The 72,089-nt window shown below is 33.8% G+C and overlaps 1 long non-coding RNA gene across 1 annotated transcript; it reads right to left on the bottom strand.

Annotated features, from left to right (window-relative positions):
* Positions 1 to 34,755: 34,755 nt before the first annotated feature.
* LOC118191106 (uncharacterized) lies at positions 34,756 to 67,782 on the bottom strand. The gene is made up of 3 exons (XR_004758521.2): positions 67,606 to 67,782; positions 55,747 to 55,827; positions 34,756 to 35,053 (listed from the first exon to the last, which is right to left on the bottom strand). It is a non-coding gene; the product is annotated as an uncharacterized LOC118191106 (long non-coding RNA).
* Between the last annotated feature and the right edge of the window lie 4,307 nt (positions 67,783 to 72,089).

Here is a 72,089-nt window from a genome sequence, read left to right as displayed (position 1 = left end):
TTAAGGATAATTCGGAGTCACGCGGAAATCGAACTCTAAAATAAATATATCACCTGTAAAATCACTACACACATCTTCAAGAATCATATGCAAATTTCAGGAAGTAACCAGATGACACCGATGGTACGTCACAATGACGAGAGTGTAAGAGAGTGATATATAAGGAATACAGGCAAAGAAGTAAAATTGTTCGCAGGCGCTTTATAAGCATTTCAGTGCAATAACCGAATAGTTATGACACAAAGGACGCATTTGGATGATTTTTTACGTGGTAGAATTATCGGCCGTCTGGAATGTGGGCGTACCAACTGGAAGTATCAGACGAACTTGGAATTGCCCAGAGTGTCATATCCAGGCTTTGGCAACGATTCCAAGATGATGGTAATGTGAGTAGACGTTACAGCACAGATTGCCGCAGAGTTACAACGCCGAATGAGGATCGGTATTTGGCAGTTACTGTCAAACGAAACAGGCGGAGCACAGCCTCAGACCTGTCTCGTCAGCTCTCTTCAGCCACTGGTACGACAATTTCAAGGCAGACCGTGTACAGACGCTTATGGCAGATTGGTCTATATGCTCGTAGACCTGTCAGATGCGTTCCACTTACTGCAACTCACTGTCGCCTGCGGTTACCCTGGAGTAGAGAGCATGCATTGTGGACACCGCAACAGTGGGCTAGTGTGATGTTTTCCGACGAGTCCAGGTTTAACTTGCAGTCTGATTCTCGCCGAACGTTCATATGGAGGGCTCCAGGTACCCGTTACCACCAAGAAAACATCATTGAACGACACCGTTACGATGGTGCAGGAGTGCTCGTTTAGGGTGGAACTATTCTGGGTTCCAGAACGGACCTGCATGTTCAAATTGGAACCATGACAAGCCAAATCTATCGGAACGTCATTCTGGAACAACATGTACGTTTGTTTCGGGGCGCCATGGGCGCACAATTTGTGTTTACGGATGACAACGTCCGTCCTCACCGTGCAAACATCGTAAGCGAATGCCTTCAATCGGAGGATATCACCCGTATGGACTGGCTAGCATTCTCACCGGACTTGAATCCAGTAGAGCACGTGTGGGACATGCTTGGCCGACGAGTTACAGCCCGTCAACCTCCTCCTACATGTTTACCGGAACTTCGGAGAGCATTGCGTTTTGAGTGGTGTAATATATCCAAGATCTGATGGATTATTTGATACTCAGCATGCCTAGGTGTTGTACAGACTGTATTGCATCGTCTAGAGACATACAATGTATTCACAATCATACCAACCATGTAATATTGTTTTTTTGTAAGTAGGTTTTTTTTTTAAATTGTTCCAGGGAGAAAAATCGCTAATTCTTTTAATAATATCAAACATATAGCATCTTTTTTTGCTCTTTACCTTTTGTTTAATAAAAAAGCTTTACAAATAAGTCAAATTAGTTTTGCTTCTAACTCTTCCTTTGCCTGATTTTGCATTATCCTTAATTTATGGATATGAGTGTACTTTGTATACCATGTGTAGTATCTCTGCTAGTCTTATCTTCATTTAAGCGACGTTTAGGGAACAAACCATCAATATAAGCAATTTCGAATATAAAACAAATCATTTTTATGAAACGAATATACAACTTCATTAAAATATTTTTTTTTCATAAACTTAAGCAATATATACGGAAGTGAAAAAGTACTGATATATTTGGTGATTGATCCCTTGCGTCCTGCTATCGGAAAGGTCCCGACGTTTGTCGGCAGATTAAAGAATCCGTACATCAACAGAGATCCCTAATTTAGATTTTAGAAAAAATTCCAAAAATTTCACGGCTTTTGCAAAGAAAATATACGGGGCTTATAAAACATTTGTTTCCTAAATTACATTAGAATTTACTTACACGAGTATATATATTCAGAATGAGTTCTTTGGTACTCTACTTTGGTTCTAAATCCCATCACTTCACGGAACTAGGCCCACCAGCGGCCGAGCGGTAAAGTCGCTGAACACTGGTAGTTCGGTCCGAGGTTCGAATCCCGCGAACGGGCTGGCTGCATGGGCGTTTTCGTGGTTTTCCCCATGTGTAACGTGTATACGAGCCAGTTTCCCTTAGAAAGTCCTCCACGAAGGCATCCCTCCCCTTAGGCAGATAGCTCTCGTGTGTTTTGCCATAATTAAATACATACACACACACTTCACGGAACTATTTGGCCTAAATTAATTTGCCAGTTTGGCATAACAATTATTACTTGAGTAAAAGACGAAACGCTATCGTATTTATTAATTATTCTTCATTGAACAGGAGTTGGTTTGTTTCCCTTGAAAAGTCAATTAATTTGCGATCAATAGCGATAATTACTTGCTTTTAATTTTCTTCTTTTTTTCAAAGTTTGAAATTTTATTATTCATGATTTAATTCAAGTCCTCATAAAACATTTTTAACAATTTACATTCAAGTTACTTTAAAACACGATTTTCGGAATTGAACTTCCTACATATGGGTTCACTCTTTTTAGATACTTCTACCAAATTTATATTAGGAGATAATATAATCAATATTTTTTAGTAAAATTATTATTATCTTACTTTGCAGCTATTGCGCAAGTATTAGAAAAACTTGTTTTCGAACTAAGTGAATTTAAGATCATATACCAGTATATATATACTGTTGCGGATTTGGTATTTAAATAGCTAATGTTAGTATAATTATGAATTAATTTGTTTTATTCCCCGTGCAGTGCAGCGCATGATAGATATTAAGAGAAAGCTAAGCCGGAAAATTAAAAATACAAGAATACGTGCATTTGAAATTTAATAAATAAATATATCTTTTTGATTTCGAAAAATTGCTAGAACAATCTCTTGCGGCCGATTTAAAAAGCTATTAAAGCCAGAGAAAGAACACCTCAACTCAGTTTTGTTTAGAGAACTGTTGTTATTTACAGTAGCGCATTCGCGGTGAAATCGGATTAGCTTTCTCTACGTTTCTCTATTTTGAATTAGTTCTATTGAACATTTTTAGTAGATTAAAAGGAAACTATTGTAACCTATTGGGATATTGTATGAATATCTGAGGAAATTTAAGCAGTTTTTGGTTTTATTTGTTGTGATAATAATAAATTTTATTCATTTTTCATCGGACGTGTGCATTCAGTTCGTAACGAACCAGTACGCACGCAACAATACACACACACACACACACACACATACTTTTTAGCGATCAGGTAATTTCATATATGTCCTTTTTACCGACTTCAAAGATTCACAAAATTTTCTTGCATTTTCATGCAAATTTTTCTAATTTATGAGAAAAATTATTTACATGTTTCATATATAAATTTGCACTGTAAAACCAAAATACCGTTACGAGAAGACAAGTTTACGATTAAGCCTGTCGGTTACTACCACGCCTGCAATAAATTTTTTCAAAGTATATTATGTAGTAAAAGTATTAAACATTCAACAGTTGATTGAAATAATAAACAGATTCAGTAGTTCAGTTATTGTTGCTTAGTTAAACTACCTTTTTTGATTATGTAACTTAAACTAATATGGAATTTTACGAAAGAACAATGTACATGAATATTTTGTAAAACTGTGCACAGTTAAGTGAATTTAAACAACATCTGCGGGTATAGCTAATCAACATCTTCAATAGTAACCTGGTAATAAACAAATTAGAAATAGAAAGATCGTTATATTCTTAGGAAGTAAAGAATTTAAGAGCGTGGTTCTTGGGTATATTCCCTGAAGTTAATTAGAAAGCCAAAATAATCGACAAAAATGAAATAAATACGAGTAAAGAATAAGTAACAATAAAAAGGGCTGCCCAGATTTATTTTCTTTTCAACCATTATATATACTTTAGTTATTAGCAGTTAATAAGAAGACGCGTTTTATTATACGAGTAGAAATGCACTTTCATAATGTGCTGGTAGCAGCTGCAATGTAAATAAGCTGAAGTACTCTTTTTGATAACATACGCTTCATATTTTCTCACTTCCCCTATTCACCTTTCGAGCTGTTGCAAAACTTGCATGCGAAGCGAAATTAAAATAATAGCGCCTTGTCTTAATTTATGTAGAAAATACGAAAATTTCCTCCTGGAGAACAGAAACTGCCATTGTGATTAATATGCATATCTAAGGGTCGTCAGCCGTAAGAAATAAGGAAAATTGCTCCCAATTCTCTGCTCTCTTATTATACATTCTTTTCACAGAAGGACATATGATATAGTTTATTTAAATTTGCTCTTGCTATTCTTTCATATTCTCAAGAACTTTAGTTTTTGACGTCGTTCTACTTATTAAAAAAATTTTTAAGTATTCCCTAATCCATTCTTATAAAATTTCAACTTTTCCATCTCGGAGCATATACTCAATGCAAAACATTGATAATAATGTACTCATCATACTGTTAGCTCTTTAAATTATGTTTCAAATGCAAATCATTAAATTTTGTTTCAAATGCAAATCATTAAATTATGTTTCAAATGCATAATTTAATATACACGTAATTTTTATTTTATTTCAAGATAGCATTTACTTCCGTTACGTGAATCACGTGAGTCCCGATTAGAAGTTTCCGAAAACTGAAATAATTCTGACTTTCCCATTCTTAAACGGCATAAATAGAAATATGAATATCAAGCTTGTGTGTTACAGGAAATAATTTTAATAGCAGCAAACGGCATCTTATTATTTTGAGATTCTGATTCTTTCTTTACATCGAAAATGTTATTGTTAATGTGTTTACTGTTTAAGAACTGTCTACAAAAGTATTGCAAAACATGGTAATAATTAGTTGATGCACTTCCGAAAGTGGCATCTAGTATCGAAGCTCGATATTAATATGTCTATTACTGCCGTTTAACAATGGACAAATCGGCAACATTTAAATTTTCTGTAACTTCTAAAAGTTACTCGCATGATTCACGCAACCAAAGTAACTGTTTGCAATTAATAAATTCTTTAACTTATTTTAATAATTTCGGACGAATGGACATATATTTCGCAGATAAAACCTTTATAATTAACAACGAACCTATTTATTTAGCATTCTAAACATATCCCCCCCCAAAAAAGTGTGTTATCACGCTCTTAAAGCATATGTAAAACAAAACATCACTGTTACCACAAAAGATCTGCATTATAATGAACATATTAAATTATATTGTATTATTTGAGTTCGTGCACCTTCCTTGACGTCCTCCGACCTTGCAATTTTAGGAAACTGCAACATATTCTCTACTCAGTTCAGAGATTCAGACGGCGAGGAACTTTTATTTGTCTTCCAACACTAGTTGTTATAGGTTTGCCAATTGTGGGAGACTCAATCACAGCCTCAACTATCCTCAATGTATCAATCTGACCATCCAGAGCGGTTGGTAGTGTGGAGGATCTTCTATGATCTGCATCTTGATCTGGATCTAACGAGACTTGAGGCTGAAAATGTTGAGGTAGCTTCTGAGGGAAATTGTTAGATGTGTCAAAATAAATCCTGCTAAAAATCAAGGAAACACTTTTTAAAGATTGAATTTTCATCTAAGAATTTCAGCACTGAAGTAGTGTGTTATATGAAATATGAAATAACGGATAGAGAGCGCGAGTTACCAGATGGAAGCCAAGAATGAGTGACGGTAATGAAATGTTTGAGAGCAGTGGAATGTTTTCGTTTTTAGCGACGAATGAAACTTCGAATTATGTAATAATGGAAAGAGAAAAATTGTTTGGAGAAATTTCAGATCAAAGTATGTTCAAGTCAGTGTTTTCTATTGTTATATAAGAAGGGGTTCGGCAAGCCTCAAGATGTAATTCAAAGGCAGCGATGGGTGGGCTAGCATTTATTGACTGCGTAATGGCTTACTATTTATTCATAGATACTTTGAAAGAAAACTGAAAATGACTGCTTAGAATTAAACGACGACTTAGTTTGCTAACTCCATTATGATACGAAACGCTGAATATTTCATTGTATGTATTTACAAATTGCCACTTCAGTGTACATTTGCTTTCTTAAATTTCCAGTTATTTATTACCCCAATAGTGCATATTCGAATTTCCTAGGAGATAATTTCCTTCACTTTCTCGATATGTGTAAGATAAAAAATACGTGAATCTCAAAATTATAACTTAAAGTAGCAACAGCCCTTACTTTCGCCTCTCTGTAATAAAAATAGTAATATCTTTTCTGAACTGTGTCGTTTCTAGATCAATCTATGTCACATGGCCTGCATAACGCTGATGACGTAGCTAACTCGGAACCAATCTTTCTTCTCTTAATAAAATTCTCGAAACATGCTTTTTGATTGGCTCATTATAAACGGCGGATCACTTTTCATATTGTTAAAATTGTTTCGAAATATATCGCCCTGACTTAGTTTTAAAGAAGATAATAATGAAGAATCTATGTATGTACGTTCCTCACATTATGAAAATATGGCAATACCTACAGCCATGAAATTTGGGTCAATACCTACAGCCATGAAAATTGGTTTTAATCCTCCACATGAACACGTGCACCTGGCAGTCCGAATTTTGAATTTGTTTTGTTGTATATTTCATATTTTGTAAAACTTTAATAATTTATGATTAAAAAACTCATCTATATGAAAGCGAGAAGTGGCAACACTATTCGAAATAAAACAGTTTATCTGTAGCAAGGAGCTTAGAATAAATTTAAATAAATATGTTCTAACCTCTTTGGTCTCCAGAGCTCGAAACCACTGGCATTTAAAAAGAATATATAATATTTATCTTTCAGTTTTTATCAACAAACGCGGTTCTATGAAAGGAATGTGCTACGGAAACCGGGAATAAAATACTTTTATCTTCTACTTGCCAGAATGTTGCCATTCACTGAAGCATCAGCTACTTTAAGATTAAATCTGTAAGTTTGATGAGAAATAAACTAAGCGATTTAAAAGCAATAAAAATAGTTCCCATAATTTGTTTTGTGCTTTTTAACGTCATTGACTTAAATAAACATGTGTTAAAATCGTGAGATGTCTAATTAAAGATAGTCAATATTTTTATAAAATTACTCTAGCTAGACTCATTAAAATCTTTATGTGATTTTTATTTTTATGATAACTTTTTTAGATAACTCGTCGTGCGAGTGACTAATTTTTAAAGAAATAATATAGGGTTTTATGGTGACTAAGTGCGAAGAACGTGATATTTAATATAAATAAAGTTAACGCGGGTAAAATGAATAATATGAAGTCCAGATAACTTTTTGTTAGCCACCTTTCCAAGAAAACGGAATATTGATATGATAAAAATAGAAAACACTGAACAAATATAAAAAATCTGATGTGTACACCACGTGAATTCACTGTACGGAATATTAAATTATACGCAATTTTCCTGCATTTTATTCAAACATATTGAATTAGTAGTTATAGAAATTTCAATTAAATCTACTTCGCCGACAGCGCATAAACCACAATAGAATAAATGCACACTTTAAAATTCACTATATGTATTTTCCATAGCGACACTTCGGCGCTAGGTTCGCTTAACAGCGTTGCATCTCTTTTACTTAGAGTTAGCTCAGAGTGCACAAAAATTATATTATCCGAAGAATTACTACATGTTCTATTCAAATACTATAATAAATCTAAAACGATGTATAAAAGAAATTAAACAAATAAAAAAGAAACAGTTTTTCACAGACGATTCAGCGCCGCTTACCTAATGCGCATGCGCTAATAATTAATTCAGTTCTCATTTCGCGACAAGGCAAAAGTACATAAAAATTCAACATATTTTCATTACAAATTGAAAGATATATAAAAACATAAAACGCCAAGTATATTTAAAACAACTAAAAAAAGCAATGTTTACAATTAAAATTACAATGTCTTCGCAAAAACAAGCTAATAACTTAAATGATAATCTAGAACGAATTAAGCATAACTTAACTCGCAATTTTAAAAGACGTTACTTTGTTGTTTGGAAACTTAGTTTCTCTAGATTAGCAACAAATCCTTATACTGCTTATGGTATTATTTAAGTTCCAAACGTAAACAAATATGGCAGCTATAGTAACAAAAATTAGGCTTAGCCGCGCCTACACAACTTTTAAATTGTTGATAATTCCACAATTATTGCATGCATGGTTAACTAAAGCATAAAAACCCTAACCGAAATATAAGAACTGCATAATTCAATCATTTTAAAGCAATTTAAAAACATATAAGAATAAACTAAGTTCACTTTGCCGAGTAACAGAGTGGATATATATATATATATATATATATACATATATTTATATATTTTGGTGCTGACGATTACAACCAAAATGGGAAGTGCACATCGACATGTTATAGCAGTCCTATATGCAAAATTTCAACGTACTGAGGCTGCTCGTTTTTGAGTTATGCCAGATATATTCGTACGTAAGTACACATACCACGAAAAAATCTGTTCAGAATTAATTTTAAATCGGTTTTATATTTTTTGGGGGAAAAGTGCTTTTGATAGCCGTCAAAATGGATATTTTCGTTGAAATATGATACTCGAAAATTTTCGCGATTACAATACTTCCTTTTTACTTCGTACAAGGAAGTAAAACGTATGACAACACTTAACAGGGCATCGGAAATTCTAACCATGTGCTGCTATGCTGCCGTTAATTTTTTTGTGATTTTGCTGTTCAATTGTACATGGTGTAATTGCGAAGGAAACTATGCTTAAAAGCTAAGAAGCTAAAAAAAAAAAAAAAAAAAAAAAAAGATTACCAGATGACTACAAAAGCAGAATTCTAAACTGCGAACTCAGCGAGAGCTTAGAAAATTTTAAGAAACCCGTTTGTGTTTTAAAATATCAGATTTTGTTTTCTTTTATTTTTTTTTATATAAGATGAAATTAGAAGAAAAATTTTATATCACATGTTTCTTTTAGATATTGATCGCATGAAAAAATTTTAGCATTTCAGTTCATGTATTTCATCGCATGCTTTTAGCATTTCAGTTCTTTTAAAGGTTCGAAATTCTAATCCGGCAGAATACATTTGCTATGTATTTCAGAATTTTTAATTTGATCATAAAAATTATGTTACTCCGTTTAATATACCATTTTATAAAGAATCCTAAATAATACCGATGTTCTACAGAGATTCGATTTCATATATTAGCCGGAATGCCGCGTTACCTCGCATTAACTGAGACGCAATATACGGGATTTGAGATTTTACCAGGAGTGTAGTATCTAACTTCGTTTAACCAGGACAAAATGAAAACTGAAAAGGTGAAAAAATTTAAATATTTATTTTAAACTTCTATCCTTTTTAGGTTACCCTTTGCGGCGCACTATACGTTAAAGTCGGAATTTCAATAAAATAAGTTGTATGCAGTCTATTTAGTCCTAAAGGAGTATACAGGTAAAAGTTTGTAAAAATTGCACTTACCGTTTTAATTCTGTGGGTGTTCCATGAGGTGGAACACTGCGCCGCCAGACCTTTTAAAAGTGCGACTAAGCGAGCATTGCAGTGAAGCACGAAAATGAGTAGAAGCGTTTGTATAAGAATGAAAAAACTCTGTATTATGGCTGTATACATGGTTTCTAGGATATACACAATATTCTTGAATATATACGGATAAATGAGATAAATATCTATATACACAAGTCCTATATACAAAAATATTTACAAATTTTCCTATTTCTTAGCTTCGTGAAATTGTTCAAAGCAAGTCACACCTTTTTGATGGAAGCACAAACGAACTACGATTAAAATAATTAACTACGATTAATATTAACAATAAAGAAAAATAAGCCTATAATATATACATACACGAAAACTATCTGCACAATTATTGAAAATAAACGGGAATGAGACTAAAAAGCGACAGCAAAATATTCGCGCAGTTCTAAGTGAAGATGAGTCAAGCTACTAATAAAATTCCCGCCTAAAAACTACTCCCAAAAAAATTCGAGATGCCAATATTAGGGCTTTCATAACACAAAACACACCTCGCCCCTCAATACTGCTTTGTTTGAATTCATTCCCTCCCCCCACCAAAACAACGGAAACAGAAAACGTAAACAACGGATGTTCTCGCCTAAGAACAGATGTTCTGATTCGTAACAGCATGCGATCGCTAAAGGCGCAGTATTCCCGCTAATGGAACACCTGGTTTTATTCAATGATTCTGCGTATGGTTTTTGTATGAAAGATTACAAAAAATATAGAACAAATAATTTGGAGTACAGCCAGCAAAATTATGCCTCATTTTTTTCCAAAGAAAATTTTTTATATTATTAAAAAAATAGAGAAAATTACTTGAAAAAAGTGGATTTTAATAACACATAATAAATGAAAATTTTGTGCCTCCTTGTGATATGCTGCTATCTACTGTTTAAAAAGAAAAGTTCAAAGTATATTAAAGAGCCATTTTTATCTATTTACGGTTGAATTTAAAGGTTTCAGAAGCGATTCAATTTGGGTGTTCCATGTAATTAAATAATATTAAATTTCAAATAGTACCGTATTTGTACATGTTATGAGTACTAACAACTAATTATAACTGTTGAAACAGTCACTACACAAAGAAAATCTGTGCAATTGTGTATTAAATATCTCAAGTATAGTAGCTATAAAATATACGTATCGAAGAAATTTTCTCATATTTACTTTCTGCAGGAAACACTACTCAAGGAGCATTTGCGTAATTCTGTATTCAATATTTCAACTGAAGATGATATAAAATATACAAATAGAAGAAGTTTTCTCATATTTACTTTGCGGGAGAGAGCTTCGTTTGGATTGAAATTTGTATTTACTTTTCGTATACCCACTTTCGACTTCTGAGTAAATATTTCTCGTCGGATTTAGGTTAAGCAAATCTATCGGTATTTTCATCAGAAAGAAGGCAAAAGTGACCTCATTTTGTTTTCAGTCAAATTTTGAGTTGTTCTAGATAATACGAACTTTGAATAATTCTTTATTGCTGGTTTTACTAACACTTAACCCAAATATTTTTATATAAGAAAAAAAAAAATTATGCTTTACTGGCATAAAATACTGCTATGAACGTTTTTATGGATATATTTGGCATTCTCTCCGAAACAGGAAATTACACAATATTTATAGAATTTGAATTATAAAAATGCAAATTTTCTACGTAAAGACACAATCTGAAACTGTCCATTTTGTTTTCTGCCAGCTAGCTCTTAATATTTTCAGTCCAAATATGTATATAGAAAAGGGCCCATACACGCATATAACTCATTTTCGGAAAAATACACATGTTCAGAAAACAGGAGAAAAGAAAGCAAAAAATTTAATTACCCGCTAATATTTTGCTGCTACGGAACATGTAGAATAAAAGTAAATTTTTTATTAAATTTTATAGCAGTTCTAGATGGCTAAAGCAAAACCGTAAGACCAAAACTAAACGCTCTTTCAAATAACTGGTAGATGTATTAAAATTAAAATGTCACTATCATGATAAATTGCTACTGGATCCATTTCTACGTGAAATTTATTTAATTTTGGAAATAACAAATTTTCATAATGATTAAGACAATAAGTAATAATTTACAAAACCCTGAACCAGGAGTAAATCTGACCCTGAAGTAAAAACGCAAATAAATTAATTACGTAAAAATATTAATTAGTGAAGAAAACTTATTTAGTTTGGCTTCGTTATATGCCTGTCTATGTATGTGTTTACATATACATTAAATAAGGTAATTAAAATTTAGTTTACGATCAAAGACATTTATTTTGAAAATTCCATTCCTTTTATAAATATGTGTATGTAAAGAAATATCTGTAATATTAAAATCTGTGTGCGTCTATCTATTTGTTTGTTCGTGCCATTCTCTCCTCCGGAACGAAGGGGAGTTGAGCTTTGAGAGAGGTACCTGCGGATTCCAAAAATTCATGGAAGGTGTTTTTGACCATTCTCATCCTTGTACAACGTTACTCAGCCTAGCTATTAATTAAACACTCTTAAAACGCTCATTTTTGCAATTTTTCCGAATGGCAACAGTCTCGTGAGCTGGAGATAAAAATCTGCTTTATTTCGAAAAATTTTGCCATGGCTCGCTTTCAAATCGTAGATTTTTGTTATTAAAAATTTGTATGTTTTACAAAATATGAAAGAAAAATAGCATTGCCAACCATTAAATATATTATTAATATGTAAGGTCATATGAAGTTGAAGATAGCACGCGACTGGCAAATTTTCGGATTAGTTTCGGATTAGGACAACTGCCTGAATTTGTTGTTGTCACGTTAATTCTTTTATTCATATTGAGAAAAATGTGTTATACGACATTAAATCTAAATCATGATGTTCTACGTATTAAACTGCAGTGTCAGATTTTTTTCCTGGTTTCGGAACAAAAAAAATTATTTATGAATTGGATGTTGCTTGAAAAGAATGAACTTATTTCATTCATAGTGAAATATTTTTATCCATTTTTTTTCTTCCTTGTACGAAGTATCGTAATCACGAAAAAATTCGGGTATCACATTTCCGAGAAAATATTCATTTTGACCATTATCGAATGAATTTTAACGATGTTTTTGAGTGACATCTGTACGTAAGGACAGAATAAAGGATTCTTTTTCCCACAAACGAATTATAAAAGTGTTTTAACATGGATTCAGAAGAGACTTTTTCGGGGCGTCTGTACATACCTACATACAGACCCCATGCATGTACCTGCCTACGTACCGGTATGTACGTATGTACGTACGGTATGTATGTATGTATCTCAACTCAAAAACGAGTAGCTTCAGAAAGTTAAAATTTTGTATGTAGGGCTGCTATAAGATGTAGTTGGGCACCTGCTTTTTTCGTAGCAATCGGCCGCAAGAAAATTATATAAATATGTGTATGTACGAACCCACTATGTTGTTCGGCTCTTTACTTCCTTGTACGAAGTAAAGGAAGTATTGTAATCACGAAAATTTCCGGGTACCATATATTTCAACGAAAATATCCATTTTGACCCTTATCGAATGCAATTTAACGATGATTTTGCGTGACAACAAATAGAAACAAATAGAAACACCAAATAGAGTTAATAACCAATTATAAACAACTTTGCAATTAAAATTACAGTTTATACGCAAAAACAAGTAAGTCGTTTAGCGGGCAAGAAGACGGATTTTTCGGACACAAAACTGAAAGTTTACTTTCGGTCCCACTCGGCAAAAAGATACTGATGGCGTAGAAGCTGACGTAATTTGTTGTGGACGATGAGTCAATATACGAGATAATTTAATAACTTAAATGATAATTCCAAAATGGTTTAAGCATAAATTAATTCGAAATAATAAAGGGAGACGTTACTTATTTGTTGCGAACCTTAGTTTCTCTAAATTGGCAAAAAATCCGCTATTCTGCTAAGTTCAAATATAAACAAATATGGCTGCTATGGTAAAAATATTGGGCTTAGCCGAACTCAAACAACTTTTAAATTGCTGATAATGCTACAGGTGATTTGCGATCTCCTCGTTGCCTCCAAACACGTATACCGCCATCACATTACCGCACGCAAGAACCGGGTCTCGACTGAAAAGACGTTATGCCATTCCTTTATCCAATTTTTCCCTTCGGCACACCAGAGTCGTCGTCTATCTCTATGCTACACTGTCAAAGGGGGCCGAAATACTTGTCGCCATACTAATAGTTCACGTTGTTGCATACGTCGACGCACCGTACGAGCGGCTACTGGGAGTGCAAACATGCTCAGTTCCTGACTAATGGTCCGTGATGTGGTTGCAGGGTCTTGCAGGTCTGATCTCACAATATGTTTGTTCTCTCGGGCAGAGTTCATGGAAGATCGTACAGATCCTGCATGCTGTTCAATATGACCCTCAACAATTCATTGATTCCATATTCACATGACAATGGTTGGATGTCGACCAGTGCCACGGGGCATAATCCACTCTCTCGAAATGCAACGAGACTGCCTCTATTGAATACCTACATTTGCTGGTAAGCATTCCTTCTCCTTTTTCAAGAAATAGCACATTATTCTGACCAACCTCCGATCTTACAAAACGCTTTCCGAATGAGAAATCCACTACACACTTTTCTTTTAAGCAGAGCTTTAGATGTCATTTTTCCCTCTTGTGTCGTCTAAATGCTTGAAAAATTAATCATTTGCATATCCAACGTCTTCTTTCCTTCATGTGATTTTGACGTTCGTCAGATCATTCCTTCCTAGTATTGCAATTTTAATGGCCAGCAGTGTATATATTCAAGGAAGATATGAAATTTCAAGGAGATATGTTTAAATGAAATGCAGCAAAAATGTGTAAAATCTAATCGACCGTATAAGGAGGTCATGTGGCATGTCGTGTCTACATCAGTTTTTTGTTTTTAAATATTTTTCTTTACAGACCATTTTCGACATCCGAACTTCCCGACTTTGCTTAGAAACGAAGAAACGTTTTTAAGTATTAAAGGAATCTCATTTAAGTGGATAGGTTGGAAAACCCTAAAAAAAAATTATTTAGGTATGCATTTATATCAATCTTAATTCATTTTACTTTTTTTTAAATTTCTGAGACAACTCTTTGCCATGTTTTTATTACACAGAAATACATACAGAACTTATTTTATTATGTACAATATATTTTGAAAAATTCTCTGACGTTTTGGTAAAATACATTTTATATTGAAATATATTAGGCGTGGGGTAAAATGTTATTGCACGATTCTGCAGGATAAGAAATGCAGTAATGGCTTGAATAGGTAAGAATAGGTAATATGGACTAGGTAATAGGTAAAAATAGGTAAGAATAATCCGAATAGGTAAGAAATAGTAGAAGCTAAAAAAGTGAATCTGAATTTCTTTCTTAATTGCCATCTTGAAAATGACTTTAATAGCTCGATACACTTATTCACTCGCAATTCTTTCCGCTGGACTTGTTTTTTATCCCTGTGTCTTTACTGACGTGTAAAATCATGAAAAATGTCTTTAGAAATAATTAAAGGGTGTTAGTGAATATTAAACTTTTAAAATGCAACTTGGTTGCAGTAATGCCATACACGCTCCAGGGAAAGTTGTCGCCGACGTGGGTGTAACATCGAATTCTAATGTTACATTTAAAATATCGCTTGATGTCAAAATTTATCTCCGAGGTACTGATTTTTAAACAAGCATAATAAACTCATTCTTTTGATATAGTTGCGAGATATGTGGCAGGATTGAATATGCATGAATGGTTTCGGGTCCAATCTATTAATGCATGTCAAATGTGTTTACAGAAAAGCACAAGAGGGCAATCAATCAACTTCTGACTTAGTTTCTTTTATAGTACTTGGAACAGCAAATGGATTGCGTGGAAAGCAGTCAAATATGCTAAACACATTTGCTTTATAACTGCTGTATATTTCAGACACTTCATCGATTAATGAAATATTCAGCTTTTCCAAAGTATATTGTTCATTCAATTAAAAAATTATTCATATATAATAAGTAATAATTTGCGACAAGTAATTAATGATATGAACAAAAATGCTTCTGAAGGACACCTTATAATTTTATTTCTTCATTTACCCAGCAAGTTTCCATGGATGTTGCTCAGAAAACTAAAACTATTATGCATTTCATAACAGTAAATAATAAAACGGAACTGTGTTTGCATGCAGTTTTGCCACAATTGCCATTTCATACAAGTACGAAATATTACTAGAAAGTATTTGTTTCCAGATTTATTTGAGACTGAAATATTATCAGAAACTCCTACATTTTATACCATTTAACGTATAAAATATAAATTATGAATAATTTTTTTAAAAGCAACTGAAAAGTTTTGCAAGGAATTAAGCAGTACCTAACATTTCTATAAGGCTGATCAATACTGCCTACCTATGAAAAATTGAACTTATTTATATTTCGTAGACTACAATGGAAAAAGCAGACTTTACGAATGTATTTGAAACTCTTGAAATCTGAATGTTTACGGTTTCTGTTCCCGTTTAAACTGATAAATTATAATTTTATGTTTATGTTCTCTTCCATACTTATTTATGTTATTATTTTTCTCTTTCTTTCTTTTCTTTCATTTCCATTTTTAGAATCAATCAATTCAGAAGTGCGGAGATTAATTTAGTTAAAATACGATATTTTGATTAAAGTTTAATAACAAGAAGAGTACACTGAGGTTGCCTTTATCAACTTGTGACGCTAATTAGTTAAAATGAGATATTGTGGCTAAGGTGTAATAATAGAAACAGGTTAAATTTCATGCTTGCATCGATTTGTTACGCAAGTGCTTTGCTTTTGACACTCAAGTTCAGTAACTAACAAACGACTTCTTAGAGAGCCAGGCAACAACAACTAAATGGGCTACGTGAAAGAAATAATATATACGGAGACACGAATATAGTTAATCGGGCCCATGCTAATTTTACTTTGGATGCTATCTGAACGATTTTAACCATCAAATGTAAAAATTTCTAAGCTACAAAGATTAATTTTTTGTTTGTATGACCATTGTTACGGTAGGGAAATGCTGCCCAAGTCCTCCGTTACTTGTTACCTGTTTATGTGACCATTTGATTAAACATTAAGTCAGCAAGAGGGTGGGGGCCAGATAATTATGTCTGCATCTTCCTAGTCTGCGTTTGATAATGTATGTTTAATTTTCATAGTGGATCAGTCCATCAGTAATCGAGCGTAAAAGTCATTCAGCCCTTCCAGCTACCTGCGTGGAAATCCTAGAGAACTCGCTGGCAGCATAGGCGTTTCTATAGTCTTCTCCATGCGTAACGTAGATACGAGCCAGTGATGGCAATAGCGTGCAGTAACTATTGCTTATAGTGATAAAACATATAAATCAAAATTTCAGGTGATTACGTTTCCCATAATTTCGTTAAATTTAGCAATAACTTGTTATTACAATTTGCTATGCTCTTTTAGCACATATTAAATAATTCGAGATCAGCTCCAACTGTTATGAAATCAATAAAAACAAAAATGTTTTCTTGAATCTCATAAATAATAATATCAATAATAACAAAAATGTTTTCTTGAATCTCATAAATAACAATATTAATAATAACAAAAATGTTTTCTTGAATAATTGATAAAGTTAATGAATATTAAATTAACTTTAATGCGTAGATTTAAATTTAAATTAATGAATATTTAATTAATATTAGTTAATGAAATACTTCAGGTAGTTCCTTATTATTAAAGTTTCTATTATTTAAACAGTGCCAAAATTAATGATAATCACTGCTGTAATTCGCAAATAGGCGTTAAACTGCAGGTAATCCTTAGCATCTTCTTCACTCTTTAATGAATCTCAAATTATTAACACTTTTAGGGGAAAAGAAAACACGTTTAGCAAAGAGTCTACCGAAAGCTCTCCACCAAACATGAATGACTTTTAATTGTTCGCATTTGGAGTACGGACATTTGGCGACAGTTGATGACATACGCTATCGATCTATCGATATTTGCTGTGTTCGGGCTTGGCAGGGATCGTAATGGTACTTTCGTGTGGTTCCTTCGGCTGTTGTGGAGCTAGATCGGATATCACAGACCTAGGCGTCGGGGATTTGACCCACTCAGTTCCAATGACGGAGACTGACAGAACGGAGAAGGCACCAAAACGAGTATATTCGATGCAGATTGGAGTGGTGATCGGAGGCAGAGATGTGCTAGCGTTCTTTTCTTATTATTTTATATTTGCAAGCATTTTTCATCCTTGTCTCAATGCTTTGTATAAAGCCGAGCTGGGAACGTATGTTTCTGCGCCACCGTTGAAGGGGTCTCAGGAGCTTGGACACACTCACCACGATAAGGCAGGCCCTTAGTAGATCCCAAAACGGTAGTCCGGTTCTTGTGCTCTGCTCTTACAATAAGTACCAATATGAGTTGATAGAGCTCATTCAGGTTTGACAAATTTTGCTATAAAATATGTTTATTTCAGTTTAATTTATTGCATTCGTGAAATAAAGGAAATCTTTATATCTGCAATTCACACGCCTTCTGAAATGTAAAATAATCAATTATATTTCAAACTGCTGTGGGGAGGTACTGAAGGAAGTTAGCCAAACGATGTCATTTGTAATAAAAATTTAAATCCTTCCGCTCCAGCTCCTCCAATACAGAGTTAGCGTGATGAAATAAGCCTCCGCTGGGGTAAAGAGATTGAAGAGCACGTTGAGAGTTCTAAAGACTAATTGATTATGAATAGATGTTTGAGGAATTGGGGAAGAACGGCATCACACAGATTGGCTTAATTGAATCTTGTGAAACTGGAACTTTTTACTACTTGCCGCCCCAATGTTTATTTAAAGAAAATGATACAATTAAATTTCGCCCAGTTTTTGACGGGTATTTTCGACAGAAAGGTTTTGGGTCATTCAATGATTGTGCAGAAAAGGGCCCCAGTCTCATTGAAATGGTATCTGAACTTTTGAATCTCTTCCGATTATCAATATAGGGGTTATATCGGGTATTCGAAAAGTGGTTTTTGCAAACTGCTGTACAGAAAAATGAAAAGAATTTTCTGCGTTTTCTGTGGTGGATAGGAGGAAATACTGAAAAGTTTGTTATATACCAATATTGCCACGTTGTTTCCAGCATTTCTTCCAGCCCATTGTTATTATGGGCAGTGTTAAATTATCATCTAAAGCAGGTACCTAACCATTTGAAAATGACTTCTGAAAAGTGAAAGGATCTTTTGTGGACAACTGCGTTATGAATGCAAACTCAGCTGGAGACTTACAGTCTTCCCCGCGACATTCCAAAGAACTCTTAGCTATGAGAAAGTTTGATCTACGCAGTGTGGCTTCCAAATAAAGTGTGTGGTCAATGTTTTTAAAGAAAAATTGACAATTGAAAACCAGCTCTATCTGAAGTGTAGGTACTGCAGCTTAACGTGGAATTTAGAAGAAGATTCCCTATCTGTCGTATAGAGAGAAACAGAGATGAAAGCGAAAGTCATTAAAAAAAGAAGAATACTTTTCCTGACCAATTGAATTTTCTATCCATACAGACTCATTTGTCTTATCACTCTAATTCCCAAATTACTGTTATAAGAATGTTTTTAAATATAGGCTTCATGGTATTCTGGGTTAACTTTAGACATAAAAATAAATCTGAAAGTTGGAAGAAACAACTTAAAGGTCAAGAAAACATCAAAATTAGCCAAAGAATCTCAAGCCTCGACCTTAATAATGCCAACCTTTCGCTAAAAATATTTTGAGATCTTTATAAACTCTTAAGCAGTCCTATGTTAGTGTCTTTCTCCAAACAGAAAATAGTCAAGTAGTAACGAGCCAATTGATTCAAACGAGATCAAAAGTCGTACCGTTAAAGGAACTTCAATTCAAGATTAGAATCATTAGTATCCAGGATTCGCGTAAGGATAGCTGTGTCAACAAAGAAAGAATTTCACATGGAAGATATATCATCAACTTTTGGGTCAGACGACAATACAGATTTTGTTCACTAGATAAAAGGCGAATAGCTATGTACAACGTTCGTTGCCAACAAAATGGAAGAAATAAAAAGACTCTCGCCTAAATAAAACTAGGGAAAGGTATCAGGTGTACTGATTCCTGCCGATCTCCGACTAAGAGGATATTCTGTGAGAACTCTAATTAGGGGACTTTACTCAAAGTACATTCTTGACCCATAAAACTGGAAGAGTATTTGCAGAATTGGAACACCTTCGAAATATGGCAGTAGAAGAAAGAAAATATTGGAATGACAATTTCTGTGCGATGCGAAGAAAAGTATTACTATTGTTATTTTTCCTTACGTTAAACTTGTGAGAACTACGGCGTGGACAACTAGATTTTTAAAAAGTCTAAAGAAAATAAGAGGTCATAGAGCAATAGGAAGTTTGATGACTGGGAAATCAAAAATGCTAAGGGACCGTGCTGAATCAAGTATAAGAGGATAATATTTAATAATGATAAATATTGAATATCATAGAATGACAAGAGATAAAGAAAATTACAAGAGACTGAGTTCTTTACTGTTAATTAATGGCCAAAATGGCACTTTGAGATTAAATGAAAAATATGTTTCAGAGATGATTTTTTTATTATTCTATTTTTTCATTATTATTCCCCTTTTCCATTATTATTCTATTCGGTCATCCTGTTGTAAAGGCTCTCATTATTTATAAACACGAATGTTCAGAACATGCCAGAATTCAGATGCTTATGAGCCATATTGCAAAGAATTTTTGCATTCTCAAATTTAGAAAAACTGCTAAGAAAGTAATCAGGTTTTGCACCATCTGCAGTAGGTTTAAGACTAAACCTGCAACTGTATCAAAAGGAATTTTACCTCAAGATCGCCTTCCAAGCATTTCGAGAAGTGGAAGATACTACAGATTGTCCGGGTGCTGGGTGAAATTTTAGAAGAAAGGAAAGATAATCAGTTCTCAGGTTTTAGTTTAGAGTTAGAACTTCGTGCGAGCTTTGCTGTTTACTTGCGCTTTTGATTGTATTCTGTTGAAAGTTCAAAACTAAGTAGTGTTCATGTAAGGGTTTCGTTTGCGAAAATAAATTTTATCAGCTATCATCTGTTCTGTGTGCATTAAACCGGTTGCCAACCCGTAAACTCACAACAATATATATAATTTTAAAAAAATGCTCTTATAAAGGCAGTAATTAATTTAGTAAGAAAATAGTCGATTCAAGCAAAGTTTTGTCAAAAAGTCTTTCAATACGTCTTTTCATTACGCAATAGAAGATTTACCTTTGTAATAAAATTAAATCTATATGCATTGTAACGTTGCGCGCCTCCAACTTGCACGCAACCAAGAGGTGACTGTGAAAACTGGATAAAATACAGAGTCTTGTGAAGGGTTTAAGTCCCTTTTTATTCAACGTAAAAATTACAGTTGCGTGCTCTTGACGCTCACAGACCGCGCCAACTCGGCGGTCAAATAAAAATAATAACCTGAAAAGAAACTAAAGACAAGACTCTAACTACGAGGCTCTCTAAAATAACTAACTCACCGCGTTTTAAAATACCGCTACTAATTCAGCAGACTTGAAGCTCACTTGAACGATTAACACTTCTTCCCGCCAAGCACATAGGCCGAAACGCGGGGTTCTTCAATTTCTCGCTAACTACCTCCGCGCTCGTGAAGTAAGAATATCACACACCGAACTTGTTTCCTTTCTATTTAAATCACAATACTTCCGCTGATAATTTGAATCCTTGTGCGTTCTACTAAAATTTACATATTCTGGCATTGGCAGTTCCAGGGGAAAGTAAGGCTTGACAGGAAAGATAGTTTAAACTTAAAATAAATGTTAGTTAAAATAAATATAAACCCTACATTTGCCGCTGCCAGAATTTGGAAAACTTGGAAGCAGGTCCTACAAACGACCTGTTGTAAGTTTCTCTAATTCTGAACTAACTGTCGAGAACCTCGTTTACACACAAAAAAAAAATATCTTATGTAACAAATTGTATACTAAAATTCTGTTGCTCGTTATAACTCTCTCTTCTTACAGCAACTTTTCCTGGACTTCATCAGTCAATCTTGGTCTTTCCTTCCAGCATCTGGAAGGAATAAGTATCAGTATCTTTCTACATACATTATAATTACACTTTCTTGACACTTTCTTGACACAATAAATTTTTGTTTTTAACGATTCGCTTTTCTTAGTTATTGCTTACTTCACATTCATTCAATTTTTCAAGCATTAATTTAACATTACCCTGGCTCTCCACCGTGTGTGGTGTCGAACGGGAATATTCGTATTTTAGTCTTACAACACTTCCCCTAACCACCATGATTTGTTAGAATTCAACGACCAAATAGACACACCTTACTCGACATTCTACAACTCAATGAGCTACTTTAATATTCTTAAAAATTCAAATGTAGGTGGAGAACCCTACAAAACACATTCATTCTAACTTCCCCCTCATTCATCTTTAAACATGCAGGCTTTCGCTCTAAAGCATGACTTTATCTACAATTTAATACTTAAATTTTGACTTCATTGCTTTTAAGCATTCACTTTTAGCATCTACAATTTTATGCTTCTAGACTAAATTCTACTTTTACATAACATTCAAGTATTTACGTACATTTACAAAATTTTAATACATATGATTTTTACAATTTACCAAAAAATGAATAAGAGAAAATAAATTTTTACTTTACTCATTCTTCGCCAAGCTGGCGGCACTGAAACTAAAATTCTTATTAATACAAGAATACGAAGTTATTTTTATCTTCGGCCAAATTTTGGCTTTAACATAACAGAATTAGTCTTTCGACCAACAGAAAATGCTTGTGTTTAGCTTTTACACTTAAAGAAAATAATACTTTTGCCTTAGCTAAATAAAGTAAAACAAAACTAAGTCTCAACCGCGACATATTGACTTTCGTCAAAACATAGAACTTCGTACTTATGCATAACATTTCGGAACAAAAGAGAAAAAAATTTATAGAAGGTTTTAACTTATCTTTGAGTTTTCGATGCTTGAAACTCCGTCATTCGTTTTTGGCAAAATTGGTCGCAAGTTAGAGGTTTCATGGATGTTAATCTTCTCCTTACTGCCCTCCGAGTGTCGTCCACATTACTTTTTCTTTTGCGTCCTCTACATGCTGGCCTCTTGGCGGAGTAATCGTCTGGTGGTTGGCATTTCCGTTTTCCCCTGGGACGGCTGCTCTTGACGTCCTCCGGTCTGGAGTCCTTCTTGAATTTCTTCTGTTCGTCGTATTTTTGTGCCTCCTGTTGGCGTTTCAGTTTCCGGAACGGCGGCCTTGCTGGCACCTGACTCTGTGGCCGTGTACGCGTTCTCCTTGATGTGTAATTTCTCCTGCTATCCTTTGTAGGTGGTGTTTTTCTCTTTACCACGGTTTCTTTACCCGGTGCATCTGTATTTTTGTTTTTCTTAAACGCTGGAGTCTGAAAGTTATTTTTTCTTTTTGCTACCGACGTCCGGGTTGTAGAAGGGCTAGGTCTCTCTTCAGTTCTCTGTTTCTTGGGTGGTGGAATAGTTGTTGTTATCTCTGGACCTTCTACTTCGTTTAGACTTGAGTCCTGCAAGAAACATTTAAGGATTTCAAAATCATTTGGATTATGGTATTTTTTCACCTGGTCGGGACTTGCTTTACAGATTTCCCCTCTCTCGTTCTTAAGATATAATACTACTCCTTTGATTTCCTGAATTACATAGGGGCCTTCAAACGTTGGAGCTAGCTTTGCTGTAAAATTGTCTGGGGCACTTGATAAAGAAAATTTCCGCTTCAATACTTTATCCCCAACTTTAAAATCTGCTTCACGGCGTTTTCTATCATAATATATTTTCTGCCTATTTCTTGCCGTATCCGAGGTTTTAAGCGCCTGATCAATCAGCTTTTGCACATCTTTTTGTTTAAATTCCTGCTCTCTTTGTTGCACAAAGAATAGTTTATCTAAAGGCGTAATTAACTTTCTGCCTAAAAATAATTCTGCTGGAGTTTTTCCCGTAGTATCATGATTTGCCGTTCTTAAAGCATAAGCTAATTCATTTATGTAGCCATCCCAGCGCTTGTGATGTGTGCTCACGTAACTGCGAATTATTTTTACTATGTTTTTATTAACTCTTTCTGCTATGTTAGCCTGTGGTCTATACGGAACCATTTTGATATGGCGTATGCCAAGTCCATTGCATATGTTTTCAAATATTTGACTAATGAATTGTTTTCCGTTATCGCTAATGACTTTTATCGGTGCACCGTATTTTAAAATGTATCTGTGTAAGAATGCATCTGCGACTGTTTTGGCTGACGCGCGTTTAAGTGGAACAATTTCTGTCCATTTTGAAAAATGATCTACTATTACTAAAAGAAAACGATTTTTATTTAACTCGCTCTGGGGGAAGGGACCAAGAAGATCTATGCCTAAAATTTCATTCGGAAATGTAGCGCGAATGCTATTTAAGTACCCGGCCGGGCTGTAATTAATATCATTTATTAACTGACATTGATTGCAGGACCTGACATACGCCGTTACTATTTTGTATAATTGCGGGGAATATACCGCCTCGCGTACCCTTTTTAAAGTCTTTCTGACCCCTAGATGGCCCGCTGTTTTTGCTTCGTGCAACTCCTTCAAAATGCTTAATCGAAGCGAGGCTGGGATGACTGGTTTATACTCAAGATTTTCGTTTGTTGTTTTCGTATAGAATAAAAAATTATCTATTATTTCATAGTTTTTTGCTCTATTTCTTATCGCATCGATATCTGTGTGCTCGAAGTTTTCGGGGTCTTTCAAATAAGCATAGATATTTCCAAATTCAGGATCAGCTTTCAGTTCAGTAATAACCGTATCTCTAGAATCTAAAATTTTTGAAGTCAACACAGCGCATTTAAGTTCATTTCCTTCATCGTCCAGTTTTATACGAGAAAGTGCGTCAGCTACATTGTTTTCCTTACCCGGTTTATATTTTATTGTGATATTATATTCTTGGAGTTTTAAAGCCCATCTTATTAACCTGGGTGGTAGGTTTTTCCCCGAGTAAAGTCTACCAACAGCCGCATGATCCGAAAAGACTGTTACTGGCGATTTGCCGAAATAAACTCGAAATTTGTGTACAGCCATTAATACGGCTAATGTTTCTCTTTCTGTAGATGTATAATTCCTTTGTTTCTGATTCAACGTTTTACTAAAAAATGCCAGAGTATGGTTATTTTGCATAAGAACCGCACCCACCGCATAGTCTGACGCATCTGCTGCAATTTCCAGGTTTTCGTCCCCCTCAGGGAATTTTAAAACAGGGGCATTAATGAGCGCTTCTTTTAATCTTTCAAATGCTGTGTTAGCTTCCGCTGTCCACGTAAATTTACCCCTTTTTCTTTTGATTACTAAGAGTGGTTCAACAATATTAGCGAAATCTTTTATGAAAGATCGATAGTAAGAACATAACCCAAGGAAGGAAGAAAGTTTCTTGGCGGTGTTGGGCGGTGGGAAATTCTTAATAGCTTTTATTTTTGAATCTTGCGTTTCTATACCCTTTTGCGAAATTTTATAACCGAGATATTTAAGTTCTTTAGTTGCGAACTTGCATTTTGAGGCGTTAATTGTAAGACCGGCCTCTTTTAATAATTTAAAAACTTGTTCCAGATCATTAATGTGTTGTTCCAACGTACTACTCGTTATAATTATATCATCTAGATAAATTAAAGTTGATTTTCCTAGGACAGGCTTTAGAACAATGTCCATAGCTCTCTGGAATGTTGATGGGGCCCCACACAATCCAAAAGGCATGCGTAAAAATGCATAAGTGCCCGATTTTGTTATAAACGCGGTTTTATGTATATCTTCGGGTCTCATAGCTATTTGATAGTAGCCAGACGTTAAGTCCAAAGTAGACATATATCTTGTCGATTTGATCTGTCTAATGATCTCGTCTATAACCGGCAAAGGGTAAACTGGAAATTTGGTAATACTATTTAGTTTTCTGTAATCAATAGCAAACCTCCAAGCCCTTTTATCCGAAGGAGGAAACTCGTTCTTTTTCCTACATAGTACGACTGGACTCGCGTACTCACTATTTATGGGCGTTATTATTTTTTCTTTAACATCTCCTGAATATGTTCTTCGATGATTACGTCTTTTTGTTTGTCATACCGATAAGGTTTAGTCCTACAGGGTTTTTCGGCATTTAATTGAATCTTGTGAGTGACTATTTGGCAGTTTCCTGGTTTTTCTGAAAATAAATGAGAAAAATTACTCACCACTTGCTGTATTGCTTTACTTTCATGGTCATTCAGATGGCTAAGGTCCAATTGCGGTGTCTCCACAGGTTCCACCACCCTCTGGTCCATCTCCAACGCCAGGGAACTATCTTGAAAATTTAATTTGGCCCTCGCGACCCTTAAAAACTCCATACCTAAAATAAGAGAATTTTGCAGGTCTTTGACTACAAAAATTAATACTTTGAGACTTTCCTCTTTTACCTGTAAGTTTAATGATAATTTCCCGATGCAGTGACATGTTTTTCCTTGCGCCGCTATAATTTCCGTATTTTTGGTTTTAAATAATCGTACCCTATAAAAATTCTTTTTGAAGAAATTTTCACTCATAAAATTTCCTTCTGCTCCTGTATCGATGAGGGCTTCTACTGGTACATCGCCAACCAGGACTTGTATAATTGGTAGCTGTGAGTTTTTTTACGATGACCGTATTTAAATGTCTATTTGAGGGTTTTTTTAAAACTTCCGGGGTCTGGACCCTCCCTTTCACAGGCCCCTCTACTCGTTTAAAGCTTTCCTTTCAATCTGTGCCTTCTGGGTACGCGGATGTTTATTTTCAAATTTTCTTTTTGGGCCTTGACCTTCGAGTTTCGATGAATTAGCTTGATAGTTCTTTCCCCCATAAGAGCGATTTCCATTTCTGGTTTCCTCATTTGAAGATTTCCTTCGGGTACTTTGAGAATATGTTTCCCCTCTCGCTTTTTCCGCTATTCTGCGATTTTGAAACTTCACCGCCAATTCGAAGAGTTCCTGCAATGTGCTTGGGTTTCTAATTTCAAAGTAGTCTTGAACAGCGGGTAACAATCTTGGTAATATTATTTCAATAATCTCCGCATCGGGTTTCTTTCCATACAGCATATCCGTTAGCTTGATTTTTCGTAGAATAAAGTCCGTCAATTCTGCTATATCCCGTTGATAGAAACTATATAGTTCGGCTTCCAGCCGTGCGCGATCTTTCACTATGGGGAAGGCCTTTACTAACGATTTTTTGAAATTTTCAAATGTATATGTCTGGCTTCCAAATTCCCCTAATAAAAATTTGCCTATATTTTTCCAACATAGCGCGGCCTGTCCTCTTAGTGCTGATGTGGCGATGGCAACTTTTTGTCTTTCAGGAACAGGGTAGAGCTGAAAGTGGTTTTCTAGAGCTTCTAGAAATACCGCCACCGAATTTTTTCCGTCGAAATGGACGTTTGGCTTGATTGACGCTCTCAAAGTCTGGACCAGGTATCCAAATCCTTCTAACTGGCTTGTCATTTCTCGGTGTTGTCCAGCGGCTTCCATCCAATTTTCGGCCATTTCAGTTCGATAAGTGTTCGGGCGCCAATGTAACGTTGCGCGCCTCCAACTTGCACGCAACCAAGAGGTGACTGTGAAAACTGGATAAAATACAGAGTCTTGTGAAGGGTTTAAGTCCCTTTTTATTCAACGTAAAAGTTGCAATTGCGTGCTCTTGACGCTCACAGACTGCGCCAACTCGGCGGTTAAATAAAAATAATAACCTGAAAAGAAACTAAAGACAAGACTCTAACTACGAGGCTCTGTAAAATAACTAACTCACCGCGTTTTACAATACCGCTACTAATTCAGCAGACTTGAAGCTCACTTGAACGATTAACACTACTTCCCGCCAAGCACATAGGCCGATACGCGGGGTTCTTCAATTTCTCGCTAACTACCTCCGCGCTCGTGAAGTAAGAATATCACACACCGAACTTGTTTCCTTTCTCATAATACTTCCGCTGATAATTTGAATCCTTGCGCGTTCTACTAAAATTTACATATTCTGGCATTAGCAGTTCCAGGGGAAAGTAAGGCTTGACAGGAAAGATAGTTTAAACTTAAAATAAATGTTAGTTAAAATAAATATAAACCCTACAGCATGATAAAAAATTGTAAAAGGTAACGTAAATTTCTAAGTAAAGTATATATTTATGTTACGTAAAAGCATTCCGCATAATTAAGTAAATTTTCACCAAAAATATTTAAAGTAAAAAATTGGGAATAATAATGTATATGCGACAAATTTTACCCAAAAATATACGTAAATCCTTGCTATGTAAGTGTATTAGATGTCACAATTACAAATAAAGCGCGATCATTCGCGTGTTACACCTAAATTTTACATATCGTTTATTAATATAATAACGTACAAACTATAAGCAAATATCTACTATTTTTTCCGGATACTTTGTGTCTTATATTTACGTTCAAGTTTAATGTTTTCTATATGAAGAGTCATTTGAAAATTTCACGTATATTTCGCAAGTAGTTTAGGAATGCATATTGTCCAGGAAATGATAGAAAACTAAAGTTACTCTTTTGCTTTACATATCTTTTATTTTACATGTATAACTGTATTATAAAGTTAACTTGTTTCCATTCTAATTTTATTGTATTTAATCCATTTTGAATATTAGCCTTCTTGTCTCTAATTTAAAATTTCGAGTACTAGCTAGAACATTTGTTCTTAACTCCAAGACACGTTTAAGAAGTTTTTTCTTTGCCTCAATTTAATTACTCTCTTATGACAAATTAATTGTAGTCGTATGTCGTTATGCAGGTCATTAATGCTCTAATGGTGGAACGTTTTGAGAATAATTTTTCGCCCATTGATAATTTTTATGGCAAAGTATTTCGTTATTTTCCATGATATTACTTGACAGAAGTGAGCAATTCGGCATTTTTCAAATTTAGTGCTAATTTGATTTCTTTGCTTCACAAAATGCGAAACTGAAAAATATTGCTAAAATCTGAAATATGAATAAAAATTCTTTTGTCTATACATGCATAAAAATTAACATCGGCTTCACTGTTTTTAAAGGAAATTCATTAGAAAAAGAGTCTTCACCAAATTTATTATTCTATATAGATTGCTATCACAATCATAGACGGCGTTTTGTTGAATTGGATCAAAAGTTTAAAAGTCCAAAATTGATCACTTATATCAGGCAAAATCACTAAAATGCTGCTACTTTTTAGAACAATGAAATTAAAAAAAGCATCTTTATGTTAAAAAGAATGTTAATGCATCTTTATTGTGCATTGATACTTTTATAAAATTTATTTTTGAAAGATTCAGATTCGAAACCTATTATTACTTTTCGAAGTATTCTTTGAATGAAACTGCAAATGCACCAGACCAGTACCACACTAAGTATTAGGCAAGCAATTAGCCTAAATTTTGGGTAGATTTTGAGGGCTATAAGACATAAATACCTCTTTTTTCAGGAAAACCATTTGATCCTGAAAAATGGAGACTTGTGCCTGATCTTCCTTGATATCGACGAGGCTGTATTCAAATCTGGGCAGGATTAAGATTAATTTTTCTGCAATTAAAATTATTTTGAATATTTTATATAATAAATATACATAGAACTAAATGATAAATGCATCACATAGAGGGATACATGAATTTTTATGAGTAACAATAACTCCAGCCAGTCACTATTAGAGGAGTGGAATATCGTTTAGTTCACACATCAGCTTGCTGTGAAAGATCACTTTCCAATTTCCTGATTTTACAAATTATCAATCTTATTCCCTCCTCAGCAGATGGTCATTATCTGAGTGTTTGTGATCAATTTTCCTTTCTTCAGATCTACTCCTGATGACTTAAAATGTAGGATTTTGTGTTTATTAGAAAATTATTTTAACATTTTTACTAATACTTTTCTCAGCTCCCACCAAGATGCTAATACCTACTAAGTACACATAGTTTAAGGCAGAGCTTTCGGAATTTTGTTTTAAATGTTCAGTCTCATAGCCTTTTCTCTGGACTATAAATATGCAACCTGATTTGCATCAAAAAATGTGTTTTCGTTAAATTTTCAGGTGTTCAGTTTCTTTTCCACTACAAATCAGAGTTCATCTATCCTGTTGTGTTTGTTCTTAGAAATAACTCTTTTCATCAGACCAGTGGCACAATAGCCTATTGGTGAAACGTCAGAAGACTTCGCAGGAATATGTTGAAAATTATGTACGCAATACCTGTATCAGTCTTTATTTTTGAAGGAATGCAATGGTAATTTAGAAATTTCGTTTCGTTTACTCATTCACTGGGACAAAGAAACGGAAAATTTTCTGTAAATAGCGAACGTAAAACTTTCTCTTGATTCTACCTTGAGTTGATTTTAAGATATTTTTCGACTCTACGTATTTTTAATTTTCCATTGTAAGAGAATCCTGCGACAGTTCTTAAACCCTTACTGAAACTTTCTTTGCACTGACGGAACCAGGTTTGCACATTTTTCTCTTAATTAGTAGTAATAAATAGTTTTTTTTTCTTTTCATTCATTTAGGTAAACTCATGCTCATTAGGTAAACTCATGCTGCGTTGATATTCTTGCCTCGGCAAAAGCTGAACTACAGTTCTTAAATTTTCAGGTTGTAAACCTTGGTTTATTTCTTTTATTCATTTATTTATTTATTTTTGCTGCAGATACATTTAAAGACATTGGAATTGATTTCTGCGTCGGCAGGTTTCCTTTTGTCCCCATCAATTTAACTTTAAAAATATTCGAAAGAGTATGTGCATTTTTTCGTTATTATTTTGGAGTCTTCCTTCCATGCAGAAAAAAATTATTGACGATTTTACCTACCCGATTAGTAATTTTGCTTATTTTTCACTCATAAATTTTAGTACGATTCAATTCACAACAGTTTTGAATTATGGAATAGGAATATTCCTGGTCGGAATAGGCGAAACATATCCTTCCGTTCACAGCTTGTTCACATGCGACCTTTTGAAAACATAAATTTAAAAGTAGCAGGAAATATATCTGATTTCAAGTAATAAATTCTTGCCAGAAATTTTTATTTCAATATAATCATTTTGTTTTAAATTCTTTATGGAAATCTTTCTAAAAAGTTGTAAACATCCTCTGTGTTGTTGCCGCTTTAGGCCTCTATATTTTCTTTTCGCCAATACTTTTGGCACAGATGAAGAGGGAGATCTACATACGATAAAGCTTACCACAAAAGTTTTGCATATCATTAAAGATACACGAAGTTATATAAATATAATTAATGTATAATTATATTCAGATATTTTGCATTAACTGAATCCGCTAATGCTTCTGACGTATGCTACGAGGAAAAAAAGACATTTAATATTTAAAAATGTCTAAATTGCTTTCTTAACTATCTTTAATGTGGCATTCCTTATATTTTATTTCAAACTGACGTTACCTTTGAAAATGAGCTTAGATACACAACATGCATTCCTTAAGGCAACCAGTGGTCGAAGTGGTAAGACTGCTGAAACACTGCTTGTTCAGCCCAAAATCAAATCCTGGTTGAAGGGCTGTTTATATTTACGTGTTTTCTTCTCAGAGTGTAACAAGAATGCGAATTAGTTTTCTTACAGAAAATCTTATTAGAAGGCAATTCTATCTTAAGTGGATGCTCCTAATGTGCCTTACCATAATCTAATAAATACTGTTGCATGTTTACAGGTTCGCAATAAATTGAATGCACGCAAGTCCGTTGATAGGTTGATAAAATGTATTTTATCAAAAGAAACACTTAAGATTTCCTGAACTTTCCACAAAAATAGTGCTACAACTCTTCACAATATCACAAAGTACATTCAATACGTTTCAATCTAATATGAACGTTAAACACAACTCACTCAATACAAAACGCGATTAAAGAAAAAGCTACATCAGTACTCCGAACTGACGCTGAGCTAACAGCTAAAACTAACTGGGAGCAGATGCTTTCTCCGGCCTTATGTAGTTTTCAAATCGGCCGCCGAGATATTTCAAGTACTTTCTCCTTTTCAAAATTACTGAAAGAAATGTTGAATTAAGGTTACAGCTAATGTATTTATCAATTAGCTTTGTTCAATTGCGGTACATATTAAGGTGATGCAGGGATCGGACCAAAACGACGACAAATAGTCGCCAAGTTTGGCAACTTTTTTCGATTTCTCACCAAATTTAATTACAAAAATTAGTCAATAAAACGTTGCCAACTTGGCGATATTTTGCCAAATTATCCGATACCCATTTTATCAATGTTAAATGAACTTGATGCTGTATTTTTACTTTTACGGCATAGCTTGGCTCTTTAAATTATTTTCGCGTTATATTACAGAGAAAAATACAATACATTTCACACGAACATCATCTATCAATGTACAAAGTTGTAACAGTATATAGTCTATTTCTTTAATTCTGTGCAAAATAGTGTGCCTTGAGTCATCTGCATTAGAGCTGTCCACTGGTGGCTAATTATTTAAAATTACTAAAAGGGATATCTTTTTATGGTTCTTCCTTTCTCCTTGCTATTCTGAAAGCAACTTTTCCACAAGCGGTGTCTCGGCCAAAGGTACTGGCATGTTTATGAAAGATGCTTTTATGTTAAAATTTGATCTTCTTGTTATTTGCATTTAGTTTGTGCTGGAAATGCTGCTATCTCGGCGAACAGTTAACTACTAACATTATCATATCTCAAACCACAAACGTCATATGAAGCAGTCTTATCAAGTCATTTGGGCTTCACATGTGATGACGCTAAGGAAATGACGCTCCACGAGTAGTACAGATTATTGTCCGTCATCTTGCCATTCTATTCGCATTACTTCCGTTTCTATGGAAGCTGACATTGCAGAGCAGTACGTTGTATGTACTGTAAAAGTTAGATTTACGTACCTGAAACACTACGTTACGTTAGAAACAGCTGTTCAAATAGTGGAAAAATTTTCGAAAGTTTGAAAATGGCAGTTTAAACGACCAAAAAATTTCGAACTCGTCAGAGTAGTTTCCAAACCTAAATTTGTTAAGAAGCAGCTATGCAAATACGATACACTAATTTATTTCAAAGCCCGTCATTCTCACTCTTGCCGGACCTGGCAAGAGTACGTCCCTGAATTTGAGATAATCTCAAAAGGAAACTGCTTTTTCATTATATATAGTGAAGTAACTTCCCATTGAAATATGTTTGAAATGACCTTCATCGATAAATATGCACTCGAAAAGAACGGTTTCAGTCTAATAAACCTCTCTCTGGGAATGAAAGAACTGATGAAACGACAATAACTTAAGGATGAAGAGAATTATCCATTTCAAGCGAGCATCGAAAACTTTGCTATTCGTTTCCTGCCGCTCTATCCGAAATGCAAAAGAGACTGAAGAGGCTGAAATCATTAAAAAAATAGTCAGTAATTGCGAGATCAGTTATTAGATGAGATGGCAGGGAAATGATTCAATGTACTGTAGTATATACACGATTTCAGTATAATGCTTTTAACAAACATTTAAAACAGCAAAAGAATTTATTCTACACTTTGTTCTAATAAATCCTGTGCAATTTAAACTCACATGAAATACAAATTAATTCTTGTGTTGATTTTTCAATATGTACGCAAGGTTATGCGGAAATTTCAGTTGGGCACCAGTGTGTTGTGTAGTACATTTCTAATTAAGTATTACTTATATAAATTATTCTAAATTTCGACTACACAACGATTAAATTATTTAACGAAGGTATTGTTATTTTTAAGGGTTTCAAAGTGCGCCCTTTTAGTAAATGAACTAGCCATTTAATATAATTTTTGAATGTTTTCTGGATGAATTGAAAAGATTTTAGGAGCCAGGAATTTTTTTAAGCTCTTGATTTTTCTATTATTTTGGGGAAATTGATTGAAGTATGAATATTTCTTCTCTTGTGTTTATGAGGATTTTGAATAAAAGAAATTAAACTTAGTTGCTCTTGAGTTAATTAGGGAATTGATAAATATGTAGTTTATGTGAATTGAAGAATTATTGTTTAGTTGGAGAGATGGGATTCTATTTTATCCGAGCACCAGGCAAGTCTTGTTCTTCCTTATTTCTCAGGGTAAGCTCATCAAGTGTGATTTTGCATTGATTTAGTAAATAGTTTATTGAATGAATAGTTTATTGATTTAATGTAAAGAGAGTCAGAACAATCACACAGTTCCTCCTCTACACAGCTTAGGATTCAGACTTTTCAGGTATTAATTTGAATTCAGTACATATATATTTTTAGAATACTATTTTGTGTCAGGCACCAACGGAGTAAATTACTAACGAGTAAATACCAATGAATTTTAGGTACCACCACCTTTTTCCTAAATATAACAGGTAGTAAAAATGTAACAAGTTTGGGCACCGATAAATAATTGAATTTCTTCTACATTTATGCAAAATGAATTAAATTAAGGTATTTTGAAATGATCTAGAAGCGTTTTACTCAAAAAAAAATTGTTTTAAGTTTGCAATGATGTATAGTTTTCGTAACACTGCACGAAGTATGGAATAAGTTTAATTTAAGTTTATCTTATCTATAAACAAGAAAATTTCTGAAAAGTAATAACAGTATAAATTAATAAATATGCGAGTTTATGTGCATCTTTACCATTTATTAAATCATTCTTTAGTTCACTCATTCTTTCTAAACATATATGATTTGAATATTTGTAAAATTACGTTGACAGTTTTTTTTCTTAGCAGTGAAAAAATGTTTTTACAGTAAATTATAAGAAATGCGTGGCCGATATTAAGCTAGAAAAAAATTCGATCTTGCTTTGTAATTGATGTCTTTAGTCAAATACTTAATGATTGACATAAAATTTTTAATGGGATTTGAATAGTTTTCTATAATCAAAGAAATTGTGAAGCAGATATTTATAAATTTTGAAATATTAAACGTACACTTTTTTCTTTCCATGAAGTTTTATAAATGTTTGAACAATAATATTGGAATTATATCATATTCTGTTTTATGCTATTTAAATTTATATACAACTTATGGAAAAAAGGACGACAAAACACAGTGAATGTTATAGGAATGTCGCGTGTCTTCCCTTGGACTTTCTCAACCTTTTCGGCACCCCTGCTGGAAATTATCAGATACCTCCTTCAGAACAGGGGACATTCAAGACGGGAGGCAAAAGAGAATCTCCCTTTCTCCAGTTCCTAACTTGTTTGCACTAAATTAAAAATACTCAACTACTGACACTTTTCTTTATGTGAGGCAATATATTAATTAGGTGAGTTAAGGACTACATTATATTAAGTATAAGACCAAATTAAACAAACAATGCCTTTAATACAGAATTTAATGCTACAGAAATTTCTCCAAGCATTACGGATATAACCCTCAAATTTCAAAGTTTCTCAGAATGTCATGAATAAATTGTATTTTCTTAATTATGTTTAAAAAAATTGTTCTTTCACTTTGTACCTTGATTCTGTTTCTTCTAATATATATCCAAACTGAAATCGGATATATTAAAAGCTCGCAGATATTTTCATGTGTTATGAATAAGAAAGCCAGTCTTCTATACGGAATTTTCAGTCTGTTACGCTGAGAGAGTTAACAAAAGCTGCTCCTAGGAGATCCACCTGTAGTAAATAAAAAATTTAATACAGTAAATGATTTGATATAAACAAATGACTGATATATATCTGATAAAATTTAATACAGTAAATGATTTGATATAAACAAATGACTGATATATATCTGATAAAATTTAATACAGTAAATGATTTGATATAAACAAATGACTGATATATATCTGATAATCTACTAGCATAATTATAGCAATATAATTTTATACAATAGGTTTTTGCTCAAAGCTAATCGAACTGTGAATACTGTGGTGTCTGAACAGGATAAACACAGAATACGACGGGCTAGATTATTGGAATATAGCATTGGCTAGCTGTTCAACGAGATGGATAATGTTGTAGAGGACGTTTTGAGGAAAATTTATGCCAATTTTACGTTACACTGGAGAATAATAACCAAGCAACCAGGCCGTTCCCTTGGAAGGGAAACAAATCCTCATTCAGGCGTAATTCAGCGGTCTTAAGCAGTCTGTTTCTAATTGCAGCCGGCTGCACTTGGCTGCAATTAGAAACAGACAGTAGCGTTTAGTAATTTTATTCATCGGCCGAACAAATCTTCATTCAGAGCGTAATTCAGCGGTCTTAAGCACTCGGCTGCTGATCGGGCAATTAGAAACAGACAGTAGCGTTTAGTAATTTTATTCATAGGCCGCTTACTCAGACAGAGGTGATCAGGAGAATAAGTTGTTAAGCAGATGTTTTATAATACCCGAGTATATTATAGCCACGAATTTCTTACAGATTCCGTACAGTAACAGAAAATTACATTAGATTTAATTAAATGATGATATGATTTATCTTTGCATTTGTCTGCATTTTTTTATTGCACATATTTGCGGATTTTTCGCTTTAGCTGTTGATCTTCCACAAAAGATATTTACTTTATTTCTTGCAGAAAAAATTTGAAAAAAAATTGAATCTATATACGTTTAGTGATCCCCCCTTGTGTTGTGTACACTGACTTAGTATTTGACTATGATAGTAGCAGCTCTGGGTATTCAATAACACGGACCTGGTACCTACGACCAGAAAAGGCAGCCCATGCGGTTTCCTAGGTCGTGGCTAAGGCCATCTGACTGATCTAGGGCGACAATCAGTAAGTAACACGATGTCTATAGTTTACCTACCCGATTGGATTTCTCCGAGTTCCCAGATGATAGACAAGCACCTGGTTGCCTGGTTCAGCTTTGGATATTAAAAAAAGAATTCTTAAAATTCTGCGTTGCGTAATTGAGGGCCCCGTAGCGTAGCAAGTCATTTTGTATTATCCCTCTTTTCGGGAATTCTCTATGGATTTTTGACAGGCCCTACCGCTAAACACTGAGGTCTTTCATGGAGTGTCGCCTTAGTTGCAATTTAGTGCAGGGAGATTAACATAATTTGATTTATTGATATGCTTTGTGAAGCAATATTGCGCCTAAAGCTTTTAAATTTTATCTCTATTTAAAAGTTTATATATTTTATCTTCTGTATAGCTTTTCTTATACTTTGTACGTCTTCAAAAACACTACCTTTTTATAATAACGACATATATGAGAAGGCGCACAGTTCAAACCCGTGTACATTAAAAATAAAATGTATGTACTTTGGTTGTATGCGTCAAATCATTTAGGAATACCAATGTTCGAAATCTGTTGCTATTTAATTAATTTAAAAGAACTACATTTCTGGCAATTTCAGTTATTTAAATTTACAGAACAAATCCCCATAACTTTGCACCCACTAGAAAAATTGATTATAGACTAACATTTATGGAATGACTTGCAGTCACATTTTAACCCAAAAATAAGCAGGCAGAAAATATTATTCTCTTGAATCAGGTGAAGAAAAATATTACATTATTTTAAAATTTTGATATCATTGCGTGTAATGCAATTCCTTCTTGAATGAGCTGATACAATATATATTCTTCTTCTTCCTCCGAAACTTAACCCAATACGTATTCTGAAAATCGCAGGAAATCAAATTCCGAAAATGCATTTTCGAGTAGTAATTTCAATCCAATATTATAATATTATATTTGCTATATGTTTCATATTCGCTGAGTTTATTGAGTAATAAAGAAACATTTCTCTATATAAAATCGGAATAGAACTAAGGATCTGAATGATTTACATTTAGGATGCTTAGAGTATTCTCCTGAAATTGGTTTTGAGGTGTAGCCTAAGTTACCATTTCTGGAAGACTTCAAAATAAAGAAATTCAATATTTTTATAGATGCATGCAATGTTGGATAATAATGGAAAGATGAATTACAGACTGATAGCGAAATAAAAAAAAATCCATGTTATTCTTTAATAAGATTTTATCTGAGTGGAAATTTCTGCAGTTATATTACAACAATGTGTAATTTAATATGAATGCGTACCCGTTTAATGGTTGAAGAAATTTAGTTCTTTTAATAACAGATTTGTTTTCTTTTGATATATTGCCTTAATTTCGTTGGCATATTTTAATATGCACGTACATATACGTTCTTACAGATACCACAATAAATATTCTAGGCCGTATATATACGGCCTTGCCGCTTAGAGGGTTAAAGTAGTGAACGTGCGGGACATATATGTCCCAGCCCCCGGGAAAAGGTTAAGGCATGATCAAGGTAACAATTTCACTACATTCAGAGTGATATAGGCTTTTTTTACGCAAAAGCTTTACAAACAACCATTATTCCAGATATTTCTCTAAGCACCTCAACAAGCAGCTAACTTCCACTGATAATTGTACATGGACAACATTAGTCTGAAACAAAAATGAGTAATGAAGGCTTATTTTGTAAACTTTTCATTTTGTACAGTAAGAAATGACGTCAGTTAGAGCTACATATATCACTTATAATCGCATTCTGAAAGGACACTATTTATTTACCTTGTGAAAGCTTTCAGAGGCTGTCAGTCTAAGAGAACAAATACGTACAGACCGTGATAGCTAGGGGAAGCCTATTAGTAATCGCGTAACGTATATGAAAATCCACAAAATCCCCATGCTGTTCAAGCGTCCCAAGGTCTAAAATAAGGAAGAATAAGATTCACTTATGACAAAGTGCACTACGGCTACCTGCCTAAATGGAAGGATGGCATAATAAACGAAATTATATGGAAAACTGCCTCATATTCCCTTTAAACATGGAAAAACTGACGAAAACACCCATTGTGTAGCCGTCGGCCGGCATTTGGTTTTAAGTCAAACTACTAGTTTTTAGCCATTTTTTCCTCTCGACCACTCCAGTGTGTGATTTACATTTTCAGAAACTGGTTCACTAATCCAAAAACCGAAAACGCATTGCTAACACTATGCTTTCCTTATAAAAGTACATAAAATTTAAATAAAGGGATATAAAAAACAATTACACTAAATAAAAATACAAAAATTCGTTTTAAAATCGTTTACTTATACACCTCTACAATTCTCATTGAATAATCTAAATGTTCAGCTGTAGGAGTAATTGTCTGGTTCGTTATTAGCTGTCAAATCTTTTTAAAGTATTTATAGAATAAAGCAACAGGCTGACAGAAAACGTCATAGCCATTTATTAAAAGATGACGTCTACATATATAAGGTGCCATCAAAACTAATCTATGTTGTTTCCGTTATTTCTTTAGTTTGGTTTCTCTTCTTCCAACTCAGCTTTTAGACAAGATGCATATTTAACCCCTTAACTGCCGCGGGCGTATATATACGCCTTGCTCAGCCGATGCGTTAACTGCCCCGGGCGTATATATACGCCTTGCTCAGCCGATGCGTTAACTGCCCCGGGCGTATATATACCGTCCTTCCAAAATACTATCATTTGCTTTTCGCTGACTCGTAAAATTATCCGCAAAGCTTTGGAATGCAACACCACAATGACCTTGAGAAAGTATGCGAAGGACGATACTATTTCAATATTGAACGATACTGTATTAGAAGTGTGGGGAGAAACTGGAGAGAGGGATGTGTCTAAAGCGCTGAAAGTAATGACTGCGCGGTATTGGCCGATGTTGTTTAAAGTAAAACGTATTTTTTTTATTATTCTGCGTCCTCCGTTTTCGTTTACTTTTTGTAGTAGGTTCAGGAATAAAGGAATATATAACGGATGTTTCAAAACCATTTATCTTTTTTGAATTATTTTTTTCTGAACTGCTCGTGCTTCATATTGTTACTGAAACTAACCGTTTTGTAGACGAGTATATGAACCAACATCTTGTTAAGGAAAAATCAAGAACAAAATCGTGGCACTCAACCAGTTCAGAAGAAATATTTTTTTTTAGGCATACTGATTTCACAAGCTATAACACTGAAACTTGATATTACACTTAACTGGTCTAAAAATAAGTTGATCGAAACTCCATTTTAGGGATCTTTTTTATTATAAAAACATCATTTTTATTATACTGGCCAAACTGACTTTCACGCGCTTTCTTTGAGTTCCTTCTACTTTGAAATTTTACTGCAAGCTGAAATAGAACTTCTAATGTTCGCTTATTACGCATTTCGAGGAAGTCTTGGGCTGACGGTAGTAGACGGGGTAGGATTGCTTCAATAAGTTCATTATCGGGACTTTTCCCGTATAATAAATTAAAAATATGAACTTTTCTTAAAATGAACTCCGTCAAATCTTCGAAACTACCTTGGTATTTACTATACAATTATGATTCTAGCTTCGCACGGTCTTTAACGACTGGAAATGTTTTTAGTAATGCAGACTTGAAATTTTCCCAGTTATATGATTGAGATCTTGAGTCCTCGAACAAGAACTTTCCTATACTCTTATACCAGCTGAGGGCTTGACCTTTTAGGGCTGCATTAGCGATGGTCACTTTTTGTAGCTGATTCACAGGATGTAAGGTGAAAATGTAGGTCCAATTGCTCCAAAAATGTCAGGACTGAGCCCTTGCCGTCAAATGCTGCTAGATGCACGCAACGTTTCCACGAGGAATGCAAACCTTTCTACTGGATTCGTGGATGTCTAAGGGACCTGAAAGGCAGGAGGGATCAATGTAAATTTCTCGGATTTTAACGACATGGTCCGTTGAAAAACATTTCGGGCGCCAAATGCAAGGCTTTCACTGTGTAAATATCAGTTACTGTAGAAAGTGACGAGTCTTAAGAACTGGATACCGAATAATCGCATAAATTCGTGTGACAAGAAACAGCAAGATAGAAGGGTAACTAACCCTTTATTATTCCAATAAGATTTAACAAAATTCCACCTTGGAGTGTACAAATAAAGCCAACACTTGGAACTTAAGAAACTAAGAATTAAACTAAAACTAAGATTAACTAAAGAAATATAGCCGAAGCTATCAAGATTCAAATCGAGTTGGCCCCTTAACTTATTTGACTACGAAGCTTAGCAACGGCCTGAGTACGATCAAGCGTAATAACAGCTTTGAGAGAGAGTTAGAGAGAGTGGCCAAAAAGGCAGATGCGCGTAAATCAGAAACTCTGATTCTCTCTGACTCTGTAAGTAACTTCGTGGTTTAAATACCGCTCCTCCTCATTAAATATTCAGCAAGATTCCAAAACTACGTTCTGGCCGGAAGAGTAAGTTGAAGTTAAGAATTTGATAGGAAAGGAACTTAAAACTTAACTTTTATTAAAATTAATATAATCCTTACAGGTTTATATACCTATTTGTAGAAATAAAAATATCCATGAAAAAGCTATCTTCTCCAGGTTTTTGTTTGTATTTTTATAAGTATTCTGTAAACAGGACAGCGGTCCAATCCGCAATTTTGAAAAATTAAAATGACACACAACTTCCGTAATAAGATTTTTTTTGAGTAAAAGAAATTTCATCTTCATGATGTTTCCTTGGCAATAGAAGCAGGCGTTACTTTTGTATTATATCAAAATTTTAAATAGGAATTAGCCTCGAATTTTTTTCCTTGAATCTTAGTGATTCCTTTGTGGGCATCCAAACATGTGAAACCAGATGAAGCATTTCTATAGAACTCCCGAGCCGTGACTCCGAGCGTATTGGACGCACTTTAGTTTTCTGTTCATTTTTCTACGAACTGACCCAGTCTCGTAGGCTGTCAGTGAGATTCAGTTTTCTGTGTATCCCTGTACATTGTGAATGTGATTCCTTCTGGTTTCATAGACAATTATGTTCTTTTATAGGGCAGTCACTAGTGACAATTAGATAAGTGAAATTTCGGACTCCGAAAAATCGGCCATCTCACTACCAGCTACTTCGAAGCAAGAGGATTTCTGAAAAATTCCCGACTCCGGAAAAAAGGCAAAGGAAAGTATAAGAAGACAAGGTCAGAAAATGAGGCGAATGATATGGAAAAATTTCGTGACACGGAATTTCGGGAATCGGAAATACGCAGAGTCTTAGAGAAAAGTGGAAATGATTATGCGAGGAGATAGCTAGAGCTCACTAAAAGATTAGACGTCGCAAAGGCTCCAGAATAAAAGAAATAACTTATTATATAATTTTCTGAGGAATCCGAAAAACAACTCTGAAAGAAGCCACGCGCAGGTCAAAATCCCAGTAATCCCGACACTGAAAGATAATGGACCATCCTTAAGAAAACTGCTAAAATCCAAGAAAATAGCGAACTGATGGAAATGACCCCCGGAAAATCGTTTTCAGATACTTCAAAAAATTACCAACCAGAACTTTGAAGGAGCCAACGCAGAAACCCCGCTCCCACCCATCGTTTTCCCACACGAATAACGTGATTGGATGATGCTAGATGGAATGTTCAAGGAAAAATTTTCTGAGTCTTAGCAATGCCAGCTGAGAACAAAACCTATTTTTGTCTTTAAAAAAAACCTGAACGACTACAGTAAATTGAATCAACTCCTACTCACTAAGAAAATTCCTTCCCACTCATATCTCTATGATTGTGAAAAGCCGTTACGAGGTATACTAAAGAAACTGCCCGCTACTGTCAAGGAAGAAGCCATCTACCAGGACCTTGAACGTATGAAGCATTCTATCACTAAAGTGAAGCAATTCACCAGAAACCAAAAAGGACAAGTTACTAAACTGCCAATATTTCTGCTGCAACTGATAAAAAATAACGAAGGAAACTTTATACACCAGCTAAACAATATGTTTAGTTTCAACAATATGTTTAGTTTTCAAAAATTCAGCCTGAAAAGAAGACCAGTACAGTCCATCCACTGTCAGCAATTTGGCCATTCCCAGTTATGCTGCAACAACCCAGTCAGATGTGTTAAATGCGGAAATGAACACCGAAGTAATCAGTGCACTATGAAGCCTGAAGACAAACCGAAATGTATGTTTTGTGGACAAAACCATGCAAGTAGCTACAGAGCGTGTAGTGAATACAAGAACAAATTCGGGAAGAAAAATGCTCAGCTCCAGTCTAAAACACCTAAACTTACTGAAGAAAATTTTTCTAGCGCAAAAGCAGTCTATCATCCAATTCAGGAAAACGAACCCCAAGTACTATATAGCCTAAGAATTAAAGGAAAGATCACCCTACACCCGACAGAAATTAACGACGCAGTAACCTGGCTTAGAGACGAAAAAATAAACGCATTCTTGACATCCATCATTCCCTTCATCGGATAGATTAAATCAGCAAAAACTCTACAGAAACATTCCAAACAGGCTTCCAAGATGCGATGTTACTCATTCAATTTGCTGAATCCGAAAATTAAGTGAAGTTTTGTACGCAGTCAAAGAATGACCTATAGCGATGCAGTTTGCAACTTACAGTAAAACGTCCCTTTCTCCCCTTCAAATAATTCATTCCTTCTCTTTTCTCTTTTAGATCAGCTACAGTCAACTAACAGCTTACTTCGGAGTAGCTTCGTTGGTTTATGTGAAGACTCATTTTGCATCGAAAATATTTTTATTTTTCCTCCACAGCCCATTACGTTATGGGAGGACAGTCATGCTCCTTCTTCATGCATTACACACAGGATAGGCCTTCGGCCCAGGCGCCTGTTTTCATGTGCTTCGCACCTGAGTTTTGATCTCGGCAGCGAACCGTATTGATAAAAAATCCCGAGGGGAGCCAGAGAATGTGCGAATTAAGAATATGCGAGTAAGTAAAACCAAAAACTAGTGGCAAATTATGCAATATTGGACTTTGTATTGACTGTATTCCCAAATTTCAATTGCTAATTGCTTCTTGAGTAATTTTTGCAATTTTTTAAAAATTTAGTAATGTATTGGACCCTTATCCCATTAATAGGACAGCTGTAACTGAATAAAATCGGATCAACGTCTGAAAAGCTTTGTTTTATTTGTCTACCTCATATTATTGATGTATCTAATGTGTTAAAAGTTTCGGCTGGAAAAATTTGAGAATGGTCCAATAATGGTTTTAATGGGAATGCAGTATTACCTATATTAAATTTTATCATAGCTGCGCTTTTATATTGAAGAAGGATGAGCCTGAATTTTTGTATGTCAATGAAATACGCATTTCAGATTTTAACTTTATGTATAAAAACATGTTCTTTTAGTATTTTAATTTTGAAAATTTAGCAAAATATTCAGAATCCAACATATTCCTTGAAATAATTTGATAACTAAATCTTGCAAGAAACGTGGATTAAAATATTCATTCTTAAATTAGAAATAAATTTTGACTTACAGAAACAGTATAGGTAAAAAAGCAACGCTAATTCATTTGGAAATAAATAATGCATGTTTACAGACATGATGTGTTTTGCCCTACCTCAAATGAAGAAGATTATAAAGTCCTCCAGGAAGACATCTCTTCCCTTGGGCAGACTGTTCTCGAGTGATTTGCCATACTCAAATAAACTAAAAAGACGATATATTTTTGAGCTAGTGCATTTTGAAATAAAAACAGCCAGAAACGAGCCGCCATATAACGTATTTTCTGGCGTATAAGACGCGGCCTATAAGTCTCACCCCCTATTTTATACATAGTTTTGAAGGATAAGACTTTATTACTGATCATTATAATGAATTTACAGTATTTTAAATATAAAGTAATATTTTTCTTTAAATAACCAATCTATCTGGGAAAGAGCACCTTTTAATCACCTTCGTCAAAGACCAAACACTCGTCTCGAGACCTAAATGAAGAGACACTTGAAACCTCAGCATCTGACTCCTCATAGAAGAAATTGTCCTCTGAACCATCATGTGCATTACTAATTCCGCACTTCTTAAATTATTTAATTGCTGTCTCTGTTTTCACAGCATCTCATGGCACTTTGACGCATTCACAAACGACGTATCGACCAATAAGTATCGACGTATAAGACGCAGTATCGGCGTATAAGACGCACGCCGTTTTTCAGATCAATTTTCAAAGAAAAAAAAACGTGCGTCTTATAAGCCGGCAAATACGGTAATATCTGACCATGTCTTTCAATACAGAACTACTCCCATTCAGCCTTGCAAAATTTCTGCCGGCGTTTCTAGCCCAGAAGACGAAGTCTGTGTAATCTGTAGCTATGCTGCTCAGAGTTTGCTGCTCTCAGAGGCAAAAGCGCGTCCAAACTTCTACTGTTTTTACTTTCCTCGTCGTGAAACTCAAGTGAGGATTTTCGAAAGTCAATCCCTAAATGGAACTCTTTCAAAATCTGGTACGAATGGGTTAATGTTCCTGCTGAGACCTAGAATGAGCATAAAAAATATTAAATGCATTTGTCTTCTTAAGATAAGTAAATATTTTGTCAATGTTAATGAGCATACACTAAAAATTTTAAGGAAAATTTCGTTTGTCTAATAAAATTCACTATACAGGTTAACATAAATTTTTACTATAAAATTCATTCATAAATATATTTCAATCTGTATAAACTACTTGTAAATTTTACAGAAATGGCAGACAGGTAGACCAGAAACATTCCCTTCCTTCTTCTTGTAATACAGCTGCTGAATGGGAATTTGAACAAGTTTTCTGGAATTTGGCAGAAACCTGCATATTAGGACCCAATGATATTTAGCATGTATATACAGAAGCATGTAAACTCGCTGAGATACGCATCATACTGTAAAGAGACAGTTAATGTTTGTCTACGGCAAACCCACATGCTTCTGCATCAGACAAACTCTTGGTACGTTCTCAGAGGTTGTATGGATATGTGCTCTGGTTTTCCTAGTGTATCTTAACCGCGTTCAAGCGAGTTGATGTATGATAATCTCCGTGGTCAATTCTTCTATTGATACTGCCTTTGCAAATATTCGTCTGCTGATTTATTTAGTCTTATGTCGAGAGCGGTTGTCATTCATAAAATGAAAATCAGCGTCAGTGGCGCCTCTAAATGTTGCTCACGGAGCTGCAAAATATCTTTTATTTAACTCGAAGCGTATATAATAACTTTTGCCCATCCAAAGTGATCCATTTGCCTGCTTCTTCTATCAGCGGAAAGGAATCACTGTTTCCTTTCTATGGAATATCTATAGGAATGACACAGGACCCGTATTCTTTCGACATCGGGTTGTGTCCAGAATTCGCCTAATTTGTTAATTCTTGTCACTAAACAGAACCTAATCCTATCCAAACTGAGCCTAAAGCTGATGGCCCCTGCACATTGCTGGATGCGTTCTTGTGTGTGGGGTGTGTAGGACGTAAGCATTGTGTCATCTGGCTAACTGATCTGTCCCATGAAGCCTTCGAAAAACATTAATAATTGAAAATATATATGTAGTTCTAAATAAGATCTCAGGAAACAACTGTGTCTGCAGCAATCGTCTGTATAAAAGCGTCAAATGCCAAAATTAATTGCGCATCTTAACTCTTGAAAGCCGTTGGCCAGGCCATTTGAATATGTGCTCAGCTTCCTAAAACTCTTAAATTGATTTCATGAAACTTATCGGTTTCCTTCCGATCTGCCATTTACTTTCTTCTTCCTTCCCTCATCTAATGAATTTTCGCTATTCATTCTGTCTCACAATGTATTTAACAATACATTTTATCATCAGCAAACGAAGTAAAAGTGTAAAACAAAAGACTGCAGTTTTTTATATCTTATTTTTTCGTAGTGTCATTTACATATAAGTGTACGACCATGTACTCGAATACTATTGCTAATGAAATATTATTCAACCATATATTTTGTAGTTTGGGTGCAGTATTGTTGGAGAAATGTGGAAAAAGATGTGCTTATTCGCTTCAAACACGAGCGTAGATGCAACTAAAAACGGATTATTTATTCATCATTAACAAAGAACTGTGGTTCAATGCGGATTTTAACTCATAGTTGTGGCCAAATGTATAAGATAAATGGAAATTGGTATTTGGAGCTGAATTCTAATTCGGGACGAAAGGCTGGTTGTATTAACGTTTCATGATTTCTATGTTAAATGTGAATATAAGGTTGTTTTTACAGAAAAGATTCTAAGGTGTCATTTCTCCTCTTAGGCAAATTCTTAATTTTGGTTTTAGGGTAATTTTTCAATGCATGAAAAACCTTCGCTGTGATTTAGTTGATAAATATTGTGTGAATGGTATATCACCATTCGATTGAAGGTAGATTTTTGGAGCACGAACGATAGAGCATTTTTGCCTTCCACGGATGAGCCTTGTTATATTTGTCACAAAGAACATTAGAAAATGTTAAATAATTAGTTCTTAACAAGCATCCACGATTTTTAGAAAAGGAGCTATTCTCATTTAATAAAAATAGTGACCGCTCGCTTCTGAGACCCAAAGAAGTCATCCAAAGAAGAACACCTAATTTAATAATTAGTGTCACTCCTGGCATGAACACTCAGGGCAACATTATACAACCGACCTTGCGTTCTGTAGGGGGATATATAATCATCCACAAAACTGATATCTTTTTGTTCCTATAAAACATTTTATTTTTTAATTAATTATAGATGTTTAGCAGAGGTAAAAGTCAAATCACGATTTCAAACTTAAAGAGCGTTAACGTTTCACATCAAAAAACACCAATCGCGTGTCCAGAAAGATTAAATAAAGAAACTTTTGATAGCTAATCATAGTTGGACATTTAATCACAATTTTGAATTTGTGTCTGCAAGAATTATTCAATAACATTATTCTGTTGATGAGGTTTTCCTTAAAGCTTTTCACATACGCAATGATTTATATTGTTTAGTTAATGACTTAAATTCAAATCTACTCCTTCCTAAAGAAGCTCTTAAATTTCTATTAACTTAATTTTTTATGTTTCCTTCAAATTTCTTGGGATAGGGCTGCCTTTGTTTTTGGTATAAATAAGGCAGTGGCTCCTTTCTGCTTTGACGAATTTCTTTGCCACTGATGATGAGGGAACTTTACCTGTTCTTCTTTCAAATTAATTGTGATTCTATCTGTTGAAACCATTTTATAACTATATCACTTTCAATATTACCTGATAGTACACTATTTAAACTAAATCATTTTACAGATACAATATAAAATATTATTAGAGAATCTTCTCAATATTGTTTAAGAATTAATTAAATAAATCTGAAATAATCCTATCATTAGTACATAATATTTAGACTTTTAATTTTGTCGAAAACGGGAAACATTATTTGGAAACAGTAATTCTATTTGAAAAACACAAGTCTTATACACGTTTGATACCAATATACTTTATTTTCAATAACGATTCATTTGCAGTGACAAATGCACTGCATTACTTCCGGAACTACTTTATACAAAATAACCATTTTTATAAAAACGAAGCTTAGGATTAAAGAGGTAACGCCTGTAATTTTTTTTTAAAAAGGGATAAGAATAACTTGAAAACATGAGATATGCTCATTATCAGTAGAAATGTATGTTGTGATTAGTTTTGTTTTCGTAGTGCCGTGCACGTAAATTGAGTACTGAAGACAAATGCTGTCTCAACCACGTATTGAAAAGGATTCTTCATCAGCAACTTTTCAAAAATCTTTCTCTTTCAGATGCAACTTGTTTCAGATTGTTTCTTTTTATAACACTTGAACAAGTAGAGACAAAGCAGATTCTCTAATGTTCTTTTACGAACTCACTAGGCAGATTTCTGAAAGTATTTAATGTAAATTTGCATGGTTAAATTAATCTTTTACAGTTATTAGTAGCTCTGTTTGAATCCGATATGTTTTAATCTTAAAATTTCATGAAATTCCCAATTTTACTTAATAGTTTTAGCTGGCTACATTCATAAAAACTATTTTTTAGTTTTGACCGATTTCTGGTTCACCTGGAGAGTTATTCTTTCTCTGCTATTTTAGCTTGTTATCGGTGTAACTATACGAAGGCATACATTACTTTTGTGCTATTTTGTACTATAATGGCAAAAACTCAATCTGAAGCTCTGAATACTTGGTCTGAATTTCTCCCGAGAATATAGTGAATTTCACACGATATTTTCATTCTAAGACACTTCATATCCTTACAGCACATACAAAGTCATCATCTACTTGGGAAGTCAACAGCATAAGCCTGACTGACGACGCTGGAGCCGTTTTTCCCGCGCTTTCCACAACTTGTTGAGTAGACCTATTTTTCACTAGCAGCGACATCTGACGGCCCACACACTGCAGCCGACTTTCGGAGCGTAGAATAGGCGTCCAAGATTCGTCTGAAAAGTTGATGTAGAGACTCCTGTGCTCATTATGCTGGTTGGTTCATCATTATAAACACGTTTGCATAGTCAAGAGAAGTCGCATCAATAGCCATCATACTACCAGTCCAGGATGCTACAAATTCATGAGATTTCGACTAACATGAGCGAAAAACATGTCCGTAGTCCCGACAGGCTGCTATACTATGGTGATCAAATTCCGACACGTGCTAGTTAGGAATTTCTCCTTTTTACACGAGCTATAACACGATATTTACACAAACAATCGACATTAAAATGCGATTTCGGATATGAGAGACCAGCCATTCTGACTTCCTATTTATACACAATATAGATGGCGTTACTCAAACCTGCTTTCTGGCCATACGCTGTAATGCTAATCATTTGCATATATTATCTTGTAGGGTCTTTCATGCACATTTGACGTTTACTGCACACCATATTCATGGCGTAGCAATTCTGGTGGCTGGCAGTGTAAATAATAACCAAATTTTATAGTTGTCTCTTCTTACGCAAACTTATAAGTTTCTTTCATTAATAGCATATTGATGAAATTTGAAATTGCTTATCCTTTCCCGAATAGCAGAACGCTTTGCCTAAAAACTATGTGAAAGTCTATATAGCATTTGATATTGTTCGCGCAGTTATAACACTTGCTCAGACACATGGATTACAATAGCAGGTTTTAGCTTCTTTACATGTGTCATCCATGTGCTTCCTATGCTGGGTTCTATCCATGGATTTTATATTACCAGTATGTGACTTATATGCTAGCTCTAAACAAACAAACATTCCTTGAGGAGTAATATAAAAATAAAATGAAAGCTTTAATATTTCATATATTATGCCCAAAGGGAATTTTTTTGAGCGTTTTGTGTGTTACCTTTATTTATTAAATGTCATGTTCTTCGCAAAACCATAAAATTCAATTCAACAGCTATATTACAAATTAATTTTAAAAGAGCATATCTTTAGAATCATCGGTGTATACTCTTGCAAGCTGAAGATAGAGATGTATTTTTCTTCGTGTAGTGTTGGCATTGCTCGCTTTGAAATCTTTGAGTTTGTTAAGCAAATTATCGTTAAAGTATAAAAAAAAAATAAATGCATAATCAAACAAATTCGGAATTTAATATTCGGGCTTCCAGGTGCCCATATTAGGGTGGAGACTACGTTATTCAAGATTTGATGGTTCTTTTTTTTTTTTTTTTTTTTTCATTGGGAGAATCATACCTACATTCATGCAGATTCTTCATTATTTAATTTCCTTAAATATAATGCAAGGCTGTAATATTTGGTTGCAACAATTTGAAAAGTGAAGCGCCGTTTGTGGTGAAACGGCCCAAAATGTCAAAACGAAATTAATAGCCCTTTTGGGCTAACTCCCTTTGGCCTAAAAAAAGTAACAAGGGAAAACTGTTAAGAAGTATTGGGTTGATTTGGTTATTTGAATATGGCAAAATAAACGAGGGAACGAGGGATCTACCTATGATCAGGAATGCCTTCGTGAAGAACATTTTTAAGAAACCGTAGATCGTGTATATGTTACATATGGAGAAAAACCTACCATGCGGCAAACCCTTTATCTCCGATGGAAACCATATCGAAACACCATTATCAGTTGTATTAACCACTCGGTTGCTGGTGGGGCAGAATAGAAAGGAAAATTGCAGTATGAAAATTTCTGATCATAGTCTACCTCTGTGAAAAAATGATTTTGTCTTAAGAAACATTAAGAAATTTGAAATATATTAAAACAATAATAAATGTAAATAACCATAAAATTAAAAACATAATTAATGATCTGTCAATTAATATAATATAAGCGATACTTGCAACAAATCTACAAATATTCATAAAAGGGATCAGGTGGGTACATTAAGAATTGAAATATATTCTAGTGTATATCTATTACATGCATTGTTTAAAAGGCAAAATATGTATTTAAATTATAAAGAACAGTTCATTTTCTGAAATCTCTCCTTTTTTCAGCCTTAAGAAATGACTGGTTATATTTGAAACGTAATTTAAAGAACGTATGCTTTCTCGAATGACAGATTACCTGAATAATGTCTACGCAATAAAGCGCGAAGACGATAATTATAGTGCTTTTTTATTTTCCCAACTCTGGTACACTTGCAAAAGGCTACTTCAAGATTCTTTCCTTCTCATCAGTTACTTTCCGAGGTATATGATCGGTAAGAGGATATTTTTTAGCAATTTATTTAACAAAGTAAAATAAAATAAAGTAAAAAAAGAGGATATATATTTTCACCATTATTAAAATTTATTCAAGTGGTAATTAGAAGAAAAATATTTAGTTTAATGTGCGAAAAGCTCCGTCAAAAAACAGATTTTCTTTAGTTAGATTATTTCCCTCCTTTCTATTCCCTGTTTTTATTTTCACCTACACGGTAATAACATTTGATTATCTTCAAAGAGCAGAAATTTCATTTAGTTCCTTGCATCCAAAGTTGGTTAGAAGCCATAAAAACAAAGAATGTTTATCCGGGCACCTAATATATATGATAATGGAAATCTTACTTCGACATGTTTCATACACAAATACTTTCCTAATAAAGATTATAGCTTTTCCAAGGATTCTCGAGAATTTTCTGTTGGGAAATAAGTATCACTTTGCAATTTCTTTCTTCACATATATGGCAGTTTGTCGTTGTTCTTGTCATTTAACTCATACCAAGCAACGTTAGGCGAGGTGTTTATGCTCATAAATTTATTGATTAAAGAGCACTGATGCTCGCAGGAATATATCAGAAGCTTACTACAGTGTTCGTGTCGATTTTTGTCGTAACCTTAAGTGGAATACCGTGTTTTTAAAACTGCTTTCCTTACAAACAGTGAGCAAACTACTTTTCTTACCGTTGCTAAGATCTAATGTGTTGATATTAACTGTCAAGAGTTTGCACTAACTGGCAAGATGGTTCACTAGATTAAGATGCATTTGTTTTAATCTGTAATTTAATCTGGTGAAAATATGTAGTATATTTGTAGATATATCCAAAACAACAAATTCTTCAAAGGTAATCGGTAATCTGTTTTATATATTCATCAACAATCAGTTTCTATATTCAGGGAAAAAAAGTACAAAAGCAACAGTCTCGTAAATAATTTCCGATCATTAATAATTTTGTAGTTAGAAATGCTCAGCTACTTTTTCCGGTTATAAGGCAACATGTGACGAACAATTCGCTCTAGATAGATGTATACAGCAGGCTGCTCATGCGAGCGAGAAAACAAACTTTTGCCATCAATCTATTTCGACTATGATTAAAATTTACCATCCTGATACAAAATGACTGAAATTTGCCGTCTTGTTTTTCACGAACTCGAGTTCAAATCCCCGTGAAAGCATGGACATTTGTAAGTGTATAATGTCCATGCGGAATGGTAGTACTCAAAATACAGACGAGTCAAAAGGCTTCTTGCGTGGTTCGTTGGTATGAGAAGACGGGTAAGAGATTCTCGTACCGTGTCCCGGAGTACCATTTATCAAAACTGACGTGAAGATGCGCAGTTAGAGTGCTGTGGTACTAAACCTGCTAAACCAATGGTGAAATTCTGCTGTCCAGTACTCTTATACTTGTGATTAAAGTTTCCCAAGTATAAGAAATGAATCTCTGAAGGATTTTAATGACGAAAAACAGAAGGCCTAGTTAAAAATATGTTTTATTGAGAATATTTACTTTTAAATAAGAATACAGTAATAAAAGACGCAAAGTAACACACCTTCTCTAACTTTAGTTAATACACAAAGTTTGCGCAAATGTCTCGGTCGAAAGTTATTTGGCTCGTTTTATCCACGTGATTAAAAAGATACTTTTACAGTTGTTGCCCGAACCGTCAGTTTCAGTAGCCGGTAGAAATGCTGTATTTGGTTTACTTTCGAGTATGCAAGCGAAAGTAATTCTTCACACAGGTGTTAAGTACACATCCGTTTGCATCCTTTGTGTTTAACTGACATTTTGCGGAACAGTATCCACAATCCCTAGAAATGTAAATATGGGCTATATAGATTTTTGTTTTGCCTCCCAAAATGGCTCATCCTTTATACTTTTTACTGTTATTTATGAATATAGTACAACATAAAAATCGTTAATTAATTTCTGACTTCATGTAGGGGGGAAGGATAATCAGAAAATACCAGGAAATATAGAGGACACAGCTTTTAATGCCAAAGATTTATATATTTTATTCTACATTTCTAAATTTTCTATTATCGGGAACGTTTATTTACAAAAATGCTTCATTGGGGGAACAGTTATGCTGTGATTCTTCGTTTTTTTTAGAAAGAAGAATGAATTCAATTATTTCAATGAAATAATAGTGAAGTTTCTAAAATTTTGAAAAATGATGTCTTTTATATTCATCGGAGAGCCGATTTAAACATTTTTTTCCACGGAAACATGAGAATATGTCTTCTTACATAAATTTAAGGATACTACATTCTGTCTTTTGTGCAATAAATTTTGGAAGAGAAATATGTTCTTAGTCCCAGTTTTACACAACTTCGAATGATGCATACTAGCATTAAAGCTATTTTGCTACGTGGTTGAAAATTTCCAAATTATTTTTCGAAAGATTTATATATTAATAACGTATTATTTTCAGTTCCACTGTCCGCAAACAAAAAGTATTTATCAATTAATCTATGACTTTAAAGTAATTTCTTAAACTATGTTTAACACTAGAACTTCAATTACCTCTGACATTTCAATTTCAAACTGTCTGGTTAGCTTATTGTTCTTTCATGCTAAATAAAATTAAACTGGCTATTCATTTAGGTGTGTAATTAATGTGTTACTTTTTATTTCTGCATCTCCAATGTCATTTTCCTTATAAATAATATGAATAAGAGTAAGTTTTGATATCCATGTTTTCACAAAGGCAACCTTCCTCTTAGGCAAGTAGCCCTCATGCACTTATCCATAAGCAATTTGTCAGATCCAACCACTTATACTTTCAGTGTAATGGAAGCCACCAGCGTAATGGAAATAATGGTAGCCACCAGCGTAATGGAAATTAGGTTGAGATTAAAGGCAGACTGCAGCAGACACATAAAATATAAGAGTTTAGCTTTACATGAGGATATCGACACCTAGTTATTACTGACAACATGCGAATTCATTGTCTAAAATTATTGAAAATAATGAGATTCTTTTACATTGCTTTAAAAGAAAAGATCTGATGGGTATACCACATGGCTTCCTTGTATGGATTATTAATAGATTCTGCGTATAATTTAATATTCCATACATATACATTATGTATGGAATATTAAATTATACACAGAATCTATTAATAATTTAATATTCCGTACATATAATTGTGCGGAATATTAAATTATACGCAGTTTTTCTTTCATTTCATTTAAACATTTTGGATTGAATTAAATCTACTTCGTCAATAGTGCATAAACCACAACAGAATAAATGCACTCTTTAAAATATTTGTTTATAATATTTGCTTACCATAGCGACACTCTGGCGCGAGTGTCATTTAACAGCTTTAATTCTCATTCCTTTTATAACTTAGGTCATACTCATATAAGTGATGTACAGGTCTTTACCTCTCTATTTTGTCCTTTTGGAATCCTGAATGAAAAACATCAAAGTCCAGAAAAGTTGGAATACCTGTACACAGCCATGTTGCATCTCCAATGTTGCGTTGGATCTAATTTTTTTTGCAGTATAGCAATTATCAGCAATATATTGGCATATCGCTTAAGAAGCTGCCAGTCAAAATCATCTTCATTCTCACCAAGATCTGTAACATCATCTTGGAATGGCAATACTTTCCTGATTGTTGGAAAAAGGCTAAAATAGTCCCTATACTGAAGCCTAAAAAACCACCAAACAAACCAGAATCATACAGGTCTATAAGCTTGCTTTCATCCATCAGCAAAGTGTTCGAAGCAGTCCTGCTCAAAAGAATCAACGCACACCTGGAGGACAACAACATTCTGATTCCCCATCAGTTCGGCTTCAGAAAGAAACTCTCCACGGCAAATCAGCTCTACAGGGTTGTTGAGACCATCGCTGAAGGAATGGCTAACAAGAGGATCACTGGTGGAATTTTTCTTGATATAGCAAAGGCTTTTGATAGAGTCTGGTTGGAAGCACTCACATACAAGTTACATGTTCTGGGTTTCCCAGAATACATCATTAACATCACCAATTCCTACCTAACAGGTAGATACTTTGTCGTTCATGTAGCAGGCACAAACTCAACTTTCCACCCCATCCATGCAGGGGTCCCTCAGGGGTCCTTGCTTGGACCTACATATTTTAACATTTACGTGAACGACATTCCCACCACACATGACACAACATTAGCTATGTATGCGGACGACACTGCGATCCTGGCACAAAGTGCATTTATTGGTCCAGCAATACAACGACTACAGAATCACATCCATGCACTAGAGACCTGGCTCACCCAGTGGAAGACTGCAGTTAATGTCGACAAAACCAAGGCCATCCTGTTCACTAGGAAAACCAAGATCAAGAAAAATATCCAGTTCTTTGGTACCACCATTCCCTGGGCCAAGCAAGTCCTATATCTTGGGGTGATCCTCAACAATACTCTCACATGGTCCCCACACATCACTTCTATTATCCAAAGGTTCCGGGTTCGTAAAGCGCAACTCAACCCCTTAATTGCTCGGAACAGTGTGTTATCTATAGACAACAAGTTACTTATTTACAAGTCCATTCTCAGACCATTACTCTGTTATGCCAGCCCTATCTGGGCCCACACACGCAAAACTAACAGAGGCAGGCTGCAGGCTTGTCAGAATATTGTTCTAAGGCAAATTACCAACGCAGAATTGTATATCAGGAATAATAGAATACATGAAGAGCTGGGCATGATGCAGCTCAGATCATTCTACTACAGGCTGGCCAAAAGATTTCACAGCAGGCAGCAAATTATTGACAATCCCTGCATCAAAATCTGTGAATATGATTATAACGATCTTGCGAATATTGATCGTCCCCTTGCTCAGCTCAATGTGTACATTATGTAATTTATTCCTGCTTTGTGTATACTCTTTCTCATCTTTTACCTGCCTCTGATGTCATGTATGTTCTTATTTTTATTATCTTCTAATGTATCATTAATTATTGCTCATATATTTTTTGAATCATGTATCATGTACTTAATGGATCCAGACTATTGACTTACTCACTTACCATCTTATCATGTAACTTTGTAGTCACGGCTCGACAGCTTTCCTGGGCTTCCAATATAACAGCAATTTACCCTCTAAAGACCTAAAAATTTATATATATATATATTTAAAAAAAAATATTTTGGTAATTACTTATATGCTTATATTGAATGGTTAACTGTAAATATAATATTAAATGGAACCAGACATATTCTACAAGGGGTAAGGCCTCTGGCCTAGGCACCCTGGTGTTGCAAACACCGCTCTACTGGGTAATACTATATTGGCATATCTAGAAGCGCTACGGTAGTAGCGATCATCTGTTGTGAAGCCTCGGCGAAGTCCGGATATCGTAATGTTAAGCATGCAAAAGAAGTGGGCGGTGCTATGAAGCGACTGCTCGTTCTTTCCACCAATCGGAGAATAGCGTTTCTGAGTGCACATACGTAATACAAAATCAAAGTCTACACCCGCTTTCATGGGTGCAAAATCTCTATCCTGCTTTGGCAGAAGCCATTTTATAACTCAGAATGCACACAATTTATATAATCTGAAGAATTATCCAATCATTGCCACATGTTCTATTCAAATATTATAATAAATCTAAAACGATGTATAAAAGAAATTTGTGTGTGATGTCTCTTCATGAGTCATAAATTCAAAGATCATTTCGTTTCAGGAGTCAAGGTTGGGAGAGCATTAGAATTTCAAAGCAAAACTTCAAGATTTCTTAGAACATAGAAATAACATTTATTAACGATAAACTTATATTACTTCCGCCTATAGCGGCCATGAAACATAATCAAGCATCAAATAAATATGACATGCGTCATTGTTCACGTTCAAGCGTTAAAGTGATATATTTTTCATCGGCGCGCATCAAAAGCGCCACCTATCTACCAAAAAAGACGGAACATACTCCGCCCCGATGAACATTGGTTCATTACAACATTATTATAAAAATCTTCAATTTTAGATTCAAACAAGTTTTCCTAAGTTCAACAGTATATAATATAAAATAAAAATGCATAATGACAAATTTAAATTGAATAACAACATTAAATTTAGCACAAATTTTACAAATAAAACATACTTACAATCTCTAGAAGGAAAACAAAATAATGAAACTGCTAAATTACCATAATCCACAATTGTGGTCCATTCTCTGAATCTGAAACATAATTGAATTAATAATAATAATAAAGACACAAATTATGAATATACAATTAATGTTTTTTTTTAGAGTCTTATTCACTCAATGGTAAGCGGGAAAGTTTATGTATAGGACGCTTCATTTCGCCCAATAAGGTTTTTAGTTTCACAACACGACTTTTTCCATCAGCACCAGGATATAGTTCAATTACTCGTCCAAGTCGCCACTTTAATGGAGGCAAATTTTCGTCCTTTATCAAGACTAAGTCATTGAGGGCTAAATTTGGTTTATCCCTCAACCATTTGGTACGCCCTTGTAATTGTGAAAGATAATCTCTAGACCAACGTTTCCAAAAGCTCTGGAAAATTTGCTGTGTCAATTTCCATCTTTCAGCAGGGGTTAGCTTATTATTTGTAAGATCAGGTTCAGGAATTGCTGTTAATGTAGTCCCAATTAGGAAATGTCCAGGTGTTAAAGGATTAAAATCTTCAGGGTCAGATGAGATGGAAACTATTGGCCTTGAATTCAAACACGCCTCGATCTGTGTAATTAAGGTGTGAAATTCTTCGTATGTCAGAACCTGGGTCCCAATAGTCCGCTTTAAGTGAATCTTCATTTGTTTCACTCCAGCCTCCCAAAGGCCTCCAAAGTGAGGAGCAGCAGGAGGATTGAAGATCCATTGAATATTTTCACCGCTCAGGTAGTTTTGAAATGCTTCGTCAGAGGAAAGTGTAGCTATGTATCTTCTTAATTCTCGATCAGCCCCAACAAAGTTGGTTCCTCTATCGGAAAAGATTTTCTTGGGTTTTCCTCTGCGTGACACAAATCTTTTCAGAGATGCTAGGAATGCTTCAGTTGTTAGATCACTGACCACTTCTAGGTGAATGGCCTTTGTGGTGAAACATATGTAAAGGAAAACGTAACATTTATATCTCGTTCCTCCTCTTCCTTTCCTAGCTTTAATTAAAAAGGGGCCTGCAAAATCTAGTCCTGTATTCGAGAATGTTCTATCCGGCAATACGCGAGAAGCAGGTAGGTCGCCCATTATCTGACTGGATGTGCTTGTTCGATTTTTAAAACATTTTATACATTTCCAAATTATTTTTCTTACAATTTCTCGGCCATTAACGATCCAATATTTCTGTCGCAGAGCAGATAATGTTAATGTGGCTCCTCCGTGAAGGTTCACTTCGTGAAAGTGTTTGACTATCAATTCAGTAACTTGGTGACTTTTGGGAAGAATGATTGGATACTTTGTGTTTTCTGAAAGATTCGAGTTACAGAGTCTACCACCGACTCTAAGGATTTCTTCTCTATCAAGAAAAGGATTTAATTTCAGGATTTTACCGCTGAGATTCAATTTCTTCCCTGCTTTCAAAAGTCTAATTTCTTCTCTAAATTCGGAATTTTGCATGATTTTAAAAATCAAATTGCTTGCCTTATCCAATTCTTGAACTGTTAAAAAACCCTTGAGTTTTAAAGATGTAGGTTTAATATTGTGGCAGAATCTTAAACACCATGCAGTTACGCGTTTCAATTTTTTCCAGGATGAAAACCTGGATGTCAATTCAAATTCAGCCTCTTGGCTAATAACAGAACATACAGTAGTTTGACGCTGTTCTACCTGTACCTCTTTCACCATAGGCTCGATCAAAGGACCAAAAGATGATGAAGGTAAAATTTTCTCTTTTAACCACACTGGTCCATTGAACCAAAGTTTATTTTCCACTAGATCAGAAGCTCTTAATCCACGTGAAACTATGTCAGCCGGATTGTCATTTCCCTTACAGTATTTCCATTGCGAAGGTGATACAACATCTTGTATTTCCCGTACACGATTAGCAACAAAGGGTTTCCATTTATCAGCGGAACCCCTGATCCAGTGAAGAACAATTTTAGAGTCACTAAAACAAAATACATTATCTTCTTGGATAGTAAATAATTTTCTTAAATATTTAACTATTCTTGCGGCAATAATAGCTCCCATAAGTTCTAAACGAGGCAAGGTTAATTTTTTAAGTGGGGATACACGGCTCTTTGAAAGAACAAAAGACGTACAGCAAGAATCAGGATCACGAAAATATGCAACAGCTCCATATCCCTTGAGGCTGGCGTCACAAAAGACAAAAAGCTCTATTTTATCGAAATTTACACATTCATCATTTAATATGTATTTTCTAGGAATACACAAGTTGAGAATAACTTCAATTTCAAAGTACCAAGTTTTAAATTTTTCACTCAAATAGCTGGGCAAAATTGTGTCCCAATCAATACCCAATTCCCATAACTCTTGTAATAAGAATTTTATTCTGATAACAAAAGGTGCAATGAAGCCAACTGGGTCATAAATTTTTGTCACAATCTGTAATACCTTTCGCTTCGTAACGTGTTTCCAGTCAACTGGTTGTAAAAGTTCTTGTACATCTAATTTCAATGTGTCCTCATCCAAATCGCAAATTATTCCCAGCACCTTTAACGTTTTCTTATCCAAATTATCTTCCTTATTAATTAAACCAATATCTTGCCAATGATTTTTTAAAGATACGGAATTTGATTCAAATTTTCTTAAGTTCATACCAGCGTCTTGAAGAATTTTAACTGCATCAGTTGATAATGAGAAAACTTCTTCAACGGAGTCTGCTCCATGGATAAGGTCATCAACATATAAGAACTTATTTAGCATGTCAACAGCCTTGCTATATTTCTTTTCATAACCCTTAATATGATGTTTGATAGTGGCGGACAAAATAAACGGACTTGTTGTCATTCCAAACGGCACTCGGCACATTCGGAAAACCTTAAAGCCTAAACTATTGTCACTATTGTCGTAAGAATGATCAAACCACAAGAACCTTAAAAAATTTCTATCTTCACTATCAATTTGAATTTGGTGAAAAGCCTTCTCTATGTCTGCACAAAATGCAACTTTATGTACGCGAAATTTTAAAATTATATCCAACAAGTTAGGATTTAAATTAGGGCCTGATAACAAACATTCATTTAACGATTTAGCTCCTTCAGACTTAGAAGAGGCATCATAAACTATTCTTATTCTTGTTGTTACTTTTTCTTCACGTATAACTGGCCTATGAGGCATATAATAACAGTTAGGTTCATTTTCAACAAACTTACATTGTTCAACAATCCCCCTTTCAACTTGTTCTCTAATTATATTATCATATTCATTATATAGGAAATCATTTCCCTTTATTTATGCTTAAGTCCTAGAAATCGATGTTTAGCAACGAAAAAATTATCAGCGAGTTGTGATTTATTGTCCTTCCAAAAGAGTTTTGTTTCGTATCTGCCGTTATTAAATTTTAAAGTGTCGTTAAAATGCTTAATAGTATCCAAATCAGTTTCCGAAAATGTTTTGTTTTCATTTTCAATTCCTATCGAATCCAATTTCCATAATGACTGTAAATCAAATGTGTTTCCTTCAACGGCAGATAAAAACAACGCATTAATTCGAGTATTATTATTTTTTACTTTACCCATCACTGTGTATCCAAATATGGTCGGTACTATAAACAAACCATCATTTATCATTGAATTACTTCCTGTTTGTATATACCAGAAATGCTCCGCGCCAAGCAGAATATTTATGTTCTCATTAACGGGACTTGTGTCCGAAAGTTCCAAACCTTTTTTAGTCATAAATTCTTTAATGTTTTGATATGTTGATGGCGCCTGGAAGTTTATTGATGATATTAATTCTATCCCGATAGCTTCTACAACAAGGCAGCGATCATCGTTTTTATTTTTTATTTTTAGACTATATACATCAAATTCTTGCGAGTTACCGCGCTGATTTCCAAACGAATAAATTGTTAGAAATTCTTTTCTAATGACTTGCAACTCTAAATCGCGCGCTAACTTGTGGGTGATGAAGTTTCGTTCACTACCTGAATCAATTAATAATCTTACGATTCTCGATTTATTTTTGCTTTGAGCAATAACAGAACATGTCTGTAAAAGCACACTATTTTCAGGTTTTAGAGTGTTACAGTGGGAAGTAGATACTAAAGTTTTATTTTGCGTATCTGCGGAGTTAACATCTTCCATTTCTTTCGATTTCAAACGGCAGAAAAGTTTATTATGATTTTTGTCGTTACAATTTTCGCATGGTTGTATTTTTGAATGACAAAACGCCGACAAATGTTTTAGAAAGCATCTATAACAGCGACCTTCATGTTTTAATTTCTTTCGTTTTTGTTCGTCAGAAAATTTCAAACATCCGGCAGATGTATGTTCGTTTGATTTGCAGAATATGCAAAACATTTTTACCGATGTGTTAAAAGCAGAAGCTTGTGATTTGACTTTATAATTTTTTAAGCCTTGTTTAGGATTAACCCCTGTGTATTTATTACCTTTTGAGCTATTAATCAAAATACTTGCTTCTCGGCATTCAGTTTCTATTTTAATGAACTCTATTAATTCACTTACTTCTATATTTTGGTTAGATGTTCTTTTTCTATGGAATTCAAGAGCTAAATCTTCAGGTAACAATTTAAGAATTATTGGGTTCAATAACTGTCCGTATGAACCGCTAGTAACATCTAAACTACTTAAATTTCTAACGCAGATTTGTAACTGATCATAGAGCTTTCTTAACCCAAAAACATTTGAAGAACTTTTAACTGGTTCTAACTGTAACAACATCTGCATGAAGTTTGATATAATAACATCTTTACGACCAAACCTCTCTTCTAAACTTTTAATGCATAGATCATAATTTTCTTCAGATAAAGCATAACCAGAAAACAATTATATGCTGAACCAGATAATAAACTTTTCAAATATGTAAACTTATCTATTTTAGATAAATTTGGATTAGAATGAATAGCATTATCATACGAATTAAAGAATTCGAGCCATTTACTGGGATCACCAGCAAATTTTTCAATACTTAATTTAGGTAACTTTACTGAAGCACTACTTGTAACAACATTATTACCACTCAGAGTACTACTAATACTATTACTAGTTGTAATTATACTTCTTTCAACAACTTCATTACTGTTAATTTTCTTTACTTTACTAACAATCTTAGCTTTAAACGTTATAATTTTTTCATCATATTCTTCACATACAAGTAGTTCGTTATCATATTCTTTTTCATCAATTATGAGAGCATCGATCTTTGAGTCAAGAGTTTTAAGTTTCTCATGGTATTCAATTAACAATTCATATGATGAATTTAGATCTTCTACATGTTCTTTACTTAATTCTTCCGATAATAATTTCTCTATTTTATTTAGAAGTGTAGTAACTTTACTACGTACAATAGCACGTTTCTTTTTCTCTTTTGCTAAATCATCCATTATGTTTCGTTTTCAAAGATCGATACCAAGAACAAATGAATCAAAAGTCTTACCTTTCAAAAGGTAATTCCTCTTGTCACGGGTTTCAGACACCAGAAAAGTGTGTGTGTGTGATGTCTCTTCATGAGTCATAAATTCAAAGATCATTTCGTTTCAGGAGTCAAGGTTGGGAGAGCATTAGAATTTCAAAGCAAAACTTCAAGATTTCTTAGAACATAGAAATAACATTTATTAACGATAAACTTATATTACTTCCGCCTATAGCGGCCATGAAACATAATCAAGCATCAAATAAATATGACATGCGTCATTGTTCACGTTCAAGCGTCAAGTGATATATTTTTCATCGGCGCGCATCAAAAGCGCCACCTATCTACCAAAAAAACGGAACAAAATTAAACAAACAAAAAAATAAATTTCAGAATGGATTAAGCATGATTTAATTATCAATAATAAAAGAAGGCGTTATCTTTGTTGTTGCGAACCTTAGTTTCTCTAGATTGGCAACAAATCTACTATTCTGCTAAGTTTCAAATGTAAACAAATATGTCCGCCTGGAAAAATAATTAGGTTTAGCCGTAATTAAACAACTTTTAAATTGTTGATAATTCTACAAATATTGCATGCAGATTTACTAAAGGTATAAAAACCTTAACCGTAAAGGTAAATCAAATGTACATATATGTATATACTTTTGGCGCAGCGCATTGGCAACGAAAATAGGAGGTGCACATCTACATGTTATAGCAGTCCTATATACAACTTTTCAACTTTCTGAAGCTATTTGTTTTTCAGTTTTGCGAGATACATACATACTTACGTACGTACCCGCAGACGCCGCCAAAAGTTATCTTCAGAATTCATTTTAAATTAGTTTTATAAATTCTTTGGAGGAAAGAATGTTTTATTCTGTCTTTATGCACAGACGTCACGCAAGAACATCGTTAAATTGCATTTGATAGCGGTCAAAATGGGTATTTTCATTGAAATATAGCAGGCGCAATTTTGCGATTACAGTGCTTCCTTTTTACTTCGTATTCAAATATTATAATAAATCTAAAACGATGTATAAAAGAAATTAAACAAACAAAAAAATAAATTTCAGAATGGATTAAGCATGATTTAATTATCAATAATAAAAGAAGGCGTAAAATGAGTTCAGTAAAAATGTTAATTTTATGATTTTTGTTAAAATAAAAACGAAGGAAGGAATTGTTGATTTCTTTCATATGCATAATATTAACTATAGTATATTATTGACGTATTATATTATACATTAACCTCAATATGTGTTTCACTAATGCCAGCAGTTCATTTTATTGCGAAACATACGTATTCAAAAATTTAACAAATAAAATTGACTAACATAATTTTTAATTCCAGGCAATACTGCTTCAAGAGTTTATTTGTTTTCAAAAGTTTCTTAATTTTTTAATAGTTTTTATTACTTAAATGGCAGCACAGCATAAGAAAGTTATCTGTCTAGGGAAATGTGTATTTTCCAAGAGAAGTTTTATGTGAAACCTATCTAATATTTACCGCTTTCATGAAGAAAAACACGAAAACTTTCCCTGTAGCCAGCCCGTTTTCCAAATTATGAATCCGTATCGAACTAGTACTATTCAGCAATTTTACCGGTTCTCTCCGGTGATTTAGCAAAGCATATTTCATCAGTGTGCACAATTCTGAACGATTTAATATGCTTTATTCAGTCTAAAATAAAAGGTTAAATTAAAAAAAGTGTTGCAACTCTGTATTTAAAACTAAACAGTACTTTCAAGGAATTTCTAAAAACATTTAAAATCAGTTTTACACAGTTTAATTTTTATCTTTATGCGTTGTAACACATGAGGTTTATAATCGATCATGGTAAAGCATACAAAGGTTATTTGTGCAAACGTGTTGTGATTAACAAGACAGAAAATCATGAAGCCAACCCACTCATCAGGAACCGAGATAAAATTGTCTGTCTTGCGCTTTCAACTAGATAAATTGCTTCAAAAATATCTGTAAAATAATATTTCAAGACCTTGTACACAGTTTTATTATCTCTAGTATTTATTCTCGGTAGGGGAAAACTTAAATTGTATAGAAATTTCTTAAAAAATTTACACAACCCCTATTATTTGTATTTATGAAAGAAATTTTAGACAATTAAAAATAACATGAAATGTGGAAACAAAAAATGAGGTATCATAAGGCGAGTATGTCCAAGTTACTGAGAGTTAAATCAAAGTTTACCTCTAATTAGTATAAGAAATTTAATTGCAACCCCTTCTAATATATTTGAACACAATTCCGTATTTGTATGTACACTAAATATTTTATACGCAAAATTGTAATTACCTAAACTTTAGTCGCAATATCTGCCTTTTGAAAATAACTTATAGGGATAAAACATTCGTTTTATATTACATGATGCTTAGTATATTTTAATGAATAATCGAGTCAGATTGTAGAGACATCAGGTTATTTCGAAGCAGGGGCCATGAAAAATGGGCCATGTCCTCGCCGGGACTCGTTACGGACATCTCGAATAGGCGGCGAGCGTGCTGACTACTACACCACGAAGGTATTCTAAGAGGGCGGGAGAAATACATTATATACACCCCCTTATAAAGGGCTAATATGGATTAGGGGACCCAATCGCCAAATCGTCGTGGTGGAGAAATACAGTTAGAACAATAAAATTAAAATACAATTAAAATTAGAGTAAATACAAAAAATACAATAAAATACAATTGAAATTAAAGTTTCTATGAAAAAACAAGCAATTCCGCTAGCAGGCAACAAGGCAGATTTTTGGGTGCACAAAAATGAAAGCTTCATTTTGGTCCCACTCGGCAAAAAGACACTAGAGGTGCAGAAAATGAATTCACTATTCTGCTAAGTTCCAAATGGAAACAAAAATTAAGCCTAACCTCACTAAAAAAACAAATTTTAAATTATTGATAATTCTCTACAACTACCGCAGGCAGATTAACTAAAGTCATAAAAACCTTAACCGGAAGATAAGAACAACAAAATTCAATAATTTTTAAAGCAAAGAATGCTCAATTTACCAACGTATAAGAATAAAAAAACTGAGCTCACGAAGCCGACTAACATGGTGTGTGTGTGTCTATATATATATATATATATATATATATATATACTTTTGGTGCTGCCGATTGTAACTAAAACGGAAGGTGTACAACTACATATTATAGCAGTCCTGTATACAAAATTTCAACGTTCTGGGGCTTTCAACGTTCTTGAGTTATGCGTGATATATATATATATACAGGTACATACTTACGTACAGATACCACGAAAAAAATCTGTTTTGAATTCATTTTAAATCAGTTTTATAATAAATTTTTATAACTGTGGAAAAAGACGCCTTTCTTCTGTCCTTACGCACAGATGTCACGCAAAAACATGGTTAAATTGCATTCGATAGGGTCAAAATGAATATTTTCGTTGAAATATGGTACCGGAACCTTTCGTGATTACAATATATCCTTTACTTCGTACAAAGAAGTAAAAAGCATAAAATTATTAAATATTAATATAGTTACTTAAAATGAAAAATAAACATAGAAATATAAAGCAATTTATTAAAATTATGAAATTAAATGTATTAAACATTATAATTCTGTTAAATTATTTTAATTTTATTTAAAGTAAAATTTTGCTTTTTAAAAAAGGGTTAAAGAAGTTTTCAATATTTTTGACCAATTATTTCTTTTTTCTGAAAACAATGGATATTTACCTATTACAAATTTAAATAAAAGCTTGTTCGGCTAATTTATTTGCCAAATAATACTTCATAAAATGTGAAAACGTTTTCTTATCTTCATTCAACAAATTACTTTACTTCAACTATCGTGTTTTATAATGTGATTCACTCAGATATTATTGCTATAGGAAAATTGTGCTTGTATATGCTATTTAGAAATAAAATACAGATTAATCTCAAACGGTACATGATTAAATAAACTTTTTATTTACGTATGTGTGCATTATTAAGTATGATGAATGAATTAAATTAGATTATATATTAGTTTAAATACAGAATAGTAATTTAAATGATATCTGAGAGCAATATTTGTTAACATACGCTACGTTATTAGATTCAGTATTCAGAAACAGTTAAAAAAATGGTGCGAAATATTGTTGAAGAACGTACAACCAGAAATTCAATATTTTAGATTTTATGTTCATCTTTTCATTAGATTTAATTATATTATTTCCTTGAGTTAAAGTTTAAGACCTATGTCTGTCAAATTATACTCTTCTAATGATAAATATAAAATATTTTTACCCGAAATTATAGCCATAAGCATGTAAAATGCTTTAACTTTTACATTAGAGACAATCATCAAGAGAAATTAAAAATAGAATAATTAAATTATGCATATTCATTAAAATGCAAGTAATTTGCAAATAGGTATTGTTAAAATTCATTCAAACAAAACTAATTAGCAGCAGATAATACCTACATGAAACTTATCTTTAGTTTTTGGCTGAAAAATGTCGAGATATACAGACACGAAAAATATAACAAAGCGGATTCTGGTATATGTAATTTGCCAATTAATTATGAATCTCAGGCAATTAAGTTAAGTTGCAGACAATTCTAGAACACATAATCAGATTCTGCTACCTTTTACACTATGTTGATCCACTACCTCAGTTCGCCACAACCTCTTACCTTATCTTAAAATCTTCTCACTAGTTTGTCAGACATAATTAAATATAGATTACCGGAGGCTTATCGTTTGTTTTCATTCTAAGCTTTCATTTTAAAGCTCTTCTTAAATGCTAATATTTAAAATCTATTAACCCAAAGGAGTTTTCGTACGAATTCGTAAGCAGAAAAAGAATAGTATATTACGGTCTGAATCTATCCACTGTAATGCTTTTAAAAAATTGGACGATGCTGATTACCATAGCTCTGTCACTGTAGACGACTAACATAACTGATTCACGGAATTAGCACCACTTGTGGAAGGCAGATTGATTCTCGTTTAATCCCCCAGTCATGAAATAATCTTTAAATAATAAAAATATTTCCCTGTCGTAAGTAATGCTAAAAAAGGAGAAATGTTTCAATAAACTCTTCAGTGATAATAACTTTCATCACCTCTTAAAGCCCAATTGTGGTCAAGTGAATAAGATTTATGGCCACAGCTATTTCATACAGATTCCATTCCTGGCAAACAGGCCGGTTTCTTGAATTTGTAACGCGAATCAGAACCAGTTTTCTTCAGAAATTCGTTTGCGAGAGCATCTCTCCTAAATTAGATATTCTCCTTTGTCACAACGAATTAATTAATCGCATTAATATCTACTCGTATTAAACATTTAGGTACTTTACCGTTGATGGAGCGCCTCTCGCCAAAGTAGAAAATTTGCTAACCTGTATGTCGCATCGTGAATAGCTGTGTAGTGATATTGTTGTAAATAAGCAAGAAGAATGGACTTCAATCCAAGAAATTTCTCTCCTTCATTTCCAGTTGAGTAGACAGGCCAGGTAAGTAGGAAGCTGATGCGTATAAATACCTGCAAATAAACATCTTAGTGTTCCCGATGCAGAATGTCATGTGCAAAATAAAGAACTAAACATTAGAGCAACTCTGGCCAACACTATGTTGATTTATATCTTATCGCATTCGCGTGTTTGAGATTACGCGGAAAGATGAAAATATTTCCATCATTGTTAAATGACATTGACAGCTCTTTGAGTCGTCTGTAATCAGAAAATAATTTCGTAATATCGTAAAATCTATTTTGTATTAATTGTCCAAGCTATTTTCTTCATCTGTTCTGGATTTAATAAAACAGTCATTCTCTTCATGAAGCGTTACGTACTTTACATAATAATCCATCTGGTTAGATTCAAGCCGAAGTTTATGTTTGGTCCTGATAGCAGAAATGTAGACAAAATTTACTTACGTGTATCGTGGATATGAGCCCATTCCCTTAGATAAAGGAGTCCCTCTTCTTAGGCCCGTGCGTGTTGTACTATAATCAAACCAAACCGAGTGCCAGCAATTAGTCGAATGGGAAAGTAGCTGAACACTAGTAGTTCGGTCCGGCGTTACAGTCTCGACGAACAGATTGTTTGCATGAGTGATTTTGTGGTTTTTCCCATGTATGAGGGTGTATACGAACCAAGTCCTCCATGAACGTGTGCCTCCCTTTACTCATATTCCTTAAGTTCTTTCCCGTAATCAATTTATAGCGTCATTAGGTTATTTTGAAGCAAAAGACATTAGAAATGAGCATTGCCCTCGCCGGGACTCGAACCTGGACTTTTCAAATGCGCGCCGAGTGTGCTAACCGTTACATTACGAAAGCACGCAAGAAAGGAGGGAGAAAATGCCCTATAAATTAAACAATAAGGATAACTGTGCGTTGCTTTGTTAGTCTTTATCATATTTTAAGCATTTCACTAAAAATATATTTTAGTCTTATTAGCAACAGTTAATTCATTCAATTAGTTTTCAATGATGTGAGATTCTCAAATACCTTTAAAAGAGTCATTTCGTACCCTTAAGAAAAATTTTCAAGCTTTAGAAGTCACAACGCGAGCATTTGAATTATCATCAGAAAAATTAAATTAAGTTTCACAACGCAAATTTTACGCTTTGAACAAATACTTGATATAGCAAGTCGATTTCCAAATTTCGAGTTATGTATGCTTTTAAGAAATTCAAATTCTTAATAACAATAGTGCGGTACCGGATCTTCTGAGCACTGAAGCTTCGAAATGTATTAAATTGTTCAAAGATACAAATCAAACAACAACCAAATGTAATATTTTGTGATTTCAAGTACAGAACGTAACTTTGACTGGAAACTTTCTGATTAAGAGGGCCCTCCATGCATGTCAAACGGAATATGTGAAGGAGTTTCATTAAAGAATTGGATTCACCGGGTATACACTTCCTTTACAAGTTTACAGTTGACTGCTTCGAGTAATGCATTAACTCCTTTTTCGCTAGTGTGACTTTATCATTTTAGAGGACTGCTAATGTATTCGGCAAAAGAATGGTATACCAGATGCAGAGCAGCCAGAAGAGCTTTTATTTCCTCTAAAACATGAATGTTTTAGAGGACAGATGAATTAGATGTTTTAGAGGACAACAGCACAGATGAATGTTTAATTTCAGAATTTTTAAGCATTACTAATCTTGTTAATTACAATCTTCTTTCCAACAGTACTCGGAGAACAAAATAATTGCAAAAATATACTTTATAATTAGAAAAAACAATGGATTTTTTATAAATTTGCTGTTATCATTATCGCAAGCGTTATAGTTAATTTAAGCAATATGTTTACATTTATATCGTAAAACCAGGACAATCTACCTTTGTATATCTATGTGCCATTTTTAGTAATATTTAATGTGGCCGCGATGTGGCCACATTCAATGTTAACTAGTATTACAGAGGAAAAAAAAAGAAAGCTAAATACTTTTACATTAATACCTTTTATTTCTAATCAGAAAAACAGATATTTTACAGCAATCATAATATTAACAGTTTTTATGTTCATTTATAAAGAACAATTGGTGCCATTCCTGTTGTCGCAAATTTTATGCCAAATATGCATTAGGTTCATACATTGTTACTTTTAGCAATGCAAGCTAAAATCACATAGCTAGATGAAAATATTAACAAAATATCAAATGTCACTTTTTTCAAGCAGCTATATGTGTATGGACTAAATTTCACGTTTCCATAATTTTAGTAAAGGCATTTTTATTCAGATTGTCTGATTCAAATCATTGCAATGATGTCACATGTCCATAAAACATCAATTTTGCAACCCACATAATATAAATTTGCGAATATTGTTAAGTGTTTTCCTGATTTTGTAAAAAGCAGTTTAATTTTTCCCAAGAAATCAGCAAGTCTTTGAAGTACATTATGGCGGCTCAACTAACGAACATTATTATATACCAGTAAATCATTCTACATTACTGTGGAGTGAAAAAGGAGAATTTTGTTTTTCTTAAATCTACCTTTGTTTAAAACAATCTACCTTTGTATATCTATGTGCCATTTTTAGTAATATTTAATGTGGCCGCGATGTGGCCACATTCAATGTTAACTAGTATTACAGAGGAAAAAAAAAGAAAGCTAAATACTTTTACATTAATACCTTTTATTTCTAATCAGAAAAACAGATATTTTACAGCAATCATAATATTAACAGTTTTTATGTTCATTTATAAAGAACAATTGGTGCCATTCCTGTTGTCGCAAATTTTATGCCAAATATGCATTAGGTTCATACATTGTTACTTTTAGCAATGCAAGCTAAAATCACATAGCTAGATGAAAATATTAACAAAATATCAAATGTCACTTTTTTCAAGCAGCTATATGTGTATGGACTAAATTTCACGTTTCCATAATTTTAGTAAAGGCATTTTTATTCAGATTGTCTGATTCAAATCATTGCAATGATGTCACATGTCCATAAAACATCAATTTTGCAACCCACATAATATAAATTTGCGAATATTGTTAAGTGTTTTCCTGATTTTGTAAAAAGCAGTTTAATTTTTCCCAAGAAATCAGCAAGTCTTTGAAGTACATTATGGCGGCTCAACTAACGAACATTATTATATACCAGTAAATCATTCTACATTACTGTGGAGTGAAAAAGGAGAATTTTGTTTTTCTTAAATTTTATTATTTCCTGATCCAAAAAATGCTTCGGTTCAATGAAAAAAAAAATATTTTTGAATTTTGATGTTCTGCAGTTTTTGCGATAATAATTCGTCTTATTGGAAGCTGATAAACATCTCAAATATGCGACATTAAGTATTGAGGTTTATTAGCACTGAATCCCAGCCACTTGAATTATTATTGACGGAATGGCTAGTCATTAAGGGGATTTTGTTTCAGGATTTCTAATCAGCCATGGTTCTCAGATTCAATTTTAGAGCATGTAAAGTACTGTATTCTAGACAACTGAAACGTCTGGCCCCCTAAATGGGTAAATATTCAAACCTCTCCATAACTGGTAACTTTAGGGCAGCAGTTTTCATTCTAAACACATCTTATCGATTATTTCAAGTTTGATCACAAGGTGAGGGTTAAAATACATTTTTTATTACTTCCTTGAACGAAGTAATAAAAAAAGTATTGTAATCACGAAAAGTTTCAGGAAGCATACTTAAACGAAAATATCCATTTTGACCACTATCGAATATGCACTTTAACGATGTTTTTGCTTGACATCTGTACGCAAGGACAGAATAAAATACTATTTTCCTATAAAAAAATTATAAAAACTGCTTTAAAATGAATTCTGAAGAGAATTTTTGTGGTGTCTGTGCGTACCTATGTATCTCGCATAACTCAAAAACGAGTAGCCTCAGAACGTGTAAATTTTGTATATAGGACTGCTATAACATGTAGATGTGCACCTTATAGTTTGGTTACAATCGGCCTCACCAACCGTATATAAATATATTTATAAATGTATATCCACTGTGTTACCCGGCTCAGTAATCTCATTTTCTTTACTTTTATATGTTCGTAAATTGCGCATTTTTTTCTTTAAAAATGATTTAATTATGTTTTTGTTATCTTTCGGTTAAGGTTTTTATGTCTTTAGGAAATCTGCAATGAATATTTGTAGAATTATTAACAATATAAAAGCTGTTTAAGTGCGGTTAAGCCTAATTTTTAAATAACATGGCTGACATGTTTGTTTAAATATTAAAAAGAATTCTGAAGAGAATTTTTCGTGGTGTCTGTACGTACGTACGTATGTATCAAAAACGAGTAGTCTCAGAACGTTGAAATTTTGTATATAGGACTGCTATAACATGTAGATGCGCATCTTGAGTTTTGGTTGCAATCGGCCGCACCAAACGTATT

This window comes from Stegodyphus dumicola, chromosome 2, assembly GCF_044657685.1.
Source record: "Stegodyphus dumicola isolate Sdum_Otavi_A_Nest chromosome 2, ASM4465768v1".
Lineage (NCBI taxonomy): Eukaryota > Metazoa > Arthropoda > Arachnida > Araneae > Eresidae > Stegodyphus > Stegodyphus dumicola.
Note: the sequence above shows the minus strand (reverse complement) of the source record. Positions and strands in the feature narration are given on the sequence as shown.